Source organism: Spinacia oleracea, chromosome 2 (assembly GCF_020520425.1).
Source record: "Spinacia oleracea cultivar Varoflay chromosome 2, BTI_SOV_V1, whole genome shotgun sequence".
Lineage (NCBI taxonomy): Eukaryota > Viridiplantae > Streptophyta > Magnoliopsida > Caryophyllales > Amaranthaceae > Spinacia > Spinacia oleracea.
Genome location: NC_079488.1, coordinates 5,170,491 through 5,231,438, shown reverse-complemented (window position 1 = coordinate 5,231,438; position 60,948 = coordinate 5,170,491). Strand labels below are relative to the sequence as shown.

The following is a 60,948-nucleotide window of genomic DNA, read 5'->3' as shown; positions in this document are numbered from 1 at the left end:
TTCTTTTTTATGTCTGTTAAACGGTGCTTTCTTATTTTCCAGTGCCAACTAGATGTTTTCATTGGCCTAATCACTTGCTAATTCAGAGCTGTCAATTTAAGACAAACGGACCGGGTTCTTCGGTTCGGGTAGTTCATTTTGCTAACGTATTAATTGGATCGGAATTCGAAAATTAACGGGTTAGGATGCACTAGCTCTTATCAGGTCGGTTATAGTCTGGTCGGGCCTAGTTCGGTCAGTTGGAATGAGTCGGGTTGTAAACTGGTTTAGTCGCACTGTAACATATTCTCGGTCAAACTCATATTGGGTTGAGTTCACATCGGGTCGGGTTCATTGGATAACGGTCTGAAATTTCATCCTTACCTCTTAATTTTGCAACGGTTACTCAACCCTAGCAAGAGTAGTAGGTTTTTTTTTTTCTCACGTAAATAAGTCACAAGAGCAATTCAAAATGCGAGAGTACAAATTTGAAAGAGGAGAATTTAAATCTATGAGTTTGTAACTTTGTAATCTGTCTACTATCGTACAAGGTTACACAAACCCTCGTTATTAACCACTAGGAATAAGGACTTCACTAGTTAGGTTTTTTTTTTTTTGGCGTTAGCACCCGGTTCACCCTTAAGGCTAATTCAGATTCGAGTCGAGTTTGGGTGAATAGGTTCCAGTCCCCTCCCAGTTGTTGTTGCGAGGGATCGAACACGAGTTCTCCCTACCAAATTCAACCCCAATTACCACTGAACCAATAGACAATTGATTACTAGTTAGTGTGACAATTGGTTCTCCCTACACGTTTTGGCATTATCTAGGGTCAAGGCTTTTTGACTGCTTTCACAGGAAATATTCGTCAAATGTCCTTGTTATTATTATCCTAGTTTATTTTTTGGACATGACCATGAACTGTCACACGGCCCACACCCTGCCACGGCCCAAATTAGATTGTGTTTCTCATCTTAAATTTACTTCCCATAAATCTATACTATTATTAAATTTCCAAGGCAATGAGTTGTCATATGTCGCTGTGATTTGACAAATTAAATGATGATGTGACATGTCATATGCACACATGCATTACTTAATTTTATTATCATTAAAATGTTAGTATCAAAGTTACTCATGACCTCTAATTCATAATATAAAGCTTTAACCATCTTTACAATGATATAACATATGACTCTAAAGTAATGAAAGAAGACAAAATTCAATCTTATAAATATCAAACATTTAATGCCAAATATATATGTGAATACTAGCCTATTATAAAAAAAAAAAAACTTAACCTTTATTAATTATTGTTGCACTGCTTCTTTAGCTAATGTATTGTGTGTTTTTTTTCCAAATATTATCATTTGTGTTATTCAATTTTTTAATAATTGATGCATTAAGAAATCTCTCGTGTTTATAAGTGAATTAGAAAAAGAAAAAAAAAGTTTTATACCGAGTATCAATCAAGTAAATTACTTGAAAAAAATAAAGTTTATACCGAGTACCAATCAAGTAAAAGTAAATTTTAATAAAAAATCATACAACATTTACAAAAAAAAAAAAAAAAAAACTTGAATCTAACAAATTTTAGTTAACTAATTATATATTTGCTAACTAATATTTATGTATATATAATAACAATTCTGCTAAAATCATTTTAAATAAAAAATTAATGTCAACATACATGTTACAACACGCGGCATCGTCCGGGCCAATAACGTACTAGTTATCTTTACAAACTTCTTAGTTCATAAACTTATCTTATCTTAATAGCTCTTAACTTATCTTGTTTGAACTTATCTTATTTAAACTTATTAATTAGTCCCGAACTTATCTTATACTCCGTAAACTTAGTACAGCTCAGTAGAATTTAAAATTTTATTTGACATTCTCACGAGAATGTAATTTATTAGACCTAATTGACCTCATTAGAACTTTATTACGTACTATAATTATAGTACGATTAGAACATGAGACATATAACATGTAAAGTTAGTTCTCATTTAGTTCACCGTATTTCTCCTTATCTGATTTAAACTTATTTTCTTTGATATGATACAATACGACCTGACATTTCATAATTAAGATTTAAATAAAAATATATAATTATTAATATTAAGTTATTTATAAGTGAAAAAAAATGTATTCAAATTTATAATATTGTTATAATGACTTTTGTTGGATTGCTCTCATACCCAACTCATTGCTCGTCAATTTCGCCAATATGATCCACAAGAGGGTCCGATAGCCAGTAGGCCCATTACCCCAATGGTCATTGGCCCATAGCCCACTCTAATGGCTGAACTTGTTTAATGCATTCAGAGGTAAACATATAATGAATCCACACCAAACTTAGAGCACGATTAGAGCCAACTTCCAAGTCTTAAATTTTGAATTTTGCTAACATCATAATCAATAGGAAAATACAAACTTTTATATACGACGGTCTTACATAAAATACCACCTTGACGTCATATCAGTTAAGCAATGGAATCAATTAGTTAAGCAATGAAATCAATTAGTTAAGCACTTGAACTAATTACTTAAAGACTGAAACCAATTAGTTAAGCAATGAAAATAATTACTCCAGTTAAGCACTAGAACTAATTAATTGCCAAATATAACCAATTAGTTAAACCATAAAAGTGGTCTTTCCGGTAGGGCGGTTTTACACAAAATTTGTAGATAGGAAAAGGTGGCACATACGTGGTTCGTAAATTGTGAGATAGAGAGTTGACTCTGTCCTATGAGTCTGAATCTTCTATACCATTTGTGTGCCACTTATTCTCATTGGTTAATATTAATATTATTTAGATTTGAAAGTAAAATTGGTTATCTAATTACAAATACGGAGTATCAACCGATAGGAAAATGTGGCATACAAGTAGTAAACAAGTTATGGGATAGAGGGTTTGACTATGTCCTACCTATTATTAAAATAAGACATTACGATTTGTAGAATTGAAATGTGCGGGTTTTGTCATAGCTTTAAAACGGAGTCTTGAAAACTCAATGTGTGAGTTAAATAAGATAATAGAATAATATGGTATATTAATCGAGAGGTCTTAATGAGTTTAAGGGCCGACCGGGGTGAAAACATAAATTTAACAGAGTCTAGAGATGTCTTTAAGAATAATTTAATTATTACGAAGTAAATAACTGATGGATGTTGACATGGAATATGAAGAAAGTTTTAATTCAAACCCCTTGATCTTGCTTAAGACAAAGGGTATTGTGTATGATAAGTTACAAGCTCAACTATCCCTTTCCTGTTTATTGTGTGGCTCATTTGCAACAACACAAAAAATTCATACTTTATATCCGATGTACCATTTTTTCTATTTTGAGATATCAAGAAAAATATCCAACCCCTTTCTTTTATATCGGCAATACTAAAACAAAATTAGAAAAGAAAACTACTCCGTATTCTAGTTGCGGCTTTTCATAAGTGCCAAGCTATTCGGCACTCGATATTTACTTATGTCGCCCATCTAAAAATAATAAAATTTCAAAATTACACCCAATAAAATCACATCCCGATCTACTACATACTGTGGTTTTACCTCAACTATACTTTCTCTCTCTATCATCCCAAGTTCCCAACTCCCCACCACCACCACCACCACCACCGGTTCCCTATCGTCGACGACCAACACCACACCCTAACCATCCAACATATACCATCATTTGTTTGAAGATATTATTTTTTGTACTTATTAAAATTTAAATAAGTGAAAATAAGGTCAGCTAAACATAATATGTATACGGAGTATAAATCACCTGATTTCGACACCTTTTTCCATCTTGTACATATATTAAAGGACAATCTACCAAATAATACAAACCTAAGGGCCTAGCTAGGGGTCGACAAATATAAGTTATAGACATAAAATTAGGACCATTGCATGGGTACCCTTCAAATGTAGGCCAAATTGGACAGTCGTACGTGTGGCTCAAGAATCTCAAACAATAGTGCTCCAAACAATACCAATCACCATAAATCCTAATCTATATAGGGCATCAAGGCCACCGACTCAAACTTTACTTCAACTAAAATGAGCTTATTAGTAGGAATTACTTTAATTGTAGTCAAATTATATCCATAGTTAGTTGAATAATAAATAATATAAAATGGAGGTCATGATACATATGTAAAAAATAATACTCAATAATAATAATAATCATGTTAGACCAACATAGAATTATCTTAAATGGTAAATAGTTTTTTGATGTTGCTTGAGAAAGGTCTCGAGTTCGAGCCTCACTGTATGCCTGAGTACCCTTGTTGGAAAACTCACCCTTGTTGGAAAACTCACCCATCAGCAAGGTGTGTGACACGGGTAAGATTCAGATGTCGTCAGAGTTAAGCTTGGTGAAACGGATGTGGTATGCGTAAAATAACAAAAGTAATCGTGCTAGATAAATTACAATCTTTTATGATTTACTAGTATTTGATGCGCATGATTTTTTTCATACATTTTATAAATATGAATTTATATGCAAATAATGTTTTAAATCTTAAGTAGGGGAGTTATAAACATTTTACGTGGCACGAAAGTGCTAAAGAGCGGCTTATATAATAAAGCCTAGACCCTGAAAATTAATTAAATTTGCATACTCCCTCCTTTATTTTAAGTGATTCACTTCCCATAATCTTCCGCTTTTATTTAAATGCATTATGTTCTACTATCGTTTTTATTTATCTATTGTTTATCTCTCCTACCATCTTCCATACTCTCAATTATTTCAATTTTTCCATAGAATTACCCGTGATCTTTACACATACTTACACCATCTTTTTATTGTGATGAATAATTCTTTCACTATGTTTTTTTCTACAATAAAAGTGTTTCAACTTGCTAAAAATGGAAACATACAAACTTATATAAAACATTAATTACACTGATCGACTCGTGATTTTGTCACACATTCCTATATTAATTTGAATTTCGGAAATACATTAAATTCTAATATTATATCAATATATCATTACTCTATGATATTAAAATTCAACTTAAATTTCTAAAATCTATGTCAATCAAAGTGATGCACTTAATTAATAAAAATTGAGGAAGTATTTGGCAATTAAAGCATTATGTGAAGTGTGGAGCCAAGCAACAAGTAGGAAGAAGATAGCAATCCATGACTGCTGTTTGCACAAATCTTTCCCATCATTTTCAGATCAATTACTTCTCAATTATAAAAGTTGATATGTCCACCTACTATTCCCCTATTTAAAGCACCCCTTTTAATTTGAGTACTCATTTTTTGTCCTCAAATTTTTACTTACACTAGTGTTTTTTTTAATATCGTGTGGTCAGGGTGTGTACCTATGTATTGTCGCGTGTTCAATACCTACCTACATTTGGATATAGAGTATAATTATTATATTATATTTTGAACATTTTATATTAATTTCAATTTCCAATAGATGGAAGAGATACTAGCAACAATGGTTTAGGACAATAATATCTAACCTAGTTAAAAGAAGTCATAAAGTTCTTCATAATTACCCCCTTCCTACATTCACGGAATCACGTTTGTTGATCTACAAAATAAACTATTTATTTCTTTTAGCAAATAGATAGGATGTCAACTAGTACACATATACTTCATTCTTCATACTTTGTAGCGAACACCATACAATTAGCGCTTGGAAGTGACTCAAACTTGATATGTGTAACTGAACTGATTAACCTGTGATAGGTGTTGAATTAATATAATCCTTCTCCTACTTAATAATAAAATAAAAAATATACAAATAATTACTTTAATGTATATTTCCAAATAATAATTTTGAGAGATTTGTAAGTGCATGAAGTTCTAGAACGATTGTGGTAGAAATAAAGAGAGGAATAGAAAGACATTCATCACAACATTCACAAAGAGACAATGTGGAGTAAAATTAGGAGTATTGAAATGGAGAATGACATGATTAACTATTATTGATAATGATTAATCAAACTTAGGTAACCAAAAATCATTTAATGATGTTTTTGACTTTCAAAATCTTCATTACCCCAAATAATCATATCATATTTGACTTACATATAATATCTCTATGTTTTAGACTCAAGCAATTGGCTAAAATCTTTTAACTTACCACGTACTTTTGAAAGATGCTAGTAGCCGGTTGCGCGCAGTGTGGCTGGAAATTTGAAATTTGGTATCGATGGTGTTCTAACATTCTATGAGTATGTGAAATAGTCGTGTACCACAAAAGTGAACTTATTAATCAACGTACAATTTCGGATATTTTGGATTTGATATCCCAACTTGGCTAAAATACAACATAACTCAGCTCTCTCTCTCTCAAGGTTCTAGACCTCTTAAAGTGGCTCATGTCCCATTTGTAATAAAATCCAGTGACATTTATTACACAAACACTATAAATAAGTCGCCCTAGTGCATATACCAAGGTATGGTCATTTATTATCTTCACACACACTTTAACTTAGAGAACTCTCTCTACTTTCAAACCTATTACATAGGTATCGGAGAGTCTTTCCTCAAAACACCCCCGAGGCCAGTTAACTTACTTGTGTGCATGTACTTTGAGCCAAAATACTCTCAAGAACAAGCTAGATCTCCCACTATTACGAAAGAGCCTTCATCTGAAACCCATTGTTTCATACTCGGAACAATTAATATAATTTTGTATTTTAATTGGATGTTAGCATTGTCCATTATATTCTCTAATTAATCACTACAATTATATATATAGCAATCCGTGACATGTAGCTAGCCACTGTACTCAACATGTTAAATAAAAATGAAAAACAAGAAAAAAATTAAAGAAAAAATAAATAAATAAAATAGGTGTTACTATTCATAAGGGATTGCTCCCACTTTTTAAGGGTTATAGATTTCATTATTTTAACGATAGTACTCCATCCGTCCATTCTTTTTGTTGCCGGTTTGTTACTCTCTTTGTATTTTATTAAATGACTCATTTCTCTAAAACGGCATTATTTTAATTAAATGGAGTATTTTTCATTTTAATACTCTTTTACATTTTTAATAATATATCTATTTCATTTCAAGGTTCCTACTCTCATCTACTCCCTCTTTCCCGGAATACTCGCATCGCTTTGACCGGATACGCTTGTCAATGCACAACTTTGATCACCAATATGTTTAACTACATATTATAAAAACTTATAAAATATTAATATTTTGAAAATATATATTAAGATGAAGCCAACAATATATTATGTACTAACATTTGTTCTCATATACTTTAAACAAATTAGGGTTAAAGTGAACTATGTGAATAGTGCAAAAGTCAAAACGGTGCGAGTATTTCAGGACGGAGGTACAAATATGTTTGGGAGAATCATTGTCCCCAAGATGTTGCTCTTTATGTGCTCGTGGACACTTTATCCCTAAATGACTATTTTTTTTGGGTTAACAAACGGTTCACCCTTAGAGCTAATCTGGATTCAGAGCGAGTTCTGGGTGGATATGTTCCAGTCCTCTCCCAATTGTTGTTGCGGGGGATCGAACACGCAGTCCTCCCTACCAAGTTCAGCCCCAATCACCACTGAACCAACAAACAATTGGTTGTCCCTAAATGACTGTAATATACTAGCTCGCTCTTTCACTCAAATAAAAGTAAATAAAAATATTACCCTGTTTTCTTTTATTACAATTGATTATTCAATATTTATCCCACTTATATCTTATTTTAGTAAAATCAACTCACATTTCTTAAGCTTTATGCTGGTAAAAGTGTATCCTCCCTTAATTAAAGCACAAGACACGAGAGAATTAGCCATACACTTGAGGAAACTCACATTCCTTAAACTCTGTGGCGGGAAAAAAATGAGGGAGTATACATAGTTCTAAAGTTTGTTACTTAGTATCTTGAGGAAACTTGTACTGAACCCTTTCAAAAGGAGCTTTTTGATAAATCATGATATATTGATATCTACTCCCTCTGTCTCTTTTTGTTCTTTACGTTTCCTTTTTGGGTATTTTAAATTGTTCTTTACATTTCCTTTTATATTATCACATACATGATTTAGTATTCTATCAAAATTTGTGTCCAATTATTATTTTAACCAATTAAATTCATTGGGTCATTTAATCTCTCACACTTTTCCATTGGAACATTAAATTTTTCTCATTTTCCAATATCAGAATTTTGATAAAAGTGAAAACATTATAAATAATAAACGTAATTTATCTTATTTAAATAAAAGAAATTGAGGAATTTCGATTCAAATTAATTAATCGTTAAAATGCGTGAAAAATACCAAACGTAAAGAACAAAAAGAGACGTAGGAAATAGAATTTCGTCTTACCTCTCAATAACAAATGTATTAAGATACGCATCTGCACAGTTTTTAATGACAATTAAAGGCTTGTTTAGAATATAATAAAATAATTAATGGAGATTAGAGCATTAATATTAAATGTGTAATAATATATCTGTTTTTTTGTTGTTGTTGTCTACTTATTGGGAACTGGAAGTACAAAAGAGTAACAAAGTCATGGAATTAAGGGTGTAATTAGCATTATGTTACTCTTCAAGACAAAAATAGAGATAAATAAATGGAAAATGAGATAACAATATTTACTCTTTAGGACCACTTTTGTTAGAGTGTTAGCACACAATTACACATGACACGTGTTTAAAGCCTACTCCATCTATTTCAGATTTCCAGGTCCATCGCAACATGATTACTTTTACGTTATTCAGAGCATGAACATTGGGGAGGATATATCATCCTTCCTTACACTCTCTCTCCTCCAAAGTAGTATCCTCTTTGATGTAGAAATGGAAGAGAAGATACTACCTTGGTAGAGGATTACAATATATCCTCCATGTGAAGAGGATATATGGTAATTGGGAGAGGATATATTGAGCCACGTGTCATTTAATAATTGGCTAGTTTTAAACAATTTTACATACGGTTATAATTTTATAACGGTAATAAATAAAAAATGGTAACTTATTTGTAAATAAAAAAAACACCAACGATTATATATTTTTTTCCTCTATAAAATGAACCTAATTTTAACCATATTTCATACATCTCATCTTTTTCATGATGTACTTGAAGCACACATTGTTAGTTAATTATTGTCAATGTATTGTATTGTAATATTATTAGTGTTATTTTAACAAAGTTTATTATTGTCAAGGTTACAAATCGATTTATTTTATCAATAGTAATAGAAAAATAATTTATTAGGCTAATTTATTTTGTAAATACTTGAAATTATCCCTAAATTAAATGTTTTAATAAAAAGATAATATATAGTGGGGTATGTAAAGTAGGAGAGAGAAAACAAGAGAGGATCCTCTTTAATGTGTGGAAAAAAATAAAAATAGGAAGATGAAGAGGAAGGAGATAGTGGAAAATGATGTGGAAGAAAGAGAACATGATGTGTCAAAAGGAGAAAATGAGAGAGAGTTGAAGAGAGGATATATAAATCCTCTTCAACAATCTTGCTCTCACCGGCTAACCAAGTTGATCTTGACATAATGATTGCTCAATTTGTGTCTTATAATAGGTCAGGGGTTCGATTCCAAACTGTTGGGAATGAAAACAAATCTTTGGTCAGTCCTTTACCCATGACCAATTGACCAAATTGGTTTAATTTTCCTACATCTAATAAATATCAATTGTTTAATACAATTTTTCATATAAGGCGGTCTTACAAAAAATACCACCTTGGTGTCATATAACTTAAGCAATTGAACCAATTAATTAAGCAATAGAACCAATTAGTTAAGTACTTAAACCAATTAGTTAAGCAATGAACTAATTAGTTAAGCACTAGAAATAGTTTGTTTTTTTTATTTTGATAAACCTAGAAATAGTTAGTTAAGCATTATAACTAATTAGTTAAGCAATAAAACCAATTAGTTAAACAATCAAAGTGGTCTTTTCGGTAAGGCGATTTTACACAAAAGTTTCCGGTTTTTAATCCTTTGAATTTTTTTCATCCCTTCTAAAAAGTATTGTATAGTTTATGAAAATGAAGAACAATACTTATGATAAGGGTTTTAAAAAATCAAAGAGGGAGGGACAAAATAAAACTTATGATAAGGGTTTTAAAAAATAAAAATAAAAGGGGTTTTGAAGTAGATAAGGTCGATGAGTATATAATATTTTCGTCACAAAAAAAAAGCATATATAATAGTAATAACAAAAATTCTTCAAAAAAAAAGAAGTACCAGTAATAAAAAGGATATAAATTTCCGGTTTAATTTATGGATCAAATACGTTGAATTTATTTTAATTTGCCAAATTGACAGCGTGTTCATTTTAATTTACCAAATTGTCGTCAGAGAGCAGTTTTTTTTTTTTTTTTTTTTTTTTTTTTTACCAATTTGTCATCCCCAATCACTTTTGGTCAATTGGCAATTTGTTGGAGTATGTGGCGTGAGAGGGTTAGCCATATACCTGCAGAAGTGCGGATGTTCTATATGGCTGGGGTGGACCCGATCTCCCGAGCAAAAAGTTTCGTAGTGTATTTTAAGTTACGACCCCTTAAAATTTGTGTACAATTGTATAAATTGCATACTATTGTCCCTCGTAAAAGTGTTCAAGATCTGCCACCGTCGGCCGTGGTAGCTAAAATGGAAGTAGGGCTGAATAAAAATAGAGCCCTGTCTTTTTATTATTTACTCCATAGCCAAAATCTCTTTAAAGTACGGATCATCAAAGTAAAGTTAAAGTGGGAAAAAAATTGCAAGTATGAAACTGCTAGTGTGACTGTGTCTAAAGATTACCATAAACAATCTCACCCTCTTCTTCTTTATAAATTCCTTATCAACACCTCTTTCACACCACACACAGAAACACCTCTCAATTATTTTGCTCCATTTTTCTCTCTCCTCCTTCCCTTGTTTTCATCATCTTTTCGTGAATGCCCACAAAGTGTTTGTTGTTTTGCCTCACTGAAAAAAAAAAAAAAAAAATTTAACCCAGAAAACTGTTCTGAAAACTTGTGTGAAAAATGGGGGCTGAAAGGCCAAAAGTAGTGATAATTGGTGCAGGAATGGCGGGTGTGACAGCAGCAAACAAGCTGTACACAGCAGCAGGTGGGAAACAGACTTTTGATTTGTGTGTTGTTGAAGGTGGGAAGAGGATTGGGGGTAGGATTAACACTACTGAGTTTGGTGGTGATAGAATTGAGATGGGTGCTACTTGGATTCATGGGATTTCTGGGAGTCCAGTTTATGAGATTGCTACAAAAATCAAGTCTTTAGAGTCTGAGAAACCATGGGAATGTATGGGTGGTTTGTTTGAGGAGAAACTTTCCATTGCAGAAACTCGGGCCGAAGGCGGGTTTGTGGTTAATCCTGATGTTGTTGACCCAATTTCATCACTTTTTCATAGATTAATGAGTGTTGCTCAATGTAGCCCTGAAAAGGGTGGGAAGCAGGTGAGCAGCATTGGCTCATTTCTGAAGATTGGGCTTCAAGAGTTCTGGGATTTGAGAGGTGGAAAGGTTGAAGAAGATGATGATAATGTTTGTGGGAATTGGAGCAGGAAAATGGTGGAAGAAGCTGTTTTTAGTGGATTTGAGAACACACAGAGAACATATACTGGTGCTGGTGATCTGTTTAGTTTAGATTATGCTGCTGAAAGTGAGTACAGGATGTTTTCTGGGGACGAGATCACGATCCCTCGTGGTTATATCACCATTGTTGAGTCCTTAGCTTCAGTTTTACCTCCTGGAATGATCCAGTTGGGTAGGAAAGTTGTCAAGATTGAGTGGCATAATAATGATGAAGAAGATGATGATGATCATTGTGGTAGTAGTATTATCAGTAGTTGTAACAGCAGACCTGTGAAACTGCATTTTTCTGATGGGTCAATTATGGAAGCTGATCATGTCATTGTGACAGTTTCATTAGGAGTACTAAAAGCTGGAGTAGTAGTCAGTGATGAAGAATCCGAATCCAAATCTGGGTCAGGTTTGTTTAGCCCACCACTCCCTTTTGTGAAAAGGGATGCAATTTCGAGGCTTGGGTATGGTGTTGTCAACAAATTGTTCTTACAGTTAACCCCATCATCATCAGAAGAAAGTAATGGTCAAGAAGAAGAATTTCCCTTTATGAAAATGGCGTTTTTTCGGTCTGATTCGGAGTTTAGGTATAGGAAGATACCATGGTGGATGAGGAAAACAGCTTCTATTTACCCAATCTATGACAATTCAAGAGTCTTGCTTTCATGGTTTGCTGGTAAAGAAGCTCTAGAGCTCGAGTCTCTCGAGGATGAGGCGATCATCGATGGTGTTTCGACTACATTATCGAGCTTTATCTCAAACTCTAACCCTAATCAATTCAATCATCTATGCAATGGGAAAAAGGATTCAAAGTTTGAGTTCAAGAAAGTGTTGAGGAGCAAATGGGGCACAGACCCTTTGTTCTTGGGATCATATAGCCATGTTGCAGTGGGATCTAGTGGTGATGATTTCGACACACTGGCTCAACCACTGCCTAAAATCATCCTCGAGACTACAACAACAAAGACGACAACAACAACAACAACAACAACAACAACAACACGTTCACCACCACCACCTCTACAAATCCTCTTCGCCGGGGAAGCAACACATAGAACTCATTACTCCACAACTCATGGTGCTTACTTCAGTGGTTTAAGGGAAGCCAATAGGCTTCTTCATCACTACCACTTGGTCAAACACATTACTACTACCGACATTCAGTAAAATCGGTATTTGGTGGAATCCTGAGTAAGCGTCCATGAAGCTCATCATGGCATGCCCTGCCGTGGAGTCTGCCAATCGGTCAATTTTTGGCAAAGGGAAACTGTCTTTTGGACAAGCTTTGTTCAAGTCTGTGTAGTCTATGTTGCAACAAAATAGGGGATTGTCTGAAATATTACAACTTGAATCACGAAGGAGGGTTTTTTTCTTGATCCACAGGGGCCAGAAGAGGTATATGGTGGAATCCTGAGTAGGCGTCCATGAAGCTCATCATGGCATACCCTGCCGCGGAGTCTGCCAATCGGTCAATTTTTAGCAAAGGAAAACTGTCTTTTGGACGGGCTTTGTTCCACAACAAAATAGGGATTGTTGAGTATTTTCCTTGTTTCTTTAATATTTTTTTTCTCTAGTGGTTTTTAATAGATTTTGTACAACAATATAGTACTAGTTTCATGTGTTGGGTGTCCAGAATCAGACAGCTTAGGTAAGGATCATTTAAGTATCACCCCCCGTTTGGTGGGTTTGTCTCCCTCCTAATGGACAGTTTACTTCTGTTTATTTTGTTACTTAGGACCTCGATCTCTAAATTTGTTAAGAAAAAAAATGCAAGATATTAGTAGTTGTGAAAAAGAGAGGTTGAATTGGGACAGCTATTTTTTATAGATGAACAAAAAGAAGCTTCTTTTGAATCTTTATACGAAGTATCTTGTTTTGTTGTTGTGCTACTTGTGTTTTCTTTTAGTCTCATGCTTTTTATACGAAGTAATACCTTTGTACATAAACTCTCATTTTTAACCAATAGGCTAAGACATTATTAATGAGGATAAAATATTATTATAGTATATATTTTTTTTTATACAGATAAGGAGAATAGTACATTAGGAGCCCCTCCGCACGAGGAATACTCCTAAGTAATCACTATCTAAAATGCAAAGTAACTAGGGACTAGTACAAGATTCAATACACATGGTATTGCTAACTGAATGTCCAACATTTGCTATCCAATATGCTGCTCGATTAGCTTCTCTGAAGATGTGCTTAATATCCCAAGTGTCGAAAAATTTGAGAATATCCTGGATGTCCTGGATGATATAATGGAGTTTCCATGGGATGCTCCAAGTTCCTTTGGCTGCATTGATGACTAACAGGTTATCACCTTCAATGTAAATATGCTTGCTGTTGTGATTCTTCGCTTCTTGGAGGCCTTTGTGAAGAGCGAATGCTTCTGCCATGAAAGCTTGCGTAGGGCCTAAGTTGTAAGTATGAATACTGATAGGGGTACCGTTGTTGTCGCAGATGATGAAGTCAGCTGCTGCTGATGAAGATTTGCAAGAGCCGTCGAAGTTGAGTTTGAAGGCACCCTGAGGGGAGGGGGGTGGGGGAACCAACAAACTAGCACCGGAGGATTGTGAGTAACCTTTGTGTGGGTGTGTGAAGTGAGAGGGGTGCCCTTAAGTTGATGCTGGTCAATATTAGTTCTGAAATGCCATTCTTTGAAAGATATACTGGCTTTAAAGAAGAGTCGAAAAGCATTAAAAATACTATTGTTAAAAATGCAGTCATTCCTCTCTTTCCAAAGAGCCCAAATGATGAACAAAAATTTGCAAAGAATTGTTTGATACTTTTTTAAATAACAAACTAGTGTTTTGCCCGGGCGTTGCTCCGGGTTTTACTTTTAGTAGGGTTTACTTTTTGTAAAAATGTACCCATTTTTAAAAGATTGTATTTTACATTTATATGGAAAAATATAACATACATTGTAGCTAGTTAAGATGGTAAGAAATGAAACTTTAATCCATGAGGTTTGATGTTCGATCCTTGCTACATGATTTTTTTGGTTGTCAACATGCCATGATGCTTATTAGCGGTGACGTGGCGTAATAAGGAAGGGGTATACGTGACACATATACGTTTTCATAAACGCCTTTTAATATATTAGTATAGATAGTTTCAAAAAAGTCAAAAAAAGGGTTAGAAAAATATAGCCACCTTTTAGTATGATCGAGAGTCCACACTTGTTTTGCAGTAGGACACTGTATGAAGAGGTGATTAATGTTTTCAATGTAAGTGTCACAAAGAGGGCATACATTAAAAGGTAGTATGTTTCTTTGGAAAAGGGTATCTCTAGTACGGATACTATTGTGGCAGATTTTCCTATGAATTTTTGGTGGGAGATTAAGCTTCCAAATCCATCGATATTCCCAACGAGCAAGACCGCCAGAGATATCATGTGCTAGCCAGGTTGCTGATTTGACTGAGAAATCCCCTGATGTCGTGGGTCCCCAGATTGGGGTGTCACTTATGTCAAGAATAGGGATTGGGATTCCCTTGATTTTTTGAACCAATAATTGAGGTAAAACAGTGAGTAGTTTGGTCATGTCCCATTCTTTAGAAAGAAGAATGAAATCAGCGACAACAAGGTTCATATCAACATTATCTATACTTTTGTTAAGAACAGTTAGGAGATTATTCTGCATTGCCCAATTATCAAGCCAGAAGTTAATAGAATTTTCATTCCCAATTTTCCATCGAATTCCCTACCTAAGAATATCTCGTTGTTTTAAGATATCCCGCCAAATATGCTAATGTTGCTGATTTGGTTTGCAATTGAAAAAAGAAGCGTTGGAAAGATATATTTTTTTCTAATAATTGAGGCCCACAGATTGTTGTTATTTTGGAGATTTTTTTCCAACCAAGTTTAGCTAGAAAAACCTTATTCAGAGGTCTTGTTCGTCATAGTCCTAGTCCACCTAGGGACTTAGGTTTACAGATGGTGTCCCAGGAAATGAGTGGAGTGGAATTTGACTGGAAAGTTTGTTTCCAAAAGAAATTTCTATGGCCGAATCTAATTGCTGGCAAGTCTTTTGAGGTAGTAGAAAGGGGGAGCATACATAAGCTGGGAGAGCTTCAAGATTACTCTGGATTAGAATAGCCCTCCCAACCTTAGAGATGTAATTGCCTTGATGTTTTGTGTGTGTGTGTGTGTGTGTGAAGCATTCATGTACAAAGTAATACACGTATACCCTTAGCCAATCGATCAATTTTTGGCAAAGGAAAATTGTCTTAGCCTAATGGTTAAGACATCATTATTGAGGATATTATATTACTATAGTATATTATGTGTACAGGAAAATATATCAACAAAGCTAAATTCGGAGGGACTAGTATTTGGGAATTATACTAAATGTAATATTTGCAGAATGATATAATATTTGAATAATATAATATTATATAATTATATCATATGCTTCATCATTGTGCATGTAACATCATTGTGCCTTTGATGTTTTTTTGTTGTGAAGCATTCATGTGCAAATGTATTTCGTGTGCGTGGTATCAGAGCTATCCAAAAATTTAGATTGATCCTATATGTTTCTCCACTGAATACCTGATGTTTGGGCCCCATGGGACCCACATCTAATTAATTATATACGGAGGGAGTACAATAAATCTATACCTTTATTTCACCCGATTTATCTGTGGATGAAGGATAAATCAGGTAATGGGTGGGTTGGGTGGCGAATGGAGGCAAATGAAACATCACTAAATTCACCTCTGATCCATTACCACCATTGCTTGATTCTTTACTAGAAATGAGATGTATAGGGACTTGGTGGATGACCTATTCGGTTGATTACATCATACGCGGCTAAATTTAGAGACATTATTTCAACTGATTATCATGAGTTCTACCACAATTTTTCTTTTTGGTGTAGAGAGAGCCATAGAGGACAATGCGACAAGTGATGTAAACGAGATTCAATCCCAGGTCTTGGGTAGCGGGTACTACCCCCTCATACTTTACAAACTAAATTATTTGACATCCACAATTTTACCGTAATATTCTGGTTCAACACTTGCAAAAAAAACACTAGTTTTTTGAAGAAGACACATCAATAAGGTCGGTATATATTCCAATGAATGAATTATAGGATTGTGAAAAATGGGGGAGTGGCCCTCTCAATGTCTCAATTGGTTCCAATACACTTTAAATGATTTGTGTACACGAAATAAATTGGTATCACTTGTCTTTCTCATTCATAATGAAAAAATCATGGACAAAACAACATCAATATCTTTCAATTTCCCTACCAATGGGGAAATGTTATATGACTAAGTTATGATCCTTTTCTTTATCACTAATACAAACATAATTATTAATTAAGATATCAATATCATTTGATTAATTATTACCATAAAATGTCAAAACTGATATTGATTTTTGATTATCCTTAATTGGCATTATTAGTGTTTCATGAGTGCTTTGGACCATTAATTAATTGCATTAGAATAACACCATATGACCCACTTTGATAACTAAGTATGCCACCTTTCGCTTAATTACTAGCTCCTTCTAAACTTCTATTAATACAAAATTATTTTAATTAAAGCATGAAATTAACAATAAGTAACCTCTTTTGAGACTCATTATTAACGTTTCTAAAGGGAATACATCGACATTATAGAGATATGTACAAAGATATTTAGGTACTCCATAATCAATCCGTTTGATTTATGGGAAACTAAACATATTTTCAAAGAAACTAATACAACAACAAACTGGCTTGCGAACATGATATATTTTTAGTGATAAAATGTATGTAGACCCATGTAATTGCCCGCATTTACTTTATATTCTCAATAGTGATTACTTAGGAGTGACCATTGAACGGAGAGGATCTTAATGTATTATTCTTCTTACATTCCAAAAAAAAAATGATGCACTAGTTTTGACCTACTGAATACTTGAGACACGTGTATGATAGGATCATAGGTTCATAACCCTCTTCCTATTTGTAATATTCTTGTGACCTGGTCTGGTTTGATATGGGCTCGTCTAATTTTTCACGGTCTTATCTGGTCGGTATGAATTTTTGGTATGAATTTTTCAGATCTTGTCTGTTCTGATTGGTTTGAATGCTTTCTTTAGGTGGTTTTTTTTTTTCTGGTCTGTTTTGGTCTGTTTTTTTAGGTTTGATAACATATGGTATACACTTTTCTTTTCTAGTAAAGTACTACTCCGTAATAATTTAAGAAAAATACATAATATATAATAAGAATATATAATAAGAATAAGGTTAAGAGAACACGAAAAAATCGCACAAAAACATGACACACTAATTAATTTAAGGATTTTTTGCCAAAAAGGACCTTTTATAAGCATATTTTTGCGAGAAAGGACCTTTTATGTCAAAATTGGTGAAATGGGACCTAAAATACAACATTTTTTGTTAAGTGGGACCTTTGCCCGGATTCTTGGAGTCAACCCAAGTTTCTGGCGTTGACTTCGACACGTGGCAGCCGGAAACTGCCACGTGTCAATATCCTTATTTAAAAAATAAAAAAAAATAAAAAAAAAAATTTATTAAAAAAAAAATTCCCTCCAAAACCAACATCATTTACTGAAACATTTTTACCCACAAAAAAAAAAATCAAAGTAAGATTTCATCATCATCATAATATAAGTATGAATTGTTGGCTCAATTCCACTCTGAATCATCTTCTTGTAAACACGAACTGCATCATCCGGCATTCTTCTATTCATCATCAACTTAATCAAAGCATTATACAGTTGCCCATCAGGTGGGTAACCCTTTTCCTTCAGCTCTTTTAACAAACCAAACACCATATCCATCTTTTTAAGGTTCCTAAATCTAGTAATCAAACAAGTATATACAACAGCATCTGGGTTACAACCTGAAGAAGTCATCCCATCAAAGTAAGCAACAGCTTCATTCAACTTTGAATGCTTGCACAAATCCCTAATCAATATAGTATAGGTCCGAACATTTGGGGGTGGACCCTTAACTTTCATCACCTCGAAAAGCTTGATTGCATCAGATTTCTTATTAACCTTCAACAACCCATCTAACATTATGTTATGAGTAACAACATCTGGGTTCAAACCTTGATCAATCATCTCGTTCCAGATTTCACCAGCTTCCATTAGATTCTTCATTCTACACCAACCACTAAGTAAAACTGAATTAGTCCCCAAATTTTCGCTTTTTGATGGGACATTGTCAATCTAAAACACAAATACACAACGAATTACAAAATCCCCAAATTTGGGAAGAACCCTAATTTTTTCGACCCAAAATTACAACAATTGAAGAGGATTTTGAGGGGGGAAATAGCATACCTGATTCGTGGAGGCCTGAGTAACAATTCTTGGCAAGCAATTTGAGTGAAGAAGCACTTTCCTTCAACCTTGAATCTTCAACAATGGCGTCGAGTTGAAGGAGCAGAGGAGAGAGAAGAGAATCGAGAATCGAGAATCGATTTTTTTTTTGGGTAAAACTGTTTCAGTAAAACGATGATTTTTGGGAAAAAAAATAAATTTTTTTTTTATTTTTTATTTTTTAAATAAGGATATTGACACGTGGCAGTTTCCGGCTGCCACGTGTCGAAGTCAACGCCAGAAACTTGGGTTGACTCCAAGAATCCGGGCAAAGGTCCCACTTAACAAAAAATGTTGTATTTTAGGTCCCATTTCACCAATTTTGACATAAAAGGTCCTTTCTCGCAAAAATATGCTTATAAAAGGTCCTTTTTGGCAAAAAATCCTTAATTTAAATTATAGTGGGTCATTATCTCCCTTTGTGACCTCGGCACAAGCTTGTTTCATAAAAAAAGAGCTTTATTTAAGCACAAACACAAACTTATGACAAGACCACCCATTAAACGTTAAAGAATTTTCCTTTATACCTGGAAAACCAAAACCTTTTTGAAACCAAAAAATCTAGTTAGTTGAGCATTAATCTTTATTAATAATGGAAAGAAGAATCATGAAAACTACTAATACAAAAAAGGGGCAATATTCACTAATTTAAGATGAAATTTATACTAATGGTTTTTTTTTTGGCTTGCTTGAGAAAGAGGCTTAGAATTATGTATAGCCGTTGGAAATTACTCCGAGGGGGCTAGTTATACGGGATACGTATAAACCTGCCGATAGTAACCCTTACAAAAATATGACAGGAAGGCATCACCTAGCAAATGCCCTGTTAGCCGGTGAAGTAAGCTCTAGTCAGGATCCCTTCCTATCGGTAGACGTCAATGATGCGATGTGATGGTTATAAAGGTCAAAAGGTCATGTGGAATGGCTCGTACCCTCCATGTATCCGATCCACCAATATAAATGGGCTTCATTTATTGCGAAAGGTATGCTATATGATTTGAGCATCGGAGGGGATTCTCAAATCACACCCAAGACTAGCTAACGTTCCTACCTGTGCACACTCTTACCAGCACAAAGAATCCCAAGACACTAAGCATGCTTCTTTAATCGTTCCCATTCCATACCAGACCAATATATATAATTCCTAATTGTTTTGAGAGTTACATTAGAGTATCTAGGGACCCTACTCAAATTGGGACATCACTCACATTATCGAACTTTTTGATTTGCTTATCTAGTGAAGTAAGCACCAATTAATTTAAAGATGAGTCAATTTTGTGTACTTTGAGTGCATGGGATATTTTCCTTTTTGAAGTAAAGGGACCTAATCTCCACCAAAAGCAATAAAAATTAATTTATTACTCTCTCCGTCTCTTTTTATTTATTCTGAAGCTTTTTTGCATAGAATTTTGCGAAAATGAAAACGTATAGAGAAGAAAGTGAGTTGATAAATAATAGGACTCAACTAATAAAAAAATATAGAAGAAACGAGGCACGGGACATCACTAAAAGAAATGGAACAAGTGAAATGAGACGGAAATAGAACCATAAGTTCTAATGTTTATAAATAATCTTTTCCCAAATGTAATTGACTAGTACTTTTGAGCAAACTATCCCATAGTGGTGATTTGCAAATCTTGGACTGAAAAAAGACACCAAACATTGGGGACAATTTTGCTTTATTCACACTAAATTAAGTAAAAAGGGCTTATCGTTTTCTATGATATCATTAAATATGGTGAAATGGTATAGAGTATATTATTAGATAGAAATGAATTTACAATGTTATCACAGTGGGATCAAGTTTGTTATAAAGAGTTTTAACCAAAGAAAGAAAAGTTTGATTTAAAGAGGACCTAGCATAAAAGAAGGTCCTTTAATAATTTAGTATATGTTGAGAAATCTAGATGCCTACACATAGGACATACTATAGGTTAGGTCTTTTCCTAAGACCAGTTTGGTCCAACTAATCAAAATGTGACAATTGATGGTCTTATCTCATCATCACATCTACTAATAAGGGTATGTTTAATTAAATTTATATGAAGTATAAAGGTATTATTGACACCACTATAGCTTAGATCTACATGCAACTGAATCGTATTTTAAACCTCTCAAAAATACATTTTTATAGCTTAAAAGCACATACATTTCAAAAGAACATATTGTACATAAAATGAACATATTATCCAAAGGTATGCAATTAACCATTAAAGGAATTGAAATCTAACACTTGAACAAATCTATATATATATATATATTATTAAAACTCCAAGGCAATCCATGTCATCTCGCCATGTGTCGCGATGATTTGGCAAGTGACATGGCGTCATCACGCCACATCAAATGCACACACTTTTGTTAATTGTGTCTTCACAAAAAAATGTTGGTATGTATCATCAAACTCATGACCTCTCATATGTTAATACAAAGTTTTATCCATCTTTCCAACAACATACGTTATAACTTTAAAACAATTAAACAAAAGTAAAATTCATTCTTACCTATGTGTAAAATTTAATGGCCAAATTTAAGATAACAATTTTTTTCTCTTCATATTTATTCATTAAATCAAACATAAAACAATTAAATTAATAGAAAAAATAATGTTATTTATTTTAGCTAATCAAATTGTGTTTTTTTCCTACAAAAGTATTTCGACTTTATAACTCATTTTACAGTTGTAACTTAAATTTTGTACGGAGGATAAATTACAAGTAAAAAAGTACATAAACTAAAGTTTTACACAAACAATGTAAATTACTCAAAGATTAAAAAGAAACTCAAACAATATCAAACACTCTGGGACATCGCCCGGGCCCCGGGCCACTAACTAGTTGGGGTTTTCAAACTTGAGCGCAAATGATTTGAGAGAATATGTAAATTGTTGTTGGTTGCTCACCTCTTAGGTTTAGGTTTTTTTTCTTAATTGGAAAAAAGTACTTCAATTATAGAATTTGAAAAAATAAACAAAAATATGTGCTTTGAAATTGTAAAATACAAAACAATACATGTAACCGAGTGTACCTTCTAATTTGTGTAATTTTATTGTTCTTGGCAAATGGAAGCAGGCAACACCTTTTCCAATTCCTTAAAAAAAGGAAAAGCATAGAAAATCAAGAAGATAAACATGTGGCAAGCCAAACATTCTATTCTAAATAGATATCAGAGATGGACCATATATAAGCCTGATTTATTCCTATCCTAAAACTTATTGGTAATAAGTGTAGTATCTCACCAATCTTATATGTTAGTCAATATCCGAGGAAGTATTTTTGCATATCTGATATGTGCTTGCAAATGCATATTATAGGAAAAAGACAAAATAGGAAAAAGACAAAAAATAAATTGAATGGTACTTTTTTTTATTTATAGAAGGGTACTTTTTTTTAACCGGAATGGTATTTGTTTTTACATGAATGACACATTATTTTTCCCCTATTTTGTCGTTTTGTTGACTGATGCAACACATATCAGATAGCCGCCTCGCCAACCTCGTCAATATCCCTCTATTTCTTCTATGTGAAACACTTAGTCTCAACTCACATGTGGATTAGTCTTCTCAACATATAGTGCCTTTATAGATGGCGGTGAGCCGATGAGGAAAATTGGCAAACTTGACAAGGAAGAAAAGTATCAAAGGCAGACTAAGATCCATACATGTTGATGATTAGGAAAATAATGCGTCTGTTGCCAATAACAACCAACATTCTAATAATCAAACCAACAATGGAGCTACTGAATTATTGGAGTGTTGAAATAAAGATTATCAAAATCAGACTTTAGAGCAACTACAGAACTATTCTATTGTTCTATTGTCATCAGAATTCAGAGTCACTGGATGACAATCAAAATAATGCAAGCTTTAAGAACTTAATTCTGAACCACAAAATAAGTACCAGTATAAGTCATATAACCAAAACAACAAAATATTATGTACATATTTCTGGAAAAGCCCCCTGTTATATATGAATCAGTTCCTAAAATGACTCCCAACTTACCCTTTCTCCTTCCCAAGTCTCTGTAGGTGTACCTATTAAGCTTAAGAATCTCACTTCTTATATCTGCCAATCAAAACTGAGAATTTTATGGAAGCGTTGCTGCTAAAAATGGCTGAAAGACTTAAACAAACATCAGCGATCTCTACAATACTCGTTCATACCTCAACTCTTTAGTACTCCCTCCGTCCCATATTTATAGTCTCATTTGACTAAACATGGGTTTAAAAAAAAGTGGAATATAGTACATGGAAAATTGGATATAATACATTTGAGTGAGAAAGTAGAATATAGTACATGGAAAAGGGAATAAAGTACTTGGGGAATTGGAATATAGTACATGAGGGAAGTTTTGTTGGATTTTCAATGCATTTTTAAAAAATATATGGGAAAGTGGGAAATTTAATGGCCAAAAATAGAAATAAAACTATAATTTTAGAACGCTCAAAATAGAAACGTGACTATAAAAAGGGACGGAGGGAGTATTAACCATGGATAATACTAGCTAATAACTTTGATAAAGGAACTCCGGGTTTATATGCTTCATTTTTAGCCAAGTGTGTAAACTGGCATCAGGCTAGCACTCGGTCTATCTTTGTTTTCATCTTGTATAACTTCACAAGGCAACTACAACAACCAACCATCTTGACTCTATTACTCTGCATGCATTTCTGGCAGAGTTCCGCATGATTTGTTACATGACATTATGGTTGCATTTTTATGCTCCCACCACCAATCAAAGTTTTCCCTCATCACACAATTCGCCTTTAGATACTTTCACAGTTTCACGTTTCACAATTTCACTACTTATTTCACTGATACGCCCCCTGTCCCCTTTTTGTTAGCCCCATTTGCCATTTTGGTTTGTCCCCAAAAGATTGATCCAATTACAAAAAATGCTCATGGGACCACAACTTACATTTGGTCCCACCATTTTTGTCTTTTCTCAATTCCACAATCCCAACTCTTAATAAAGCAAATTTGGAGCATGGGGCAAACAATTAGGGACGGAGGGAGTATTACTCTACTAGAGATTGCCCAACACAACTACTAGTAGTGCTGCTTGGACTATAAGAAGAGTGGCTAGTTTAGGATGAGAGCGTGGAAGATAATACCAAAAACATCTCTTGATATAATGTTCACAATAATAACTTCTCAATTTTGTAAATAATATCCTCCTGATCCGGATACATAATATCCTCCTGATCCGGATATTCTTCTTCTTTCCTTAGTTGTAGTATTACGTACATATTTGCACAACTCCCTTGTAATATATAAATGTATTCCGTTGTGAAGCTCATCAATAATATGTATTCAATTCTTCCTTACATGGTATAGTAGAATTCAAACGTCCATCTTTTTCTCTACCAACATTTTCATGGCATCAAACAACAACGATGTCGAACCTTCGCACCCCTTCATTGTAAGCCTTCAAATGCCAACAAGGCACACTATGATATGTGCCTCGGCTCATGCCATTCATTCTCATGTCAACGGCCCACTGACAACACCACAGGCTTACATTGCAACAACCAGTAATGCCACACTTCCGACAACATGGCTCCTTGATTCTGGCGCCACTCACCATGTCACTTACGACATGTCAAACTTATCCTTCATACATCCGTATGTTGGAACCAAAGTGATTGTCATGGGCAATGGCACTGGTGCCCCTATTACTCACATTGGCTCGCGTATTCTCCTTACATCTCCTTCTAACTCTATTCATTTATTGAATGTTCTATGTGCACCCAATATGACTCGCAACATCATTTCTGTTTCCCAATTATGTGCCGATAATAATCTTGTCATTGAGTTCTTACCCGATTCCTTCATAATCAAGGACAATCTCACAAGGGCACATCTTATCAAGGGTCCAAATAGGCAAGGGATTTATGAGTTGCCGTCTTTTCCATCAATTCTTGCCTTTTCCAGCGTCAACGAACCGACAATTTGGCAATAAATTGGCATCATATGCTACTTTCAAGAATCGCTTGTCAGATTTTAGAATCAATGTTTTCGGATTTTTTCTTTTTTTCTTTAAATTGTGGTGTATACCAATACAACAAAGTCATAAGCTTCCATTCAATAAATCAAGATTAGTATCTCACGCTCCTCTTGAAATTATTTACACCAATTTATGGACTTTCCTAATTTATCTTCATAATTTCAAATACTATGTTGCGGGAGCCTTACCCCGCTTCTTGCGGGAGCCTTTTTGAGGCAATGGGGTAATGATAATGATGATGAATTTCAAATACTATGTTGTGTTTATTGATCACTTACCGAATGATCATTTACCATACATCTGGTTCTATCCTCTCAAAAATAAATCCTACACTAAGCTAGCTTTTCATTCAAAGCCTCAACATAAAATATCTTAAGAAGTCTATCAAAATCCTTTACTCACAACACTAACGGCTTGAACAATGTCTGATAGAGTACAAACCATATCATAAATTATGCTCCAATCCGCATTTGCATAAGGAATGGGTGACATGAACTCCTCGTCTTCATTGGAACTAGGAGACTCTGATGATGACAATTTGAAATGAGATGCCAAAGGAACGGACACAGGCTTGGCATTCAACATATGAAATCGCTCAAAACCTTTTCAATGTACTTTTCTTAGTACAAGTACAAACTCCGTCTTTCACGATCTCGTATGATTATTTTTATGTTGAGAATCTTCCTTCGACCCAAAATCCTTCATTTCAAATTCCCCTTTCAACATCTCTTTCACCTCATGAACCTTAAACGTGTCTTTTGCTACAACAAGCATATCATCAACGTATAACAAAAGATACAACAAATAGCCATTACTCACCTTATTCAAGTAAATACAACTACGGTACTCACTCCGGGAGAAACAATGCCCCAACAGAAATTGGTCAAACCGTTCATACATTGCTGAGGTGATTGTTTCACCATAAAACGACTTCTTCAACAAGCACACATGCTTCTCTTGCCCTCAACAACAAACCATCCAGTTGTCACATGTAAATCTCATCCTTAAGCTCTCCATGCAAGAAAGCATCTTCATATCCAATAGCTCAACTCCAAATCATGCATGGCAACAAGAGCAAGTAATGTACGAATGGAAGTATGTCTTACCACTATTCTCATTGTAATCGGCTCCGGAACTTGGCTAAAACCGTGTGCTATGACTAGACCTGTCAAACGGGTCGGTCGGGTCGGGTTGTGAAAATTTACTTTCGGGTTCGGGTTGAATCGGGTCGGTCACTTTCGGGTTCGGGTTTATAAATGCTTGTTCAAGACCCAGAACTTTCGGGTTCGGGTCGACCCAACGGGTTGAGAGATTTTAAAACACGCATTATATTTTCATTAATTTAGGTGAAAAATATACAAAATATTGGCACAAGTTAACAAATTTTCCTACGAAAGTTTATATTTTGTCAAATTCAATCATAAAATGGCGTATAATTCAAATTAAAATCATATTACACAGAACAATAGTAAAAACAACGTGTCTTTTATGCTTAAATTTTCTCATAATCTCATTTATTGCTATAAATACAATGATTTTCAATCGGTCGGGTCTAAAACGGGTTCGGTCGGGTTTTGACCCATTCCTTTTCGGGTTGTTCGGGTTCGGATAAAATCGGGTTACGGGTCACAAAATCTTGTTCAGGACCCAGTATTTTCGGGTCGGGTTCGGGTCGGTTTTCGGGTTGGGTCGATTTTTGACAGCTCTAGCTATGACTCTTGCTTTGCACATTGACAACTCAATTTCCTTAATCCCCTCTTAGTATTTGTAGACCTATTAGCAATCAACAATTCTCTTACCCAACAGTGTTTCTACAAGCTCCCATGTTTGGTTATTTTGAAGAGACTCCATCTCTTCTGCCATGGCTACTTGCCACTTTCCGGAGTTAACAGTCCCTCGTTGCTTCGTTTTATGAGTGACTCAAGATCAATGATATCACTTGCGACACTCAAATCATAAGCCGCCATCTACTTAAATTGAACAAGACCGTAGGCTTAATAGGCCAGTTAGTATTATGTTGTGCAAGACTTGATTTTTGCCCATAGCGAGTTTGTTCCTTCCTAGGTGTGGTGACCTTCCTATAAAAGAAAATATCCACCTTTTGTGGTGTTTCTACGCCACCATCATCATCATCAAGAACATCTTCTACATCCTTCTCATGAGTTTCATCACCATTAACACCCCCGCCTCATTCCCAACAAGGTTAAAAGAAGAGGTCTCTTCTTTATGGATAAACACATACTCATTGAAAGTGAAATCTCGGTTATAAATGATTCTTGATGAACTAGGGTCCAAAATCTATAGCCTTTGACCCAATCCATGTATCATAAGAAGATACACTGCTTTGCTCGTGGCTCCAACTTCCCATCATTCACATAAGCATAAACCGGAGAACCAAATACCCTCATTCCGGAAAGATCCGCTGGCAAACCCGACCACATCTCCTCTGTCGTCTTCAACCTAAGAGCGGTACGTGATGACAAGTTTGCCAAATGAGCCGCCATTTTTACCGAATCGGACCAAAATACCTTGCTTAATCCCGCTTGAAACAACATTCAACGAGCCTTTTTCGAGCAAAGTCCTTTTCATCCTTTCCGCCACTCCATTTTGTTGTGGTCTACCGGCAGAGTGCGACGCTGGACAATCCCAAGCTTTTTGCAAAACTTGGTGAACTCTTTCTCAAAGGACACATTGTCCGTTCACAACCTTTTACTTGCTTTCATGTTTGCTTCTCAATCAAAATCTTCCAATCTTGGACCTCTTCAAATACTTGATCTTTACTTTTCAAGAACACTCGCACCTTCCTTGAATAATCATTAATAACGGTGACCACCCAAAGATGACTTCCCATGATCAGATTTCCCAAACCGTCGTCCATCTTGAGGGGGTTTGTGGAAGATAATATCAAGAACATCTCTTGATATAATCTTCACAATAATATCTTCTCACATCTTCGACTACTTAATATACTAGGAGCAGATTATCTTTTACTAATGCAAATAATATCCCCTTGATTGTGTACATAATATCCTCCTGACCGGATATTCTTCTCCTTTCCTCGGTAGTAGTATTCGTACATATTTGCATAACTCTCTTGTAATATATATTCTGCTATAAGGCTCGATAATATGTATTCAATTCTTCTATAAAGAGAGGAGCTTTAACATCCTCCTCCCTCCACCCAAACTCTATGAATATCCAGCTTAGGCGCTCGAGTTTCACTCTCGAAGACAATGGCCTCCGTCTTTGTTGGACATTTGGGCATAGGCATGTTGCTCTTGTCTCCCTTGTCTGCTGACATCAACTTCAATTGTGGGTAAAAACTAAAAAGCAACTACCTTCCATCTCAAGTCTCAAATTAAAAAACCAGACACGAGTCTGATTCTCAAAACTTGTTTTAGAATTAAGTCAATTAACCATTAATTCTGTTGAAACATATAATCAACAAGAAGTTTTACCGCAAAATACATCCGTAAGATCATTACTTATTTAAAGCATTTCACTGATAATAAGTTCAAAAGGTTTTACTATAAATATCGAATGTGGTGCATTGTGGCTAAGGTCTCCCTCCCTAGATCATTTTCACGAGATCCATAGCTTCTACCCCTCACAATAATCAGTAAACAGGACAGGAGGACTTCTTTGACCAAGACCAGATAACGCAAGTCAGAACTCACTAGGCGACTCATACGACAAATACAAATTTTGGCTGAAAGTGTGACTGGATGATTTGGAATTTTGGATGTTAACTAGAATGTGGATCTTCTGAGGTGTATAGGTTGACAAAGAGAGGTGTTTGACTGTGTTGACTTAGAGTTGAAGAAAATGATAGATGAGGTTGGTGCAAAAAGTTATAATACCCAAAATATTTGGGAACTTTATACTTGTATAAGGAATAGAATTTAGGATTACCAGCAGGAGAGCATAATAAAGTTGTAAACAAACTCTGTAAAATGGACGAAAACTAACGTTTGACAACTAGCCTTAACATGGAACAGTAGGATTTTTAGGTATCTGCATCTTAGTGTTGTCAGATAATTCACGGATTTCATTCAAGACTTGATCCATAATTTCCAAGAAAAGATTGTCAATTGAAAACTTCCATATCTGTTCCCTTCGTTCTCAAAATCTTAGAAGCAAAACGAGGACTTCTCAATCTGACTAATGTCCCATGAAAATAAGATTTGGTTTTTCTTCCCTTCCCTACTTCTCCCCTTATGCTCAAGACTCAACAGCTGAGGATGAATGGAGTGTAACAATCTCAGATCTAATTGCTGGTTTGTACCATGAGTTCACAACCTAGGAAGATGCTTAGCTGTTTCTAAGTTTGAGAAGTATCCTGTTGATGCTGAAAGTTGTAACTGGAAGTTATTTTAAGGTCTATACTCTACAGTTTACTACTTGTACCACATTGAACTTAGGGTATCGAGCTATATTGCATAAAGATCAGAACTCGAGTCATCTTAAGAGTACTATTAAAAAAAAATCATCCTAGGAGTTGCTTCTGCAAGATTAACCTGTTTATAGTCTTGCAGTATTCGAGGTCAATTCTGACATAATCAATTTCTATTACAAATCTAAAAATATTCATATAGATACTGTCAGATTAATGGTTAAAGTTTAAAACCGACTTTACAAGTGAAAACATGTTCATAATATGGAATGGTGTTTTTACAATTACTATGTAATATTAGGGAAATATTAGTGGTGTTCCTGTACTTTTATCAATGGTAATCAAAATATTTTCCGATTCCCAATGACCCTGTACTTCTTTAATTTACTAAGTGGCATTAGCGACCTTAAACATTAATGGTTAATAAGCTATTTTGAGTTAACCACGGTCCCAGGCCAACCATCCTCTTTCATTTCTCTCTTTTACTTCACTAAACCTTCTTCTTGTAACACCATCATCGACCATTAACACCCTAACTCCACCTTCACCAATATTCTGCCCCAACACCAAGCTCCAAGCACCCTTACCATTGGAGCAACAACAACCCACCACTCCTCGCAATCACCCAAATCAAGCAACAACTACAACCTTTTGCTGCTCCCAGCACATCACAAAAACCACAACAACCACTATAAACCAAAGCTACAATTGAGTAGAGAGAAAAAGAAGGTCGACATTCATCCACTGTGCACTGTGACTCACCGGGAAGAAGAGGAGGTGGTGGTGGTTGGGCTTCGCTAGTGGTGGCCGACGGATCTTTTATTTCCCTGATTGATTCTTACTCCTTACCTTTGGTGTACTCCTTGTTGCAGTAGGTGGATCCCCCCATTCTTAATGGAGGAAGAAGCCAGGCCAGTCTCGGTTGGGCGAGGTTGTGGGTTTGACGGTGGACAGTATTGGGACGGTGGCAGGGTGCCGACGGGAAAGAGAAGATGGGTCATGTGAGCGGTATGGCCATTGGATCCTTGTTTGAATTAGTGGAGAGAGGAAGAGGTTGAATGATGAGGATGATGGATAAGGGTACTAGACTACTAGGTTGGTAAATTGATGATGGGTTAACCGATTAACCGTGGTTAATAAACGTTAGATTTAAAGAAGTGTATACCAAAAGTGATCATTAATATCATGCTTAGTAAATTTAAGAAGTCAAGGTTACCATTGCGAATCAGGAAAAACTTTGGTTACAATTGATAGTCAAGGATCACCAAAAACTTTGGTTAACAGGAAGAAAATTATTGTCAAGTTTGATTAATTTTGTAAGCAAATGTCAAATGTGGCCTATAAGTTTAGACTTAGGAAGCATCGTGCGCGATTTATTATCTTCAACAGTAAAGCGCTACTCATGAATAATCTAAAAAAATCTGTAATCCATCCCAAATTAGAATATATTGACAATCCATCATTTCAAAAGATGATCATACTCCAATTCCATAAATGGTTTTTCTATCTCGTGTTTGGTTCCGCTTATCTCTATGGAGAGCTTAATTTTAATGGAAAATCTGGACACTAAAAACTCAAAGAAGTGCAGGGCTTTTTTCCAGAAAATTTCCTTTATTAGCTGATGGGATTTAAATGTATACAGTTGTTCTAAGCACAATAATGCTGAATCAATCTGGGTTAGTATATCTCAAATTGGTGACAAATTCAGCATTATTGAATTAGACAAATATTTCCTCTTTCAAACAATATAACACCAAAAAAGCTGATTTATCCTCTATCATTTGTTCTACTAAAAATTAAAGTAGATCAATTGACCCATACACCACAACTACTTTTCACACAAGCAGCCAAATCTACAGAAACATAAACCTAATATCCACAGTTGTGACTTGTGAAGCAGTGCATCATACGACTAAACATTCAGATGTGAAAAAGTATCAAATATAAAAGGTATCAGGGTTGTTAAACCTGTACCTGAGCTCCTCGCAGGACTGTTGGTAGAAATTCAATGACAGATATTGTCATGGACTCATGCAGACGGGCTCCAGGTGAAAACCCTCATAGATCTGGTTGTCCCCCACTGGATTAGGCATAGGACAGTCTGACTGTTATTGGTTATCAAGTTTGTTTCGATTTTCCATCACATTCTATGCGTGAAGATCGCAAGGAAAAAAAGATGATTAAAGTTGCTGACAGTAGTGCTGACGCGTAAGTAACAACAGACACTGTTCTTGAGTGAGACTTGATCCCCGCTGGAATGCTCCACACAATATCATCAAGTTCCAGAGAACCGTTGCTAGTAATGGGTGACAAAGAACAGCTTTGAGCAGGTGACGTTCCATGCATTTTGCAGTACATATACAAGTCAGGAGCACCAAACCTGACTTTTGAATATCCACTTTCTTCCAGAGGCTGTTAAAATACATGAAATCGTACAAGATACTTAGAAATGAATAAAAATAACCACCACACACATACAAATAACATAGCCAAGTGAATTGGAAGGTGGAAGCAATACATGCTTAGCTATAATTTCTTTTAGGCTGCAGTAAATTAGTGAATGCTTCCATCTGCTAATGAACTAAGCTAGGATCCCTATAACCTTTCTGATTTTACAATGAACATACAGAATCTTTTAGTTAACAATATGAAGTCTAAATGCCTTATGTTCTGAACTACCTCAATCATCTGTTAGATAGGCGATATAGATTCTTATCAAACAAGAAATACGTAAATGGTGAATGCAAATTTAGAAAAGTCCTTAACAATAGGCAGAACATCAGGGTCACTGTGATCCATATCAGTGCATTAAATAACACAGTTCTGCTGCTTAGCAGATGCATAACTTATTCTGGCAAAACAAGATATTCTCCTAATTGGAATGTCTACCAAGAATTGATGTTTACAACATACATTAAAATATCAGCACTCAGCACCATTTATCCAAGTGTAGTATGCTTTTCTCTAAACCCTCACCCAGTGTCCAAACACCAAAACAGGGGCAGAAAGTCCACACTTATATTATACTTACATGAACTCAGCCCCAAAGCATTCACCACTTCAACAAAAAAGATGTCTAGGGTAAGGAGAACTTCAAAAACAAATTTCTAATGATCTTGAATAAGCATTTTGAAGTTCTCCTGGAATCATCTACTTCCTCGGCTATTTTAGTTGTACCTTATTGACTTTCATATTTTCTATCGCACAACTTTAACCATTATAATATTTAGTAAGACATTTGTAAATTTTATAAAAATTTGATATTTAGAAAATAGTCAAAGTGTCCATTTCCGATGGAGCCAAAGATTCTTCTTTTGGCTGTGGGATGTAATGGACTAAATCAAATTGGCTCTTAAAACCTCTTCGCTTCATTTCCATGAAGTAGAAGATGTTCGTCCCGTTTTCATCCCGTTGTCGCTTTTGGGTCAATTGGAAACAACCTCTCTGCAATTGTAGGGGTAAGGTTGCGTACACCCGACCCCCCTTACCCCGCTTCTTGCGGGAGCCTCTTTGAGGCAATGGGGTAATGATAATGAATGATGAGAAAATAGTCAAAGTAAACCGTGAATAGTGCAAAAAGTCGTTGGGGTACCAAAAACAACGGAGGAATAGTTTTAGAATCAAATGAAGTTTAGGACAATATAAAACATGTCACATTTTTGCTTATTTTTTCTTCTATTTTTGTAATGTAATAGCTTAAGAATACCAAATCTATAGCTTTAGGTAATAAATACACAAGTTAGAGCACTTTGATATAGATTAATTATATGCAAACATAAGCAGATAAGATCTATCCGATGGAAAATATTACTGTATTCTTCATATTCCAAGGTCAGATGATTGATTCCGAAAATTTTGAACAGAATCTAAAACACACTGCAAGGTACTTAATCTACCAAGCAGACTCTTTCCTTATGTGCTACAACACCAAAAAATAAAGTAACAGTGCCTCTGTAAAAGCACCAATAGCTCATTTCACAAATTCGGAATTCGTTGCAAATAAAATCAAGATTCAGCTTCATATATGCTGAAGTCTTGACATTACTGCTCCATCAAAGCAAGAAACACTTTTTGATAAAATGGTTCATGTACGCAGAAACCTTTAGGCAAAACATATTAACAAAAAGCTCAAATATTAATATTTCACAGAGCCGGAAAATTTTAGGCAAACAAATCGCTTCCACAAGTAAAGATACTATGATAATTTATAACAGTGCTTACAGGATATCGAGCATGCAATGGTATCTCTATCTTGAACTCTAGCACAGTCTCCTGACCTGCTGAATTATTCAAGGCTGTATCTAAGTGAACTTCAACAATTGACTGATTGGAAAGAAAGGATGGCAACTCCAAATTAGCATCTCCGAAAACATAAGCATCCTTGAATGCTGCAGCAAAGAGCCGTTGGAGTCAATGTCATGAAAGAATGAGAAGGCAAAAACTTAAAGGCAAAAACTTAAAGATATATATAAAAAGTACCTCCACGGTAAATTAGATGTTGAAGCTCAAAAGGATCAGCAAAAACCCCAGATGGTAGTCTTTCAATGATTATGATCTCACACATTTGTGAGGAAAAGTCAGCAATCAGATTTGGCTGAATGCTTAATCTGACAGATGAAGATAGACGGCGATGAGAACCCTCTCCAATCAAACGGCGCTCTAATTGTAAAAGTTTAGAAAATGTTGGCTCAGAGCCAACTAGAATCTTATGTTTCATATACTCTAAAAAATTTGAATCGGTGAAGCTATCATATTCCCTGGAAAACGACTCCAGAGCATATCTTGCAAAACAAGGAGAGGAACTGGTGCTGTGCTTCATGTAGTCACCATTATAGTTATTAAGACTTTCCTGGAAAAATATGATAAGAGGAGAAGATGAAGAAATTTCAAAGTGAAACATGCATAAATCAAACTTTCCATCTCCTTGCCCAGCTAAACAAGGAAATAAACAAGAGTTTGCAATACCATTTCTGTTCCAAATTGAAGTTTAATCAACAAAATTCAAAGGAGATGAAGAATAATAGAAATACATGTAGAGTCATTGTTGTTAAACTAATACGTCACAAATTCTTATATTTCTCAAAAGCTATTAGATTTTATGCAAAAAGAGGAACAGAGAGATGGTACTAGTTAGTAAATGAAGAAAAAAGACATCTTTTAACAAAATAACAATCACACAAAGAGATTTGGTCATGGGTTGAGAACGGGAATTGAAATCTACGAGATCTATTAATCAGAACTCAACGAAAAGATAACCGGGTTCAACAAAAGTAACAAATCAGTAATATCCTCTGCAATTGTATGTTATGTTTATAAGATGATCGTATCTCAAAGCACCAAAATGATTCTAACAACTGCAGGCTGGTTCGAAATCAAGTCTAATTCCCCCCTCGCACACAACAAAAACAAGGATTGCATCAGGCAATTTTATCACTAATTTTCAGCCAATACCTACTTGAAACATACAGAAAACTCACACGATATACAACATGATCCACTGTCAACATCACATCTACCAGCACATATTCACACCTGCTTCCCCCCATAACGTGGTAGGGCAGTGCTTATGGCCGAAAACTTCCGAAGCCTTCCAAAAAATAGAGAGGTGAAAAGTCTATCACTCTCACCCAACAACCTCAACAGAAGCTTGAGCATGCCACAGCCTCAACTAAAAGGTCCAGATATTGTGGCAGGGAATTGCTATGACTTACGAACTTCGTACAATACCCGATTAAGGAAGAAGTCAACATTACAGGTAGCCTCACCCAAACTATTCCAAGACTATTAAAGAGGTTGTATCATCCTTTTGAGAAACATAAACAAACCTTCAATAGCTCATTATCATGAGTCTCATGACACAAGACCCACAGACCTAATTATCCAAAAACTTCAAATCCATGAAACGGTGAAATAATGGGATAATCCTGCCCAACAACCGATTAGGAACCTCGGCTAAACGAATTTTCTTTCCCATTTAGAATCATTATCACACCTCTGCAACAATGCCATACATTTAGACCACCCTAAAGTTTTCAATAGCATAAAGATACAATCAAAACCCCTTCTTGCTACTAGTCAGTGACACCTGACACCACAAAACCCTAATTAAAAGCCTAATCAACCTAGATAGAGCAATCCAATTGTACCAATCTCATAAAAGAAATTAATTAAAAGAACAACACAGAATTCATAAAAGCAGCATTTTTACAATGTCATTGATCTTCTAAACACATTGCAGATCATATATTTCACAATCCAAGAACAATAAAGTGACGTACAATTAAATAAAGATAAATTAGAAATCAGAGAATAATTCAGGATATAATTACAAACCTGATTTGAAGTTGAAGAGGTAATACGAATGGTGAAATGAAGAACAATCGTCGCAATTAGAATATGGACTGGAGATTTTCCGAATTTAACACCCATTTTTTCAATTTCTCTCTAAAATTGGGTATTAATTAGAACTGATTAAGTAAACAAATGGATAGATTTTGAACTGATCATTATCCGAAACTCCTCGCTAACTAGTGCCGCCGCCTTTGCCCAGCGATGTCATCACTCAACGACATCTCCGTCACTTCCGCCCTCCCTGGATATCTCCGCTGCCAGAAAGGTGGGTGCTGCGGTGGACCGGCGGTGGAGGGAAGGGTCAGATGGTGGGAGGAGTAGTTGTTACGGTGGTTGCGTGAAGAGGTGTTAGTTACCAGAAGGAAGGATGTATGAGAAAATTGTGGCCGGTTTAACTATTAGTATATCGGGGTAGAGTTCGGGTTCGAGCTCGGTTCGAACTTTAATTTTGAGCTTGAATTCGGCTCGATTAATGGATCTACTGTTTGGGTTCGAGTTTGAGCTCGGCTCAAATTGACTCGATAACAATTCGAGCCAAATTATTTTCCGAGCCAAATTATTATCCGAGTTCTACTTTTAAATTTACTTTAACAAGATTTTTGGTAAAATAAATCTTATGAATATATAGTGTTAAATAATTAAATGCAATCAATCATAATCTAATCTTCTATATCTATCTATCTATCTATTACTATATACTAAAAGAGACACCAGGAATGACACGTGTCAATTCCTGGTGCGATTTTTTCCCGCCAAAATCACTTTCCCAAAAAAAGTGTATCTGTTTAATTTTATATTTATTCTACCTTATTTAAAAAAAACTATTTATGTATAAGAAATAAAATTTAGTTTATAAATTATGCCAATAATATATACGGCGTAATAATAATTATTCTAAATTGTTGATATTTTAGTCAATTTGCTATATTAATAATGAAAAATATATCACTCAATATTTTGGTGAAATTATCATATTAGCATTTAAATATGCATATTATATGAATAAATTTAAACGAGTATGTTAAAAATGTTATAACTATGAAGTAGTTTGTGAGATATTCAGTTAAATATTTTGTGAAAAAAATTATCAAAATCCGTGCGTGCACGGGATTTAATCTAGTATCTATACTAAAAGAGAAGTCCCTAAAACCACGGCTGCCACATGTCGCACTCTCATTAAAAGATTTCCCGCTCTTTTGTCCTGCCTTAATTAAAGGAATTAACTTTATGTAAATAAATTATTTTATGGCAACACTATCTTATTTATTATGCCATTACTTAAAAACAATTATTATATGCTTTTGCATAAAGAATAATAAATAAAATTAACAACTTAATTGTTAAATATTGTCGTATACGGGATACATTATTTTAGTCAATTGATGATTTAATAAGGTCATAGTATCCAAATTATTCTACTAATTACTGTATTTACATGATTAATTTAGGAATGTATCCCATTAATTGTTATGACCCTATGAATCATTAAAATACGGGTAACTTACTTCCTTTTTGATGCATATAATTATATGTTGACATATATATTTACTAGTCTTATATGCACGCGATGCGTGCGAAATTATTAAAAATTAAAATTGTTTTGTTACAACTAATCATAACAAATATTAAGCACTAAAAAATCATCTGGTCCGGAGGTCACGACCTTGGGCTCTAGGAAATCTTTCTTTTGGTATTTTGGCGATCTTTTTGTTTGGAGTGAGTGATTGTCTTTGTTGTCTTTCTTTATCCCACCATTTTGACCTTCGATCTTGTATACCTTGATCTTCGTTTCTACCGTTAATATTTCTAATCACCATTATCAATTTTTCTCTATTTAAAAATATATCTTTTTACTAAATTAGTAGAACATAAATTGCAAAAGTATTACTTGTTTGGGGGAAAGATAAACCTAATAAAAAAAAAAGAACATTTTTTATTTGGTGAACAAAAGCAAAATGAAACATCCTGATTCACCTAATACAGTCATTGGCATCTCAATGGCTCTACATCAAACACCTAATTCACCTAATTCAATCCTTGGCATCTACATATTAATCTCACCTCTTTTGCTCCACCGAAACCCCAACTTCCTCTCCCTTCAGATTTAGCCATCAACAAACTCCCCTGCAATTCCCAAGCGCATTTCCAATTTCATGCCACCGAATTATCGAATTGATTTATTGAACTCGAAAGATGTGGAGTTCAATTGCTGATTTGAAAGAAAATCTAAATAAAATTTCTCTTGATGTCCACGATGATTACGACGAAGAAGATGAACTCTCGATCCATGGCTACGATTCTCTCTACTCTGATCGTAGGCGTTCACACAATCTTGTTCATTCCAAATCGCCTTCAGATTCTCCTATTAGAATGGAAATGATTCTCAGTACGTTTCCTAGGTACCGGAGTTTTTTTCTTCTCTTCGAATTTTCAATTGTTGAGCTCAGTACTCAAATTCGCTGTAATTTGATGGAATTGTTAAATTTTATAGTCGACAACTTCAATCTCTGCTGAAATATTGCGATTGGAATTTTAAAATACTCACCATTATTGATTTGGAAACTTCTAATTTTTAATTCTGACCCTCCCGGAGGTTTAGCCTTTTATTACCTTTGATTTGAGGCATTTACTGCTCTTTACGGTTTTGTATGATTAATTTCCTGATTGAATGTGAAATGATTGTTGTTTTAATACCTTTATTGCTCCTTGATTTTAGGAATTTACTACTAATTTGGTCTTAAGATTTCCTTATTGAATGCGAATTGATTGACGTTTAAACAATTAATTAGCCAAAAATACTGGCACTCAAAAAGTTTGCCCGATTTGTTATTATTTTCAGTTTTTAAAATCTGTATTTAATCAACTTTTTAAAATAATAAATAATTAGATTTACAGTGAAATATAAGAGGGTATTTTAGTATATTTGTTTGGGGACACCAAAAGTGGTGTTACTGGAATACCCCTCCCCTGTTGGCTTATAGAATAGAGATCTTATAGTTTTACACTCGGTAGTTATTTATAGTGTGTTAGTAAATTACTTTATATATATGCGGTTGAGCTTTTATATAAAGTAATTATTTTCTTAATTTTTTGAGGGAAAAAGTAATTATTTTCAAGATGAGTATTTATTTGGTACTTTTTGACAGTGAATATTTGGTGAATTACAGATGAAAAGAGAGGCCCTAAAAACAAAACTGACACGTATCGTTCTCACATTATATTGAATAATTGGATATATTTAGATTGGAGAAACTTATATAATACGCCGGAAATATCTATAAACAAAATTAAGCTATCACAAATTTCTATCTATTTATATCTATATTACTTACACGAACTTTTAATAAAACCCGGTGAACAATAAATTACTGAATAGCGGACCAAACTAAGTAAATACGTGTGTAGTAAATACAATTAAATAGGAGATATTAAGTAATTAACATAACAATAATGTTTTCTACGAGTAGAAAATATAAAAAGGATAATGTACGTAGCAATTTATGAATTGATATAATATTTTTCTTTTGATATATTCATCAAATATACTTTTGTAAAAAATAATTATTCATCCATTTCATAAGTTATACCAACCTTAGCAATTAATGAATTGATATAATATTTGTCTTTTGATATATTCATCAAATATACTTTTGTAAAAAGTAATTATTCCTCCAATATAAGTTATACCAACCTTTTTTATTTTTTGAGGGGAAGTTATACCAACTTACTCTATCAATACATACTATGAAACATTAATTGAGGAGGGATAGTATAAAAGTGTGTACTTTTTTAGAATTAAGAGAGATATTGTAGTTGTGCTATAATTTGGGGTTGAATAGGATAACAGGGGATACACCTTGACAAACAATGATTCAAGAAAAACATTGAAAGAATGTTAAGGAACAGGTTAAACTAAAAGTGAAAAGAAAATTAGTGCATTATCTAAATAATACTCTCTCCGCTTCACAATGATATTCCAATTTTTATTTTTCACGTTTTTCAATGTACATTTTGTATCATTAATAGCTATAATTATACATTAGGTAAAATTATAAAATTTTGATATTATTAAAATATGTATTGAGACGAATCAAATAAGACCCCACATGAATCTGTTTTTCCTTATGCAATGAAAATAATTTAAAAGATTGTATTCAATTGTAAATAGTGTCAAAACTCTAAATTGGAACATCATTATGGGAGTGTTAACATGTTATCTAAGATTAAATAATACAGAATTACAGATTAGTAAGTATTACGATAAAAACTATTGTCCATTGGAAGGAATAAATGTTCTCATTGCAAGATTGAACACTTAATATTTTAACATAGTTATGTGAAGCAAACACGTACTCTAACAATAATGTTGCTAATTTAAAATAATTATATTAAAAAATATAATTAGCACTGGAAAAAAAATCCTTAACATTTAAGAGTATAAACATATTTAAGGGTGATCAATAGCCAAAAAGAATAGTATGTATGCTTAATTAATTTTTGTGATAAATTTTTTAAAAAGTTGGTAGATAAAGCAAGTATTAATCTGGACTATATGGTGAATCGAGCAAATAAGGTGGGTGGAGAAGCAGATGGCGGGTATAAGTTAGGCGGGTGGATCTAGACTATATGGTGAAAGTGTTGCAACTGAGGTTTGAGACTTTAAGGCGTTGAATAAATTTAGCAACTGTCATAAAAAAAACTCGATAGAGTATTTTCTTATCTTATATAATTCATTCCCGTGTATATTAATTTGTAACTATTACATACAATAAAAAAAAAACATACGTAATAGTGCGGGTCAGGGGCGAACATACTGAATCCCTCTCGTATCGATAAATTAAGTACGAAGTATATTTTAGGTTTTATTCAAATATAATTTAGATTTGTCAACCATGCGTGTACCGATTTTCATATTAATTAAAAATATGATCCTCAATGACTTTTTAGTTTTTTACTTCGATCAATTCTATAATTTTATAAAAACTCAAATAATCAAATAAGATGTCAAGCCCGAACTAAATACACACAGATTGGGTGGTTACTAAATAAAAATTGAGATTTAATGCAATCACATCTTTTCGAGTTCTACAATAAGAAAATGCAAATATTTATACTCTACCCCGTAAAATCCATGTACACTAAACGAATATGATAATGCAAATAGTTATATTAGTATCGAAATGTGGATATTAATGTAAATTTATGAAGTGAAATTTTGGGTTAACAAGTTGTAAATATTAAAGCGTAAAACTTTCACATCTATATAAATTAATTATTTATAATATGTAATTATGTAAATTTAATTGCAGTACTCCCTTCGTTCTTTAATGTTCTTCCCATTTGGAATTTTGACACTATTCACAATTAAAGAGAATCTTTTGAATTACTAATAATATCTAAGAAAAAATATAGTCATGTGGGATCTCATTTGATTCGTCTCAATGAGTACTTTAACAATGTGAAAATTTATAATTTTTAATAACATGTAATTAAATATATTAACCATGTAAAATATGCATTGGCAAATGTGCCAAAATGAAATAGAAAGAACATTTAGGAACATATATATGGAGTATGAGTTTCATATCATCACTTTAGTAAAATAATATTTACAATTTTAAATTAGTAAGAGCTTAATATTTGAAGTTTACTAACTGTGCAATTGCACGGGTACTATACTAGTATACATATATAAAGGAGGCATATTTGTTGAAATATTAGAGCGCCACCTAAGATTACTAATGGTTTAGGCAAATGAAAAACAAGATTTCTAATTTCTTTTTGAATTAAAAAAATCAAGTTCCACGTAGATATTTTAATTAATTAATTATTAATATATAGTCCTAATATATACAACTCCATCGAAAATCAAACACTCTAATAATTAAAAAATAATCGATTGCCACGTAGATAATTATTTAGGTGCTACATAGATATTTTAATTAATAAATTAATTACTAATATATACAACTCTGTTAGGTTATGATACATATGACAAAACATAAATCATGCGGAAAACCTTAATGCCAGGAAACATATTATTTACACATAATCAGTTAGCATAATTTAGGTGCATACACTTTGTAGCGTGCCCTCCCTAGCTGCGCCCGAACCGAACAAGAACAAGTCTTTAGGACTCCAAGTGTCGTCCCTCCGTAGATAGTCCACAGCACGTCCGGATCCGCCTTAAGATTGAAGTATAATTTTCGGCAAATTATGGGCAAGAATGTGACTGAATTTTCTGCTCAAAAATCACTGTTTTATTGTATGAATACTTGTTGAAAAACTAGTGTATAAATTTATGACCCTAGGCATATATTTATAGAACCATGGAAAGGATTTCGAATCCTGTTAGAATACTAATTAATTAATTAGAATCCTTTTAGAACTCTAAATAATTAATTTAATCTTTTAGGATTAGGATTTAATCAATGCACGAATTCCGATAGCTTTAGGATTCGTATAGCACGTACACACGCACCGCACGAGCACTGCACGCCCATGCGCAAGCCTCGCGGCCCACGCTGAGCGCACGGCGCACAGGCCCACTGCCCGCAGCCCATTTGTTTGATACGTGCGCGCGCGCCAAGCCTTGGCTGGGCCTGGCCTTGCGCTGGGCCTGGTCGAGGCCTTGGCGTGTTTGCTTGATGCGTGTGGCTTGCTGGGCGACAGCCTGGCTTCGTGCTGGGCCTTCGTCTAGCAAGCCTCGTCCGATGCTAATTCGTACGATACGCTTCCGATTAAATTCCCGATTCCGGAATTCATTTCCGATACGAACAATATTTAACATTTCCGATTCCGGAATTAATTTCCGTTTCGAACAAATATTTAATATTTCCGTTTCCGGAATTATTTTCCGATTCTGATAATATTTCCGATTCTGACAATATTTCCGTTTTCGGCAATATTTCTGATTCCGGTAATATTTCCATTTCCGATAATATTTTCCGATACGTACCATGTTTCCGTTTCCGGCAACATCTACGACTTGGATAATATTTATATTTCCTATACGATCCATATTTCCGTTTCCGGCAATATCATCGTTTCCGGAGTATTCATTTACTTGCCTTTGACGATCTCAGCTCCCACTGAAACCAAGATCCGTCGATTCCGAATATCCATAGATGGAGTATTTAATGCCATTAAATACTTGATCCATTTACGTACTATTTGTGTGACCCTACGGGTTCAGTCAAGAGTAAGCTGTGGATTAATATCATAATTCCACTTGAACTGAAGCGGCCTCTAGCTAGGCATTCAGCTCACTTGATCTCACTGAATTTATTAACTTGTTAATTAATACTGAACCACATTTATTAGACTTAACATTAAATGCATACTTGGACCAAGGACATTATTTCCTTCAGTCTCCCACTTGTCCTTAGGGACAAGTGTGCATTTCCTAATTCCTTTGTCGCTCGATGCTTGCTCTTGAACATAAGGTAAGAGCTGTCATCCTTATTATGTCCAGAGGTGTTTCTCGGTTTCAGAGTTCAATTGATCAAATAAACAGATAATCATAGCCTATGATTCATCCGAGCACGACCATGCATTTCACAGTTTCTAGCTCTCCGAGTGGCCTTGTACAACTTTTAAGCATCTCATCCCGATTTATGGGAGGACAATCCCAATCTTGCGATCTTGAGATTAGACTTCGTTTGATAGGTGATTACCTGAGCGTTGCCTTTATAGCCTCCTTTTACGGTGCGACGGTTGGTCAACGTCAAAGTAACCAGTTCTCAAACAAGTAATCTCAAATCACTCAGGTATTGAGGATTTAGTGTCTAATAATTTTAATGAAATTTACTTATGACAGATTTTCATCTCTTACAGTAAAGTTTCATAGGTCTTTCCGATACTAGTCTTCCCAAAGTAAGTATCTATGCAAATGATTATGACATTGCCATGTCCACATAGTTCAAGAAACAGAACTACTAGTCATCTTGCATTCTAGTCGTCTAACGTTTTCTATGCGTCCGTCTTTATAGAAAACTCCGACCAGGGACCATTTTCAACTTTTGACATTCAAGTTCACTTGATAGACATTTCTTAGTCACAGGACTGGTCCTGACAGTCTATCTTGAATATTTCGTCAAATTGAAGGGACTCATCATTTAATAAACCACAAATTAAATGGAAAAATGAATTTTATTCATTTATTGTGAATGATTAACCAATATTGTTTTACAAAGTATTAAACTCTAAAACTTTAAAACATTAAACAAGGATATCAAAGCCATTCTCCAATATGCTTGATTCCCATAGGTGCAGTGTGCGAGTTGTGCTTCGCCTGCGACAGAGGTTTAGTCAATGGATCTGAGATGTTGTCATCAGTTCCAATCTTTCTTATCTCGACTTCTTTTCTTTCAACGAACTCTCGTAGAAGGTGAAATCTACGAAGTACATGCTTGACTCTTTGGTGGTGTCTAGGCTCCTTTGCCTGTGCAATAGCTCCGTTATTATCACAATATAGGGCTATTGGTCCTTTAATGGAGGGGACTACACCAAGTTCACCTATGAACTTCCTTAGCCATATAGCTTCCTTTGCTGCTTCATGTGCAGCAATGTACTCCACTTTAGTTGTAGAATCCGCAATGGTGCTTTGCTTAGCATTTTTCCAGCTTACTCCACCTCCGTTGAGGCATAAGACAAACCCAGACTGTGATCTGAAATCATCCTTGTCGGTTTGGAAACTTGCGTCCGTATAGCCTTTAAAAATTAATTCATCATCTCCACCATATACCAGGAAGTCATCTTTGTGCCTTTTCAGGTACTTCAGAATATTCTTGGCAGCAGTCCAATGTGCTTCTCCTGGGTCTGACTGGTATCTTCTCGTAGCACTGAGTGCATGCGCAACATCCGGGCGTGTACATATCATAGCATACATTATTGAACCAATCAATGATGCATATGGAATCCCACTCATTCGTCTACGCTCATCAAGTGTTTTTGGGCACTGAGTCTTGCTTAGAGTAATTCCATGAGACATGGGTAGGTAGCCTCGCTTGGAGTCTGCCATCTTGAACCTTTCAAGCACCTTATTGATATAAGTGCTTTGACTAAGTCCAATCATCTTTTTAGATCTATCTCTGTAAATCTTGATGCCCAGTATGTACTGTGCTTCTCCTAGATCCTTCATCGAAAAACATTTCCCAAGCCAAATCTTGACAGAGTTCAACATAGGAATGTCATTTCCGATAAGTAATATGTCGTCGACATATAGTACTAGAAAAGCAATTTTTCTCCCACTGACCTTCTTGTATACACAAGATTCGTCTGCGTTCTTGATGAAACCAAAGTCACTGACTGCTTCATCAAAAGTTCAAAACGTATATTCCAGCTCCTTGATGCCTGCTTCAATCCGTAGATTGATTTCTTTAGCTTGCATACCTTTTTAGCATTCTTTGGATCCTCAAAACCCTCAGGTTGTGTCATGAACACAGTTTCTGTTAAAACGCCGTTTAAGAAAGAGGTTTTGACATCCATCTGCCATATTTCGTAATCGTAATATGCAGTGATTGCTAACATTATCCGAATAGACTTTAGCATTGCAACTGGTGAAAAAGTTTCATCGTAATCCACACCGTGGACTTGCCTGTAACCTTTTGCAACCAATCTAGCTTTGAAAACTTCTAGTTTCCCATCCTTGTCCTTTTTCAGTTTGAAAACCCATTTGCTTCCTATGGCTTGGTAGCCATCTAGCAAATTGACCAAATCCCAAACTTGGTTTTCTGACATGGAGTCTAATTCAGATTGCATGGCTTCTTGCCATTTCTTGGAGCTAGGGCTCGTCATAGCTTGTTTTTAAGTCGTAGGTTCATCACTTTCAAGTAATAGAACGTCATAGCTCTCGTTCGTCAAAATACCTAAGTATCTTTCCGGTTGAGATCTATATCTTTGCTATCTACGCGGGGTTACATCTCTAGATGGTCCATGATTCTCACCAGATACTTCTAAAGATCTCTGAGTTTCATCTTGAATGTCATCTTGAGCATTCTCTAGAGTTTATTGTTCGACTCGAATTTCTTCGAGGTCTACTTTTCTCCCACTTGCCATTTTGGAAATGTGATCCTTTTCCAAAAAGATACCATCTTGAGCAACAAACACCTTGTTCTCAGATGTATTGTAGAAGTAATACCCCTTTGTTTCCTTTGGATAGCCCACAAGGATACATTTGTCAGATTTTGGATGAAGTTTGTCTGAAATTAATCGTTTGACGTATATTTCACATCCCCAAATCTTAAGAAAAGACACATTTGGAGGCTTTCCAAACCATAACTCATATGGAGTCTTTTCAACAACTTTAGACGGAGCTCTATTTATAGTGAGTGCAGCTGTATTTAGTGCATGTCCCCAAAATTCTATTGGAAGTTCGGCCTGACCCATCATTGATCTAACCATGTCTAGCAAGGTTATGTTCTTCCGTTCCGACACACCGTTCCATTGTGGTGTTCTAGGAGGAGTCAATTCTGATAGAATTCCACATTCTTTCAGATGGTCATCAAATTCATAGCTCAGATATTCACCGCCTCTATCAGACCGCAGAGCCTTAATCTTCTTGCCTAATTGATTCTCTACTTCACTCTGAAATTCCTTGAATTTGTCAAAGGATTCAGACTTATGCTTCATTAGGTAGACATAACCATATCTACCGAAGTCATCAGTGAAAGTGATAAAGTAGTTGAAACCACCTCTAGCATTTGTACTCATTGGTCCACATACATCTGTATGGATTAAACCCAATAGTTCAGTTGCTCTTTCTCCAACTTTAGAGAAAGGTTGCTTTGTCATTTTTCCAAGTAAACATGATTCGCACTTACCATAATCCTCTAAGTCAAATGGTTCTAGAATTCCTTCCTTTTGAAGTCTTTCCATGCGTTTCAAGTTAATATGGCCTAATCGACAATGCCACAGATAGGTGAGATCTGAATCATCCTTTTTGGCCTTTTTGGTATTTATGTTATAAACTTGTTTGTCGTGATCTAATAAATAAATTCCATTGACTAATCTAGCAGATCCATAAAACATCTCTTTAAAATAAAACGAACAACTATTGTCTTTTATTAAAAAGGAAAATCCCTTAGCATCTAAGCAAGAAACAGAAATTATGTTTTTAGTAAGACTTGGAACATGGAAACACTCTTCCAGTTCCAAAACTAGCCCAGAGGGTAACGACAAATAATAAGTTCCTACAGCTAATGCAGCAATCCGTGCTCCATTTCCCACTCGTAGGTCGACTTCACCCTTGCTTAACCTTCTACTTCTTCTTAGTCCCTGTGGATTGGAACATAAGTGTGAGCCACAACCTGTATCTAATACCCAAGAAGTTGAATTACCAAGTATACAGTCTATAACGAAAATACCTGAAGATGGAACGACTATTCCGTTCTTCTGATCTTCCTTTAGCTTTGGACATTCTCTTTTGTAATGGCCTATTCCATCACAATAAAGACAGCTTGATGTGGACTTGTCCTGCTTTGTTTTGAAGGAAATAATGCCCTTGGTCCAAGTATGCATTTAATGTTAAGTCTAATAAATGCGGTTCAATATTAATTAACAAGTTAATAATTCAGTGAGATCAAGTGAGCTGAATGCCTAGCTAGAGGCCGCTTCAGTTCAAGTGGAATTAATGATATTAATCCACAGCTTACTCTTGACTGAACCCATAGGGTCACACATAGTACGTAAACGGATCAAGTATTTAATGGCATTAAATACTCCATCTATGGATATTCGGAATCGACGGATCTTGGTTTCAGTGGGAGTTGAGATCGTCAAAGGCAAGAAATGAATACTCCGGAAACGATGATATTGCCGGAAGCGGAAATATGGATCGTATCGGAAATATAAATATTATCCAAGTCGTAGATGTTTCCGGAAACGGAAACATGGTACGTATCGGAAAATATTATCGAAAATGGAAATATTATCGGAAATATTGCCGGAAACGGAAATATTGTCAGAATCGGAAATATTATTGGAATTGGAAAATAATTCCGGAAACGGAAATATTAAATATTTGTTCGAAACGGAAATTAATTCCGGAATCGGAAATGTTAAATATTGTTCGTATCGGAAATGAATTCCGGAATCGGGAATTTAATCGGAAAGCGTATTGTACGAATTAGCATCGGACGAGGCTTGCTAAACGAAGGCCCAGCACGAAGCCAGGACGACGCCCAGCAAGCCACACGCATCCAACATCACGCCAAGGCCTCGACCAGGCCCAGCGCAAGGCCAAGGCCCAGCCAAGGCTTGGCGCGCGCGACAGGCTCAACGATGGGCTGCGACAGTGGGCCTTAGCGCTGTGCGCTGTGCGTGGGCCGCGAGGCTTGCGCATGGGCGTGCGGTGCTCGGGCGCTACGTGCGTGCGTGCTATACGAATCCTAAAGCTATCGGAATTCGTGCATTAATTAAGTCCTAATCCTAAAAGATTAAATTAATTACTTAGAGTTCTAAAAGGATTCTAATTAATTAATTAGTATTCTAACAGGATTCGAATTCCTTTTCCATGGTCCTATAAATATATGCATAGGGTCATAAATTTATACACGAGTTTTTTTAACAAGTATTCATACAATAAAACAGTGATTTTTGAGCAGAAAAATCTGTCACATTCTTGCCCATAATTAGCCGAAAGTTATAGTACCTTAAGGGCGATTCTAGTTGGTCAATATTAAGGCGGATCCGGACGTGCTGTGGACTATCTACGGAGGGACGACACTTGGAGTCCTAAAGACTTGTTCTTGTTCGGTCCGGGCGCAGCTAGGGAGGGCACGCTACAAAGTGCATGCATCTAAATTATGCTAAATGATTATGTGTAAATAATATGTTTCCTGGCATTAAGAATTTCCGCATGATTTATGTTTTGTCATATGTATCATAACCTAACAGTGGTATCACGAGCCTCTTATTATTTTCATAATCTAAATTGCATGACATGGTTAAATTTTACAAATTTGCAAAGAATTAAAAGGGGTGATTAATTTTCGTAATTGTTAATTAATTGCAAATTGCGTTTATTTAATTATATGTACGCAGTTTTTCGGCAGTTTATTCGTTACTCATCCAAATCGAGTGATTTTTGTGTCAATTCCGCATGTAAAAGGCTTTCAAAAATTTTGACAAAAAGAACTATTTTTCGGCCGAACCCAGAATTCCCAAATTCGAAGCCTAACTATGACTTTTCGGAGGTTTCAGTTTTTTGAACGCAAAAGTTTGTAAATTTAAGATGTTAAATTGAATATTTGCGATTCTTGTTGATAAATCTTGAGTTTTGATTGACCTACAGTATATGTTTAACAACTTTGAATGCCTAGACTTGTTAATTATACAATCTAATTTGAAATTATGATTAATTTATTGAAATTCGAATAATTTAGAATTGATTTGATTTTCATAATTAATTAATAATTTAATTAGGTATCCATGATTAAAAACCACCATAAAAATTGTTAATTTATGATAAATTTTAATTTTTATGACCTAGATTTGAATCCATGTTAATCGGAAATTAATTGATTAATAAATTTTCGATTTTTCGCCCTAAAATTATGAAATTAATATGATTTACTAATTTTTCTTAGATTTTAAATTAAAAATTCTAATTTTTTTTATGAATTCGCTCATGAAAGTTGCACGCACAAAGCAAAGGAAGCTACGTGTTACCCTTAAGGGGTGTTGTATAGTGCGGGCACGCGACGACGAGCAAGGGAGCTCGTCGCCCGTGCGGTACGAATGCAGCGAGCTACCAAGCATGGCGCGCGCGCGAGGCAAGGCATCCTGGGCGTGTGTGCTGTGTGGATGGGCGAAGGGCGATGGGCGTGGCTCGATGAGACGAGGCGCGCACGCGAGGGCGAGAGCTGGGTCGCCCAGCGATCGCTACTCTGCGCACCAACGAGCGCTACCTCGCCACGAGGGATTGCTCGCGCCTAGCGATCGATGCATCCCTTCGAGAGCTGCTGCGATGCATGCGGGCGAGCAGGCTGCGCGCAAGCGTGGCTTGGCTTGCTGTGTTTGCGCGTGGCTGCTGCTGCATTGTGCCAAGGGCATGCGATCGGTCGTGTACTCGATGGGGCTTGGGCGCAAGCCCAAGTGCTCGTCGTGTTACGATTGAGTCGTTTTGAATTTTAATTGAGATTTTCAGTTCGGAAATAATTTTAATTAATTTTAAAATTAATAATTTAAATTGTTTTCTTGGATTTTAATTTTGAATATTATAATTATTATAAATTTTAATTTATACTAATTATTTTACCAAAATTAAAAACCTTGAATTAATTTAAATTCATTTAAATCAACTGAAAATAAATTAAATTAAATGGATTCAATTATAATTTTATATGAGCTTTAAATTTTAATTAAACTTGTATGTTTCCGGTTAGACTAGAAATACAATTTTATGTTTAAAATTAGTAAAGCATATAAAGTTATTGGTTTAAGTGGGAGCATTTTTAGTCATAAACTCTTGATTAGGTCTACAAATCCTTTAAGGTTAAACAACTTGATTAGAATTAATAAGGACTGAATAATTGGTAGATTATTGGTGCCCTTGATTAATTGCTGCAAATATTTATGTGATGCATACAATGTGTTTTACTAACCAGCTATGTGGGCCATTCATGATAATGAATGGGTGAATGGTATATATTGTATATGTACTATTTTGCAGGTTATGAAGTGACTAGTATGGCCCAAATAGGATAGAAAATATGGTATGCGTACCATTAATTTGAATGTAATTGGTCTAATGCACCAAAGTTTGTTTTTCAATTCAAATATGGTCTGCGTACCATCAAATAGTTGTAATTAGTTTAATTATAGCTGATCCTATTTAAAGAAAATGGCGCCTCCCACGGTGAAATTCAAGAAGTTTCCAATCCATTTTCAAGACGGACTTTGAAGTTGAAGCTTCAAGATGAAGTCGGGCCATACTAGATCACATTTATCTTATGCATGCTTTAAGTTATTGCTTTTAAATATGTCTTAAATATGCATGAGATTATGGCTTGATTATGTTGCATGATTAAGGATTTTAGTTCACTTAAAATCTAACCAACATAGTAAGAGTCTTAAGTTCCAAAGTTTAAAAATTGAGTTAAAAGGTGCCATGCCAAAATAACACTTACTTGGATAACCTTTACATCAATCTAGTAATAGTTTTACGCTCAGCGAGGTGTTACTTATTGATCCTAAAGGGGTAAGGTACACAAATAATTGTGAGTACATATTAGTTTTGGTGAAACTCAACGATATAAGTAAGGAGTCCTTTTATGTCGTGGCAAAATTGATAGGTTTACTTAATAAGTTCTTAGACGTACCTATCAACCAAGAGTAGTTTCTAGACTATTAGCAAAAGGCTTTTGCTTACCTAAAATATTTTAGAATTGAGTCAAAATACATAATGTGCTTAATTCTTCAATGATTTTAGGGTCTTGGAATCATTTTATTCACACCTGCCGGAACACTAAATTTGAATAAAATGCCAATGACTTGTTTAAATTGCATGATTGCTTTAATTTTCAAGTTATTACTCATGATAAATGTTTAGACTTTGCATGCTTCAATGTATATTTCAATTATTGTTTATAATTAAATATCTTGCATTGCAGTAAATCCTTTTAGAAAGGTAACAGTAAATTTCCTCGTTCACGGAAATGAGAGAAAATGAGCAATTTAAAATGTACGTTTCTTTTAGCGACTTTTATGGTTGTTTTCGAGTATCAAAGTCGAATGGCGAACCGATTGGTGCTTGTGAATTCAAAATACAATGTAGTTTTGAGATCATAAAGCATTGAGTTTAAACGCTCAACTTTACCAATGGTTAACAACCCAAAATCTTTTTTCCATTTAATTCTCGAATGAGTCTAGTCCCTAGACATTCGAATAGATCGATGCTTAGAGAACTTTAGAAGCTTCTGGTAAGATCATCTAGTTGAAAGTTAATATTCAACATAAAATGGTAAGAACCTTGTTGGAGTGACATTGGACATGTCTAACAAAGTATAAAAGTCAACACTAGAGAATTCAATTCTTAAGACTATAAGAAAGGGTACAAGAAATAGGAAAACAAGGAACAAATGAAAGGAATTTACGATTCCGTTTCTACCTATAAGTTTATTGTAGGGGAATACAGTTAAACATAATAACATGTGTGGAACAATCCCCAAAGCCAGGAAACATGTATAAAGCACAGATTAAGCATACTTACATTCGAAGCGTGTTTTCCACAATAATCCGTCAACGAACACGAACAAAGAACTCCAATTGTCGTTCCTCTACTTGGTTCACCGACACGATCAGATCCGTCTTGATAATCATAGCTTAGACAATTGACCAAGAGATTTGCCTTTTGGGATGAACACACTATGGAGGCACAGAGAGAATTAAGGTTCTCTGTTTTTGTTAGGTTATGATACATATGACAATTCATAAATCATGCGGAAAAACCATAAAGCCAGGAAAGCATATTATTTACACATAATCATTTAGCATAGTTTAGATGCATACACTTTGTTGCGTGCCTTCCCTAGCTGCGCCCGAACCGAACAAGAACAAGTCTTTAGGACTCCAAATGTCGTCCCTCCGTAGATAGTCCACAGCACGTCCAGATCCGCCTTAAGCTTGACCAACTAGGATCGCCCTTAAGGTACTTAGAATTTTCGGCTATTGTAGGCAATTATATGACTGAATTTTTACTCTCAAAAATCACTTTGAATACTTGAACCGTATATACAAATAATGACCCTAGGCCCTTATTTATAGAGGTATGGAAAAGGAATTGTAATCCTACTAGGATGTGGATTTGTTAATTAGAACTTTATTAGGACTCTAAATAATTAACAAAGCAAATCTAATAGGATTAGGATTTTAACCTTCGCACGAATCTTAATAGGATTAGGATTTCCCGCACACGCATCGTACAAGCCGTGCACCCGCGCAGGCCTTGCGGCCCACGACAAGCGCACAACCCATGTGCGGTGCTGCGCGCGCGCGCGCCCTTTGCTGGGCCTGGCCTTGCGCTGGGCCTGGTCGAGGCGTGCGTTGCTGCGTGCGGCTCGATGGGCGATGGCCTGGCTTCGTGATGGGCCTTCGTCTAGCGGGCCTCGTCCGATGCTAATTCGTACGATACGCTTCCGATTAAATTCCCGATTCCGGAATTCATTTCCGATACGAACAACATTTAATATTTCCGATTCCGGAATTAATTTCCGTTTCGAACAAATATTTAATATTTCCGTTTCCGGAATTATTTTCCGATTCCGATAATATTTCCGATTCTGACACTATTTCCGTTTCCGGCAATATTTCCGATTCCGGCAATATTTCCATTTCCGATAATATTTTCCGATACGTACCATGTTTCCATTTCCGGCAACATCTACGACTTGGATAATATTTATATTTCCGATAGGATCCATATTTCCGTTTCCGGAAATATCATCGTTTCCGGAGTATTCATTTCTTGCCTGTGACGATCTCAGCTCCCACTGAAACCAAGATCCGTCGATTCCGAATATCCATAGATGGAGTATTTAATGCCATTAAATACTTGATCCGTTTACGTACTATTTGTGTGACCCTACGGGTTCAGTCAAGAGTAAACTGTGGATTAATATCATTAATTCCACTTGAACTGAAGCGGCCTCTAGCTAGGCATTAAGCTCACTTGATCTCACTGAATTATTAACTTGTTAATTAATACTGAACCGCATTTATTAGACTTAATATTATATGCATACTTGGACCAAGGGCACTATTTCCTTCAGTCTCCCACTTGTCCTTAGGGACAAGTGTGCATTTCCTAATTCCTTTGTCGCTCGATGCTTGCTCTTGAACATAAGGTAAGAGTTGTCATCCTTATTATGTCTAGAGGTGTTCCCCGGTTTCAGAGTTCAACTGATCATATAAACAGATAATCATAGCCTATGATTCATCCGAGCACGGCCATGCATTTCACAGTTTCTAGCTCTCCGAGTGGCCTTGTACAACTTTTAAGCATCTCATCCCGATTTATGGGAGGACAATCCCAATCTTGCGATCTTGAGATTAGATTTCGTTTGATAGGTGATTACCCGAGCGTTGCCTTTATAGCCTCCTTTTACGGTGCGACGGTTGGTCAACGTCAAAGCAACCAGGTCTTAAACAAGTAATCTCAAATCACTCAGGTATTGAGGATTAAGTGTCTAATAATTTTAATGAAATTTACTTATGACAGATTTTCATCTCTTACAGTAAAGTTTCATAGGTCTTGTCTGATACTAGTCTTCCCAAAGTAAGTATCTATGCAAATGATTATGACATTGCCATGTCCACATAGTTCAAGAAACAGAACTACTAGTCATCTTGCATTCTAATCGTCTAACGTTTTCTATGCGTCCAATTTTATAGAAAACTCCGACTAGGGACCATTTTCAACCTTTGACATTCAAGTTCACTTGATAGACATTTCTTAGTCACAGGACTGGTCCTGACAGTCTATCTTGAATATATCGTCTAATTGAAGGGACTCATCATTTAATAAACCACAAATTAAATGGAAAAATGAATTCTTTTCATTTATTGTGAATGATTAACCAATAATGTTTTACAAAGATTTAAACTCTAAAACTTTAAAACATTAAACAGGGATATCAAAGCCATTCTCCAATATGCTTGATTCCCATAGCTGCAGTGTGCGAGTTGTGCTTCGCCTGCGGCAGAGGTTTAGTCAATGGATCTGATATGTTGTCATCAGTTCCAATCTTGTTTATCTCGAATTCTTTTCTTTCAACGAACTCTCGTAGAAGGTGAAATCTACGAAGTACATGCTTGACTCTCTGGTGGTGTCTAGGCTCCTTTGCCTGTGCAATAGCTCCGTTATTATCACAATACAGGGCTATTGGTCCTTTAATGGAGGGGACTACACCAAGTTCACCTATGAACTTCCTTAGCCATATAGCTTCCTTTGCTGCTTCATGTGCAGCAATGTACTCCGCTTCAGTTGTAGAATCCGCAATGGTGCTTTGCTTAGCACTTTTCCAGCTTACTGCACCTCTGTTGAGGCAGAAGAAAAACCCAGACTGTGATCTGAAATCATCTTTGTCGGTTTGGAAACTTGCGTCCGTATAGCCTTTAACAATTAATTCATCATCTCCACCATAGACCAGGAAGTCATCTTTGTGCCTTTTCAGGTACTTCAGAATATTCTTGGCAGCAGTCCAATGCGCCTCTCCTGGGTCTGACTGGTATCTGCTCGTAGCACTGAGTGCGTACGCAACATCCGAGCGTGTACATATCATAGCATACATTATTGAACCAATCAATGATGCATATGGAATCCCATTCATTCGTCTACGCTCATCAAGTGTTTTTGGGCACTGAGTCTTGCTTAGAGTTATTCCATGAGACATGGGTAGGTAGCCTCGCTTGGAGTCTGCCATCTTGAACCTATCAAGCACCTTATTGATATAAGTGCTTTGACTAAGTCCAATCATCTTTTTAGATCTATCTCTGTAAATCTTGATGCCCAATATGTACTGTGCTTCTCCTAGATCTTTCATCGAAAAACATTTCCCAAGCCAAATCTTGACAGAGTTCAACATAGGAATGTCATTTCCGATAAGTAATATGTCGTCGACATATAATACTAGGAAAGCAATTTTGCTCCCACTGACCTTCTTGTATACACAAGATTCGTCTGCGTTCTTGATGAAACCAAAGTCACTGACTGCTTCATTAAAACGTATATTCCATCTCCTGGATGCCTGCTTCAATCCGTAGATTGACTTCTTTAGCTTGCATACCTTTTTAGCATTCTTTGGATCCTCAAAACCTTCAGGCTGTGTCATAAACACAGTTTCTGTTAAAACGCCGTTTAAGAAAGCAGTTTTGACATCCATCTGCCATATTTCATAATCGTAATATGCAGCGATTGATAACATTATCCGAATAGACTTTAGCATTGCAACTGGTGAAAAGGTTTCATCGTAATCCACGCCGTGGACTTGCCTGTAACCTTTTGCAACCAATCTAGCTTTGAAAACTTCAAGTTTCCCATCCTTGTCCTTTTTCAGTTTGAAAACCCATTTGCTTCCAATGGCTTGGTAGCCATCTGGCAAATCGACCAAATCCCATACTTGGTTTTCAGACATGGAGTCTAATTCAGATTGCATGGCTTCTTGCCATTGCTTGGAGCTAGGGCTCGTCATAGCTTGTTTGTAAGTCGCAGGTTCATCACTTTCAAGTAATAGAACGTCATAGCTCTCGTTCGTCAAAATACCTAAGTACCTTTTCCGGTTGAGATCTATATCTTTGCGATCTACGCGGGGTAACATTTCTAGATTGACAATGATTCTCACCAGATTCTTCTAAAGATCTCTGAGTTTCATCCTGAATGTCATCTTGAGCATTCTCTAGAGTTTGTTGTTCGACTCGAATTTCTTCGAGGTCTACTTTTCTCCCACTTGTCATTTTGGAAATGTGATCTTTCTCCAAAAAGACACCATCTCGAGCAACAAACACCTTGTTCTCAGATGTATTGTAGAAGTAATACCCCTTTGTTTCCTTTGGATAGCCCACAAGGATACATTTGTCAGATTTTGGATGAAGTTTGTCTGAAATTAATCGTTTGACGTATACTTCACATCCCCAAATCTTAAGAAAAGACACATTTGGAGGCTTTCCAAACCATAATTCATATTGAGTCTTTTCGACAACTTTAGACGGAGCTCTATTTATAGTGAGTGCAGCTGTATTTAGTGCATGTCCCCAAAATTCTAATGGAAGTTTGGCCTGACCCATCATTGACCTGACCATGTCTAGCCAGGTTCTGTTCCTCCGTTCCGACACACCGTTCCATTGTGGTGTTCCAGGAGGAGTCAATTCTGATAGAATTCCACATTCTTTTAGATGGTCATCAAATTCATAGCTCAGATATTCACCGCCTCTGTCAGACCGCAGTGCCTTAATCTTCTTGCCTAATTGATTCTCTACTTCACTCTGAAATTCCTTGAATTTGTCAAAGGATTCAGACTTATGCTTCATTAGGTAGACATAACCATATCTACTGAAGTCATCAGTGAAAGTGATAAAGTAGCTGAAACCACCTCTAGCATTTGTACTCATTGGTCCACATACATCTGTATGGATTAAACCCAATAGTTCATTTGCTCTTTCTCCAACTTTAGAGAAAGGTTGTTTTGTCATTTTGCCAAGTAAACATGATTCGCATTTACCATAATCCTCTAAGTCAAATGGTTCTAGAATTCCTTCCTTTTGAAGTCTTTCTAAGCGTTTCAAGTTTATATGGCCTAATCGACAATGCCACAGATAGGTGAGATCTGAATCATCCTTCTTTGCCTTTTTGGTATTTATGTTATATACTTGTTTGTCGTGATCTAATAAATAAAGTCCATTGACTAATCTAGCAGATCCATAAAACATCTCTTTAAACTAAAACGAACAACTATTGTCTTTTATTAAAAAGGAAAATCCCTTAGCATCTAAGCAAGAAACTGAAATGATGTTTTTAGTAAGACTTGGAACATGGAAACACTCTTCCAGTTCCAAAACTAGCCCGGAGGGCAACGACAAATAATAAGTTCCTACAGCTAATGCAGCAATCCGTGCTCCATTTCCCACTCGTAGGTCGACTTCACCCTTGCTTAACTTTCTACTTCTTCTTAGTCCTTGTGGATTGGAACATAAGTGTGAGCCACAACCTGTATCTAATACCCAAGAAGTTGAATTAGCAAGTATACAGTCTATAACGAAAATACCTGAAGATGGAACGACTGTTCCGTTCTTCTGATCTTCCTTTAGCTTCAAGCAATCTCTCTTCCAATGCCCCTTCTTCTTGCAGTAGAAGCATTCGGATTCAGAAGTGGGTTGACTGACCTTCCTCTTTACAGATTTGGCGCCAGTTTGCTTAGTTGGGCTGGCCTTGTTGCCACCTTTCTTAGCATTCCTCTTCTTTCCAGATTTCTTGAACTTGCCCCCACGCACCATAAGCACATCCTGCTTATCACTTTTTGAGCGTCTTTTCAGCGGTCTTCAGCATACCGTGAAGCTCAGTGAGCGTTTTGTCCAGACTATTCATACTGTAGTTCAGTTTGAACTGATCATACCCGCTATGAAGAGAATGGAGGATGGTGTCTATAGCCATTTCCTGAGACAATTGCTGATCCAGCCGACTCATATTCTCAATGAGTCCAATCATTTTGAGAACATGTGGACTTACGGGCTCGCCTTTCTTAAGCTTGGTCTCAAGAATTTGCCTATGAGTCTCGAATCTTTCGACTCGAGCCAGATCTTGGAACATGTTCTTCAACTCACTGATGATTGTGAAAGCATCTGAGTTGATGAACGTTTTCTGCAGATCTGCACTCATGGTGGCGAGCATTAGACATTTCACATCCTTGTTGGCATCAATCCAACGATTGAGGGCTGCCTGAGTGACCCCGTCGCCTGCGGCTTCGGGCATCGCCTCTTCTAGGACATACTCCTTTTCTTCCTGCATAAGAACTATTTGCAAGTTCCTTTGCCATTCAAGGAAGTTTTTCCCGTTCAACTTCTCCTTTTCGAGAATTGATCGAATGTTGAATGAATTGTTGTTTGCCATATTTAAAACTACAATTGAAAAGAATAAACAAATAAATAACCATTCACAGTTTCTCTTAATAAACTTAAATTCTAGCATACATGCATAATTCAATGTTCATTAAGCATTTTATTCAAGTTATGTGTTCCGGCAGGTGTGAATAAAATGATTCCAAGATCCTAAAATCATTGAAGAACTAAGCACAGTTTGTCGACTTAGTCCTAAACCTATCGATTTTGCCACGACATAAAAGGACTCCTTACTTATATCGTTGAGTTTCACCAAAACTAACATGTACTCACAATTATTTGTGTACCTTGCCCCTTTAGGACCAATAAGTAACACCTCGCTGAGCGAAAACTATTACTAGATTGATGTAAAGGATATCCAAGCAAGTGTATATTTTGGCATGTCACCTTTTAACTCAATTTTTAAGTTTGGAACTTAAGGCTCTTACTATGTTGGTTAGATTTTAAGTGAACTAAAATCCTTAATCATGCAACATAATCAAGCTTTTGATCTCATGCATTTTAAGACATATTTAAAAGCAATAAATAACTTAAAACATGCATAAGATAAATGTGATCTAGTATGGCCCGACTTCATCTTGAAGCTTTAACTTCAAAGTCCGTCTTGAAAATCTCCGTGGGAGGCACCATTTTCTTCAAATAGGATAAGCTATAATTAAAACTAATTACAACTATTTGATGGTATGTAGACCATATTTGAATTGAAAAACAACTTTGGTACTTTAGACCAATTACATTCAAATTAATGGTACGCAGACCATATTTTCTATCCTATTTGGGCCATACTAGTCACTTCATGACCTGCAAAACAGTACATATACAATATATACCATTCACCCATTCATTATCATGAATGGCCCACATAGCTGGTTAGTAAAACACATTATGCATACATAAACATTTACAGCAATTAATCAAGGGCACCAATAATCTACAAATTATTCAGTCCTTATTAATTCTAATAAAGTTGTTTTAACCATAAGGATTTGTAGACCTAATCAAGAGTTTATGACTAAAAAGGGGTCCCACTTAAACCAATAAATTCATATGCTTTACTAATTTTAAACATAAAAATGTATTTCTAGTCTAACCGGAAACATACAAATTTAATTAAAATTTAAAGCTCATATAAATTTATAATTGAATCCAAAAAGTTTAATTTAATTTCAGTCGTATTTAAATAAATTCATGATTTTTATTTTAGTAAAATAATTAGAATAAATAAAATTTATTATAATTACAATATTCAAAATTAAAATCCAAGAAGATAATTTAAATTATTAATTTTAAAATTAATTAAAATTACGTAAACTGAAAATTTCAAATTAAAATTTCAAAACGATCTAATCGCAACGCAACAATCCCACGCAACGCACGCCCATGGGCCACACGCACACAGCCATCGCTGGCCATGTGCGCGCAGCCCATGCGCTGCGTCGCATCGCTGCTGCTCACCATCGCAAGGCATCACGCGAGCTGGTGCTCGCTGCGCGCGCCAGCGCTCGATGCACGCGAGCAATCGCTCGCTGCGCTCGCTTGCCAGCGCTCGATCCATGCGAGCCATCGATCGCTGCGCGCCTGCCTTTCCCGCACGCGAGCTTGCGCTCATCGCACGGGGCAGCAGTATGCGAGCTGTCGCTCGCTGCGCGCGAGGCTCCGCATGCTTGCGCGAGGCAGTGCGCGCTGTGGCGCAGCACGCTTGCTGCCCACACGCGACTGGTCGTGCCTTGCTCTCGCCCCTGCCCACACGCCCATTGCTCACAGCCTACGACACAAGGCAGGGCTGCTGCCTTGTGCTCGTGCACCATGCCCTTGCTCGCTGCATTCGTACCGCATGGGCGACGAGCTCCCTTGCTCGTCGTCGCATGCCCGCACTATACAACACCCCTTAAGGGTAACACGTAGCGTCCATTGCTTTGTGCGTGCAAGTTATATGAGCGAGTCGCATAAAAATTAAAAATTTATATTCAAAATTAATGACAAATTAATAAATAATATTAATTTCATAATTTTAGGGCGAAAAATCGAAAATTTATTATTTAATTGATTTCCGATTAACATGGATTCAAGTCTAGGTCATAAAAATTTAAAATTTAACATAAATTTACAATTTTTTATGGTGGTTTTTAATCATAGGTATCTAATTAAATTATAACTAATTATGAAAATCAAATTAATTCTAAATTATTCCAATTTTCAACAAATTAATCATAATTACAAATTAGATTGCACAATTAACAAGGCTAGGCATTCAAACTTGTTAAACATATACTGTAGGTCAATCAAAAATTCAAGATTTATCAACAAGAATCACAAATATTTAATTTAACATCTTAAATTTACGAAATTTTGCATTCGAAAAACTTAAACCTCCGAAAAGTCATAGTTAGGCTTCGAATTTGAGAATTCTGGGTTCGGCCGAAAAAGACTATTTTTGTCAAATTTTAGAATGCCTTTTACATGCGGAATTGACACAAAAATCACTCGATTTGGATGAGTAACGAAGAAACTGCCGAAAAACTGCGTACGTATAATTAAATAAACGCAATTTGCAATTAATTAACAATTACGAAAATTAATCACCCCTTTTAATTCTTGCAAATTTGTAATTTTTAACCATGTTCATGCAATTTAGATTATGAAAATAATAAGAGGCTCTGATACCACTGTTAGGTTATGATACATATGACAATTCATAAATCATGCGGAAAAACCATAAAGCCAGGAAAGC

At 35.5% G+C, this 60,948-nt stretch overlaps 3 protein-coding genes across 10 annotated transcripts; 1 reads left to right on the top strand and 2 right to left on the bottom strand.

The window, feature by feature from the left end:
* Positions 1-10,640: 10,640 nt before the first annotated feature.
* LOC110798525 (probable polyamine oxidase 5) lies at positions 10,641-13,400 on the top strand. The gene has a single exon (XM_022003704.2). The coding sequence runs from the start codon at positions 10,957-10,959 to the stop codon at positions 12,676-12,678; it is 1,722 nt and encodes a 573-aa protein (XP_021859396.1). The 5' UTR covers positions 10,641-10,956; the 3' UTR covers positions 12,679-13,400.
* A 4,688-nt stretch (positions 13,401-18,088) lies between these two features.
* LOC130466769 (pentatricopeptide repeat-containing protein At3g62470, mitochondrial-like) lies at positions 18,089-25,447 on the bottom strand. Its single transcript, XM_056835365.1, has 2 exons — positions 25,265-25,447; positions 18,089-18,703 (listed from the first exon to the last, which is right to left on the bottom strand). Exons 1-2 carry the CDS (start codon positions 25,445-25,447, stop codon positions 18,089-18,091), a joined length of 798 nt encoding a protein of 265 aa, XP_056691343.1.
* On the bottom strand, positions 18,138-35,989 carry LOC110798524 (uncharacterized). Of its 8 annotated transcripts, none has more exons than XR_008927441.1 (6): positions 35,589-35,989; positions 33,735-34,104; positions 33,477-33,643; positions 31,230-31,667; positions 18,818-21,946; positions 18,138-18,703 (listed from the first exon to the last, which is right to left on the bottom strand). XR_008927441.1 is itself a non-coding variant. In XM_022003703.2 (4 exons), exons 1-4 carry the CDS (start codon positions 35,682-35,684, stop codon positions 31,374-31,376), a joined length of 927 nt encoding a protein of 308 aa, XP_021859395.1. In that variant the 5' UTR covers positions 35,685-35,989; the 3' UTR covers positions 30,937-31,373. The 8 variants fall into 8 exon arrangements, 2 of the variants coding, with proteins under 2 accessions (XP_021859395.1, XP_056692388.1); XR_002536086.2 differs by having other exon boundaries at positions 18,138-18,647; XR_008927440.1 differs by having other exon boundaries at positions 18,138-18,635.
* Between the last annotated feature and the right edge of the window lie 24,959 nt (positions 35,990-60,948).

Excerpts from the sequence above, each read along its gene's own strand:
- LOC130466769 (XM_056835365.1), bottom strand. The coding sequence starts at position 25,447 with ATGTTGAATGCCAAGCCTGTGTCCGTTCCTTTGGCATCTCATTTCAAA. Across the intron at positions 18,704-25,264 it reads TTGTTCAAGCCGTTAGTGTT|ATTGACAATGTCCCATCAAA; the intron begins GTGAGTAAAGGA and ends TTTGTGTTTTAG.
- LOC110798525 (XM_022003704.2), top strand. The coding sequence starts at position 10,957 with ATGGGGGCTGAAAGGCCAAAAGTAGTGATAATTGGTGCAGGAATGGCG.
- LOC110798524 (XM_022003703.2), bottom strand. The coding sequence starts at position 35,684 with ATGGGTGTTAAATTCGGAAAATCTCCAGTCCATATTCTAATTGCGACG. Across the intron at positions 34,105-35,588 it reads CCTCTTCAACTTCAAATCAG|GAAAGTCTTAATAACTATAA; the intron begins GTTTGTAATTAT and ends ATATTTTTCCAG. Across the intron at positions 31,668-33,476 it reads CATTGCATGCTCGATATCCT|CCTCTGGAAGAAAGTGGATA; the intron begins GTAAGCACTGTT and ends GTATTTTAACAG.